We start from the raw sequence: 72,089 nt of genomic DNA on the forward strand, positions 1-72,089 counted from the left end.
ATTTCCATCTGCCTAGCTTCACTCACTAGGACTTTCACCTGGCTTCACTCACCAGGATTTCCATCTGCCTAGCTTCACTCACTAGGACTTCCTTCTGCCTGGCTTCACTCACCAGGACTTTTCTTCTGCCTGGCTTCACTCACCAGGACTTTCATTTTGCCTAACATCCCAGTTAGGACTTCCCAGTCAAGTATCCAGTCAACCTTGACCTACTTGACTCTTCTTCAATCAATATCTTATTGTCAAACATCTAAACTCAAACCAAGACTCAGCTTGGTTACCCAGGTCAACCTTGACCTGAGGAATATTGCACCAACACTTAACAGTAACAAAGTAGATCTTCGGTCGAACAGACCCACACAGATAAATAACAAATTGGAAAACCCTTCTTGAAAGTTGAAACTTCTCTACCGGACTAATTTGAGCTACCCACAAATTTCACTTTTTGCTTACATTACTTTCCAAGAATTAGGTTAAAAATAAAAAGTACGCCATTATGCAAATCATAAAAGATATTTTTTTCAAAATTAAAACTAAAAGACACAGACGGCCCCGCACACTATTTTAACGATAGGTGTAAGAACGTGCAAATTTTACTATTTGACTTCACAAATCATTATTACATGAAAATATTTTTACTGTCAAAATTATTTTTAACATCTTCATCTCATAAATTAGGTGAAAGTGTGATGTATTAAACGAATCAAATAAAAAAAAAATCAAAAGGCATCAATAAATCACATGTCAGAGCTGGTTCACGATGTCATCATAATCGAAGAGTGTAAAAATCGATAATTTAGAGAGAATTTTAACAGTAATAAACTAATAATTTCAACAATTTAAAAATTAGGATCGATAGAAACAAGCAACGAATTTTCAAGGGGTCAAGATGATCACGTATCTCACATGAGAGATACTTAGAATAGATTTAAGACATTTTATAAAACATGAGGGACATAGATAATTTTTTAAAAAAATTTGGAGCATAACGAGAATTCTGTTAAAAATTAGAGATATTGTAATGATTTATCCCAACTAATTTCAGCTATCCACAAATTTCACTTTTCCTTTACATTACTTGCCATGAACAATAAATAACCAAAAAACATTAGGGTAAAAATAAAAAGAAGGCACTGCAAATCATAAAAGAATTTTTTTATTCAAAAACAAAATAAAAATATGAATTGTAACAATTATTATTATAATAACTATTCAGTAACTTTCATAATAGATAGTTTCAGTTCTCATGGATTCAAATACTTAAGCAAGGGATAAACTCTTTCATCACAATAGGAAAATCACTTTCATTGAAGCTCAATGAAGGAAATTGCAATATGAATTCTAAGCTCCTTCAACTTTCAAAAGTATTAAAACGATTGATGTTACAACTAATTTGAAAGAAAATGGGTTCTCTATAACCTTACAGTGGGTATTGTAGCCCAGCATACATCTGACTTTGCTTGCAAAAAGGGGATAAAATTGCCTTCATAATTCTAACAGACAAATATCTTCTTATTAGGGATTCAACAAATCCTTTTTAACTCAATCAAGTTGCAAAATGTAACTCAGAAAGACTATCATTCTCATATCTACAGAAACAATGGCATGTATAGTATAGAATATGATCTTGGCAGATGGGTATTGTTTCCAGGCTTTAATACAACTCAGCTTGTCAAAGGGGGCAAAAATTGCCTTAGATGATTATAAAAAAGTATCTTCTAATTGGAAGGAGTTCAACTGATTAGGTCCTAAAACAAATCCTTTTCAACTCAATCAGATTGCAAAATGAAACTCCGAAAACCAACCGAACATCCTCATGCCTAAAGGAACAGTTACATTCATAATACAGAATATGAATAGGGCATGTCAACCATATGAAAACTACAACAAAATTGGTTCAATATCATTGCTTATCCAGTCATAAAAATCAAACCTATGTAAATCATGCGTTCATTAGCAGTTTTGGATTATTCCCTTTGAACTCAGTACAACTCACAAGACTTCAAGAAGTTTGGGGAGTATAGCTTGGTAAGGTTGCACAAACTTCTGCAAAAACTTTGAACCAGATAATGATAAAACTCCATGTAGCTTGTTTGTTGACGTCCATAACCCTTCAGATTTCAATATCTCCATAACACGAAATCAAGGAATTAACCTCTTTTCCAAACTTAGCACTAAAGGCACCGGCAGCGAGCAATGTCTGAAGGTGAAATTCCAACATCATTGACCAAAAACTCCATCTTTCTCTGCAATGACTCTATGGAAAGGAGTAAAAAGCGTGGTTGTGTCTTGATTGCAGTAATGAAATCCGAGTTCGACCAACCAAAATTGTTCATGAGCTTGAGTTGAGCCTCAAATTTTTTCCTGCTTACCCCATGCAGCGCAAAAAGGATCCAGAGGAACATTCCAGATCCACGGGGAACTCCAAGCCCCACAGTTCTATCTACCAGAGCCCGGAGGGTATCTGGGTTCTGCGTGATGAAGCCAGGGAGCTTTTTAAGGACAAGAGAAACCCGGTCTTCAGGAATACCACATTCATCCCGTAAGAAGTTCAAGTTAGGGCGTACCACTTTCTCAATGCTGGCGCTTATAAACCGATTATAACCCCGGAGTTTCCTGAGGAGGATCTCCCTCGATCCAAATAAACTTTCCCAAACCTTCAATCTGGGGAGAAGCGTGTTCTGGACGTCCAGGGAAAGAATGATGCGGTGCCGCATAACGGCATTGACGATGTGGGACTCAGATAACCCCATGTCGCGCAAAATTTTGAACTTTGGACCGAGACTGTTCTCCACATCCCTGCAGAGCAATCTTGGCCTCCGAGATATTATCTTTCTGAGATTAGCGCCATCAAGGCCCTGAGATCTGAAGAATCCAAGAGCAGCATCGAGCTTCTCGGTGGACTGAAAGCGGGGGAGCGACTTTGAGACCTTGGAAGCGTCGTCGGCGGAGAACCCGCACGTATTCACGAGGTACTCGACCAGGAAATGGGGATCTGGAGAAGCGGTTACGCCTGAGGAGGAGACGGATGTGCCGGTGGAGAAGAAGACGCAATGGATTAGCTTTGACGGAGGGAGCGGATGGCGGCGGAATAGGGAGCGAAGCATCGCGTCGGCGGCCCGTCCGATCAGGTAGGTTCGTCACAAACATAACCCAGACACGAAACTGAAAAACCCTACTCGATCCCCTGCCAGCTGCCTCCGGGTCAAATTCACATTTGCCCCCCTAAATGTTTCAATTTTCATATATTACCACGAACTGGAAATCTGAATCCATCTCTTTGTTTGATGCGTGAAAGATTGAGATATCAGAAGCATTTTCTGTTCAAAAATACATTGTTTCGACTAAGTGTGTGTGTATAACTTTCTTAAGTAGATACAAATATATCTATACGCTTTGAATTGAATTTCATCGAAGTTGTCTGGCCATCATTAAATTTTACGGAAAACTTGACGAATTTGAAATATTAAAATTTGGATATGAATTATGGAATATGAGAGTATAAAGAAGATAAATATGATGGGCTGACTTTAGTTCTGTGCCTGGTACATATTGAATCAAGTGAAAGTTTTTTTTTATCCGTTAATAGGATAATTCATAAAATGCTCACAATGGATAATCGATAAGTCTAGTGTCTTATAATTATATATTTTATTTGGATAAAAAAATCTTTATAAATATATAAGAATTGTCAATATTTAAATGACAATTTATCATTCTTATGCTGCTTGGTAATCCTAAGGCTATTCCGAGCCTTATTTATATATAAAATTATGAGTTTATGTCAATTGGCCTTATGACAAATTGTATAGGGCTAAGAAAGCGTTGCATTTGAAATTTTAGAACACGACGAAACTCAGGAGCACTAAAAAAGCAACTGATGCGGCGATAAAAAGAGGTCATTCTTAAGTGGTTAGTTGTCACGATAAAGTAAAAATGATAATGAGTAAGATTTAGGTAGAATTTTATATTCTTTATATTCATTCTCATTTATTATATCTATATCCATGCTTATACCTATCTCCATACTCATCGGATATTTAACTTTCATATCCATCCCCATACACATCGGAGTTTCGAGTACCCATATCCTACCCATCATCTTATTATTCTCTACCATTCTCATTTTAAAAAAATATTTCAATGTACTTGTCAGCTCTTCCTCATTTCGCCCTCCTTCGATCGGGTGGATATTTTTTGTGGAAAAGAAGATGAGATGCGTGTTGATAACAGGATAAACAGACCAACTATGTTTTTTTTTCTAAGACGGAAAAACTAAAGTTTTTTATTTCACAATAAAAAATGAGACTTATAAATAAATAAATATATCGGGTATTGGATAGGATATGTGTAAGATTTTACCACATCCGCCTCCATATCCATACCCGAAATACCTATACCCGAATACTCATTTACTATAATTGGGTATAAAAATTCCTTCCATATCCTCCTCCATTCGGGTCGGATGTCGGATTATCCATCGGATTCGGATGAAATTATCATCCTTACAATAGAGGTCAAAGTTATGACGGTCAATGTTCAAGTAGCATATACCCAAACAGCTGATAATCGTATTGGTTGGTTGGGCGATCAACCCCCGACTAGAAGAAGAAGGTTCCGATCTGATTCCATCTTTGACTCGGGGAGGTGTGTTAAACAGTCGACGCTCAATGGGGTGGTGTTGGATGTCAAAAGGAGGAGGAGACGATATGCAGAATCCTGACCCAGCAGCGATCTTGCTCGAACCGGCAACAAGACTCGGCACAGGCGCAGAGGAGTTCCGACCGAGTGGGCGCAGCACAGACGCAGCGAAGTACTGGCTGAGCGGCTAACCCGCTCGACCTAGCAATGGACCCACTGTATTATCTCTCGACACCCTTTTGGGAGTTGATGCCACTGACATAGGCATGACCGACAAGAAGATTGTACGACGGAAGCTTCCACTGCCACATCATAAATATGCTAAGCTTGTTAAGGTATTGCATCAGAGATACTTTACTGATAAATTTTCTCAAGGAAAACTTCGAGAAGGTGCTATCCTAGAGAAGCGTGCATGCGCGTTACAGGAACTCTATATAAAAGGGGTCCAAATATCGACGGAGGTACGTGATATATACTATTTGCGCTACAATGTTCATTGTTGTTGCTTCGTCTTTTATATCATCGTCGATGACTGACTTGAGCGTCAAAGGGCCAACGCCGGATACCCCTTCCCTACCTCGGCACTAGCGTCATCTGTTTTACAGGGCGGAGCAGAGTCTACGAGCGATCAATGGGATCTCCATATTCCTAATTTTATATCTCATCGACTTTCGGATAAAAGCATCAACAATAAATGGATTAGGTGTCATCAGAACCAATTAAGACCATCAACAAAGATTGTTCGAAATTTATTGATGGACTTACCAGATTTAAAATTTTTAAACTAAACATATAGTGGGAAAGGAGAGTACTGAAATATTTTAACAAAATCATCAAAATGGTGATGATTTAATTAAACAATACTAAAGTAATTTTTATTTTTAATTTAACTTTAATTTTTTTTTCTTTTAATTAGTTATTAAAAAGATTATATATATATATATATAATAGTTTTATTATTTAGTTACATAAACATCCCTTTAATTTAAATTTTTTTTATTAATCTTCTTATTTTGTTTTTTTTAAATATTTTTATTAAAAATCTATTTTTTTTAAAAAAAAAACTATGAAAATATTTAAGGCATTGTCAATTTAATAACTTATTTTTAAAAAAAAAATAAAATAAGGATCATTAATAACTTTTGTATAAAAGTCCTTGATAAAATAATTAAAATTTATTATTTAATTCTATTTAAATAAAAAACAATAATTTAATTTAAATGCTTTGATAAATTGCCAATCACATTATGTTTCGTGTAGAATAAAGTGTTTTGATGCCATCTAATTAGCTGATTAATCATTATGTTTTTTAATAATTCAGTTGTTCAAATTTTACCTATTAATTTTGAAAATAGATTTATATATATATATATATATATATATATATATAATTGTTATGCTGCAGACTTTTGGCTACGGAACGCTGTGGATTGCCTTCGTGGCAAATCCACGTCAAATTTTTTTTTTTATTAAATACAACTTTTTCTCAATCCGTGTCATTCTCCCTCACGTCATTCTCCTCGCCGAAAGCCTCTCACCGCACCCTCCCTCCCCGCGACGGTCTCCCTCGCCGCACTGAACCTCCCTCCCTTGCCGCGACGGTCTCCCTCGCTGCACCGAGCCTCCCTCCCTTGCCTCTCTTGCCGCGACGGTCTCCCTCGCCGCACAGAGCCTCACCGAGCCTCCCTCCCTTGCTGCGACGAAGTTAGGTTTTCCCTGTTGCGCCCTCCCTTGCCGCGATGAAACTAGGTTTTCTACATGCGCCCCTCCGTTGCCGCACCAAGCTAGGTTTTCCCTCACTCACTGATCCGTCGTTCCTGTCGACAAGTTGGTCTCCCTCATCGCCACGAAGGCAGTCCGCAGCGTTCTGTAGTCATAAGTCCGTAGTATAACAATTCTGTATATATATATATATATATATGATCCTGTTTGAGTGTGAGTAGACGGACGCTGAGAAGATGACGCTTACGTTGACTGGATGTCGACTAAAGGTGATGCAGACCTCCAACGAACTAAGCCTGCAACCACAGAGTCGTTAGTACTGAGCCGGGGAGGAGTTCCCCGGCAATGACCCTCCGACGCTCAAGTCAGCTACCGACAAGCAAATGAAGTAGAGAAGAAAGGAGCAGCAGCGTGACTATAGCTACAGTGATGAAAAACATACCTCTGATGAAGCTTTGGGGCTTCTTATATAGATCTCCAGGAGGCGCGCACATGCTTCCCGAAGCATGAACGCTTCCCAAAGCATACCTGGAAAGGCTATGTCAGAAAAGCGTGTCTAACGCCATACCTTAACAGCCCGGGCATATCCCTGACGTGACAGTGGAAGCTTCCACCGTACGATCCTCTATCTGACCATGTCGCCGACCATGTCGCCTGTCGATGACACTGATCCATAGGAATATATTGCCAACTACTCCTTTGTCTGTTATTGGGCCGAGTGGGAGAGCCGCACGACCAGTTTGTCGCCCGGGTGATGCAACAGCCAGACCGAGCGTCCCGAGCGAGAGAGCCGCTAGGCCAGTCTGTCATCCGGGTGATGCGACAGCCAGGCTGAGCATCCCGAGTGGGAGAGCCGCTCGGCCAATCTGCCGTCCGGGTGATGCAACAGCCGGGCCGAGCGTCCGCTCGGCCAATGCTCTGCTAGTTGGCTCCCCCCATCGGGCGAGGGAGCCTTGTCTACCAGGTCGAGGCTGCATCCACTGTTTGGTCGAGCGAGATGGCCGCTCGACCTTCGTGCCTCCCTGGTTGAGCTTCATGAGTGTCGGAAGCTTGGTGTCTGACCGAGCTGTCGAAGTGTCGGACCGGCTACTCTTCCTACTGACCACTGAGGTAATTCACCTGATTGGACGCCTGCCTAACGTTGACCACTTTGACCTCCTCCCGGTCGGGCCCTACCCTACCGCCGGATCAATATATATACATAGACAGAATTGTTATGCTACGAACTTTTGGCTACGAAACGTTGCGGACTGCCTTCATGGCAAATCCGCTGAAAGCCTCTCGCCGCGCCCTCCCTCCCCGCGACGGTCTCCCTCGCCTCACCGAACCTCCCTCCCTTGCCGCGACGGTCTACCTTGTTGCACCGAGCCTCCCTCCCTTGCCTCTCTTGCCACGACGATCTCCCTCGCCGCATAGAGCCTCACCGAGCCTCCCTCCCTTGCTACGACGAAGTTAGGTTTTCCCTACTGTGCCCTCCCTCGCTGCAACGAAACTAGGTTTTCCACATGCATCCCTTCGTTGCCGCACTAAGCTAGGCTTTCCCTTACTCACCGATCCAGCGTTCCTTTCGACAAGTTGGTCTCCCTCGTCGCCACTAAGGCAGTTCGCAGCGTTCCGTAGCCAAAAGTCCGTAGCATAACAATTTTGTATATAAATACAGAATTGTTATGCTACGAACTTTTGGCTATGGAACGTTGCGGACTGCCTTCGTGGAAAAACCACATCAAATTTTTTTTATTAAATATAACTTTTTCTCAATCCTTGTCATTCTCCCTCACATCATTCTCCTCGCTGAAAGCCTCTCGCCGCACCCTCCCTCCCCGCGACGGTCTCCCTCGCTGCACCGAACCTCCCTCCCTTGCCGTGACGGTCTCGCTCGCTGCACCGAGCCTCCCTCCCTTGTTGCGACGAAGTTAGGTTTTCCCTTCTGCGCCCTCTCTCACCGGGATGAAACTAGGTTTTCCACATGCGTCCCTCCGTTGTCGCACCAAGCTAGGATTTCCCTCGCTCACCGATCCGTCGTTCCTGTCGACAATTTGGTCTCCCTCCCCGCGACGGTCTCCCTCGCCTCACCGAACCTCCCTCCCTTGCCGCGATGGTCTACCTTGTTGCACCGAGCCTCCCTCCCTTGCCTCTCTTGCCACGACGATCTCCCTCGCCGCATAGAGCCTCACCGAGCCTCCCTCCCTTGCTACGACGAAGTTAGGTTTTCCCTACTGCGCCCTCCCTCGCTGCGACGAAACTAGGTTTTCCACATGCATCCCTTCGTTGCCGCACTAAGCTAGGCTTTCCCTTACTCACCGATCCAGCGTTCCTTTCGACAAGTTGGTCTCCCTCGTCGCCACGAAGGCAGTCCGCAACGTTCCGTAGCCAAAAGTCCGTAGCATAACAATTTTGTATATAAATACAGAATTGTTATGCTACGAACTTTTGGCTACGGAACGTTGCGGACTGCCTTCGTGGCAAAACCGCATCAATTTTTTTTTATTAAATATAACTTTTTCTCAATCCTTGTCATTCTCCCTCACGTCATTCTCCTCGCTGAAAGCCTCTCGCCGCACCCTCCCTCCCCGCGACGGTCTCCCTCGCTGCACCGAACCTCCCTCCCTTGCCGTGACGGTCTCGCTCGCTGCACCGAGCCTCCCTCCCTTGCCTCTCTTGTCGCGACGACCTCCCTTGCCACACAGAGCCTCACCGAGCCTCCCTCCCTTGTTGCGACGAAGTTAGGTTTTCCCTGTTGCGCCCTCTCTCGCCGGGATGAAACTAGGTTTTCCACATGCGTCCCTCCGCTGTCGCACCAAGCTAGGATTTCCCTCGCTCACCGATCCGTCGTTCCTGTCGACAAGTTGGTCTCCCTCGTCGCCATGAAGGCAGTTCGTAGCGTTCCGTAGGCAAAAGTCCGTAGCATAACAATTCTGTATATATATATCCGTGACGGTCTACCTCGCTGCACCGAGCCTCCCTCCCTTGCTGCAACGAAGTTAGGTTTTCCCTGTTGCGCCCTCCCTCGCCGCGACAAAACTAGGTTTTCCACATGTGTCCCATCTTTGCCACACCAAGCTAGATTTTCCCTCGCTCATTGATCCATCATTCCTGTCGACAAGTTGGTCTTCCTCGTCGCCATGAAGGCAGTCCGCAGCGTTCCGTAGCCAAAAGTCTGTAGCATAACAATTCTGTGTGTGTATATATACATATACACAGAATTGTTATGCTACTGACTTTTGGCTACGGAACGCTGCGAACTGCCTTCGTGGCAAATCCGCCTCAAATTTTTTTTATTAAATATAACTTTTTCTCAATCCTTGTCATTCTCCCTCACGTCATTCTCCTTGCAGAAAGCCTCTCGCCGCGCCCTCCCTCCCTGCGATGGTCTCCCTCGTCGCACCGAACCTCCCTCCCTTACCGCAACGGTCTCCCTCGCCACTCCCGTGCGTCCCTCTGTTGCCGTGATGGTCTCCCACGCCGCCCCGTGCGTCCCTACGTTGCTGCGATGGTCTCCCACACCGCCCCGTGCGTCCCTACGTTGCCGCGACCAAGCTAGGGTTTCTCATTATGTTATTTGCCTTGTCCTACTTGCTCTCTCTCTCTACTCGTTGTGCCCTCCCTCGCCGTGACGGTCTCCCTCGTCGCTAGGGATGTAAATGAATCAAGCCGCTCGTGAGCTATTCGAAGCTCGATTCGATAAAAGCTCGTTTAATGAGACTCGTTAAGATAAACAAACCAAGCTCAAGATTCGCAATACTCGGCTCGTTAGCTCGTGAACACGTTCGTTAAGCTCATAAATCAACTTTTAAATTAAAAAAATAATAGTTTTGATATTAAATTTATAGATTTTACACTCTACTTATGAAAAATATAGACAAATATATTAAATTTATTTATTAGAATAAAAGTATAAATTTTAATAAGAATATTAAAATTTTCTATAAATATATAATTTATTTTTTTATAAATATTTAATTTATAATTATACTTATTAAGCTCGTTTAGGCTCGATAAAAGCTCGAATAAGCTCGTGAGCCATGAATATATTCGTTAAATAAAGCTCGAGCTCGGCTCAATTATAAACGAGCCAAGCTCAAACTTTCAAGAGTTCGGCTCAGCTTGGCTCGATTACACTCCTACTCGTCGCACTGAGCCTCCTCTCTTACCGCGACGAAGTTAGGTTTTCCTCGTTATGCCCTCCCTCGCCACAACGAAGCTTGCCGCGACGAAACTAGGTTTTCTCATTGTCCAACTTGCTCTCTCTATAGATTTCATATGTCATGAATTTCATAGATGGAATTTTGTAACTTTGTTTTTTTTGGATAGATAGGAGCAACAGAATGAGAAATTGCCAATGGAGATCTCTCTGTTTGACTTTTTTTTCCCTAAACTTTGTTAGTTAGTATGTAGGATGTGGGAGTTGCTGAAGAATGTCGCGTCTAATGCTGCATCAGTTATTTTTTTAGGCTACAAACTTTCACAGGTATAAGATCTTCCAATCTTATTCAGTAATCATCCATTTGCAAAAAAACATTTGAGCCCTAAACTCATGATTTATTTCTAAATGACAGATCAGATAACACAAAAGAACATGACTTGATTCACTCTTGTTGTGGTCTGATCCACTACATATTCCAATAAGCAAACAATAGCTTTCCTTCATCCTTGAATAGACCACATATATAATGATCCAGATGATTGAGGATTACGTTAGAGGTTTTGACAGCCGGTGTAAAATGTATAAATCAAAAAATTGGGAGTAACACGACTAGATAATGATGAGTTATCATGTTTGTTAACTTTCTATTTGTAGCTGTAAATCCATCCTACTGATAGAACTCTGATGATATTTTACATATAGTTGATGTTGTATCACTAGCCAAAGCGACAATGGCAAGAGTTCACCAAAACTTGGCATCGGCAGTGGCATACAATGTAGTCGCCATCCCATTGCTATAGGCATTTTGCTCCCAAAATATGATTTTGTCATGACACCTTCTCTTTCTGGTAAGTCATGTTCATAGATTAAATAGTACTCCAGGATCTATCAAAATCATAAGCGATGTCAATTTTCTTTTTAAAAACAATATTACAGGGGGATTGATGGCATTGAGCTCAATTTTCGTTGTTAGCAACTCATAATGCAACACATTGTTATGACGCAACACATGCCAAACTTACAAGAAGGATAGACCGATGCTTATATTCTTTCCAGCCTTGTCTGAAAGCATCAAACATTGTTCCAACTACATAGTATTTGAATATTAGATATTCAAATGTTTTAACAGATCAAAATAAAACAAAGTTGATAAAATCTCATACCGCATGCAAGTTTTAAGCAAGCCACTGAATTGTATTTGGACAACAAAATGCCAAAAAGTGAAACACTAGCTATCTACAAAATTTAAAAGAGCAAGTTAGAAATTATATTTGCATTACTATACTAGCTTAATAAAAGTAAGATGAAATATACTTTCCAATTGTGCAAACAAAGGAAATAGATGAATACCGGCCATTGATAATTACTAACCTCCTAGCGCATGTTGTTAGAATTTGTAACAATAAAGATAATTATTAACTTCATTTTCTCAATGAACCACTATAATTTAATAAAATGAAACTTTGATAGTACCAGTTATAGTTGCCAAATTTGTTTCATATGTGTCGTCAATGTTATTATGATGATTATCTTCAGTTGATCTGACAAATAATATAGCGTCATATTTATAAAATATAATAAAATAAATTTGAGTTTGTAAGTAAAATTATAATAGAAATGTAGAATTAATCGAGACATACCGTTGTTGTAAAATTAGACAGTTGCGCTTGTCATGTGACACACCTCGATGTCCGCATCCACGACATATCCTAAACTTTGAGGTTGACTTCTTCTTTGATGATTTCAATCTCTTCCCATATCCCTTTGTTCTTACTGGAGAAGGATCAATAATACAAAGACTCTCATCCATGTATCTCTTCCTTTGATTTCCATCATCGCATGTTCTGCAAATGTTTATCTCTTGAATTTTGTTGTAAATACAATCAAATTGTTTATCCAAGAAGTTTGTGCCCTCATCAGTCAAAGATACATCATCAATTAATATTGAAGTTTTATAGGATAACTTCGAGCGTCTCGACATCAAAAATCTTTTTGGATCTGGATCATAGATGGAATTTTTCTCCCCCAAAGCATATATTGCTCCAACCTTTGCATCTCTTGTCCATCATTTGATTATATACATATTAGGCAAATGAAACACTTGGTTGACACAAAAAAAACTAACATATGCTTGCATGAAATGCCCTCAAACTCAAATTTCACACAGCTACATGATATGAAATCCCTCTGTTTGTCATGCATGAGCACCCTTGGTTTGGAAGAATAACAACTTTGAAATTTCATTACATGGTAAATCACTGAATCAACTCCTGTAAATGCTTGTTGCACATAATAACCATGACTCTCGCTTAGTTCACTTTGAAACTCTAGCAATTTCTTTTTCGTGTATAGCTTAACCATTTGAGTTTCCATTGGGCAGTTTGTCTTAATCCTCGGATTCTCATTCATATCAATATGGTCTGCAACTAACTCATTATGTCTTTGGTGTCTCAATGCCCTATTGAAACGAGTGATAAAATCCATCAATGAGTTCTTATTTGAGATATACCTTTTGAAAAATGAATGTGAGCTTTCAGATCTCTGACTACTTGACATTCCAGCACAAAATACACGCCTAAAATATACTGGTACCCACTTGTGTCGCAATTTATACATCGACGATAACCAATTATTTTTCTCCAAGTTAGCATACTTGATAACATTTGCCCATGACTTCTCAAAATCATCAAGTGTTGTAGAATTTGTAATAACATTCTTTATACTTTGATAATGATTTTGAAAAGTCAAAGGGTCTAATTTATCTGAAAATTTATTCAGTATGTGCCATAAGCAATATTGATGTGTTGTTTGAGGGAAAACTTGTGCAATGGCTTTCGTTATAGCAGGATCCTAATCAGTAATGATAACATTTGGTGGACCTTTAGGCATAACTTCTATGAACTTCTTAAGCAACCAAACAAAAGACTCAGTTTTTCATCACTTAGAAACCCACAAATCAAAAATAATTGTCTGATGATGATGATTAACTCCTACAAATGATGTCAAAATTAAGCTATATTTGTTGGTGGTATATGTTGTATCAAATACAACTATATCACTAAATACACTATATGCCCTCCTTGATACATGATCAACCCAAAAACACCTACTAAATTTGTTATCTGAATCAATATTGTAATCAAAGAAAAAAGATGAATTCTTCTCTTGCTCAGATGTAAATAACTCGATTAATGTTTCAGCATCGATACCCTTTTGTTCATCTCTTTGGGTTTTCTCAAAGTTTCTAATATCCATTTCTGTGCAACCTACCCCCTCAGGCCCTCAATATTCTATCTCTAATAATTGTTGATCCGGTAGTAAGAAGGGGCCCTCGCCTCGAGTGAGGGCGATGACACGTGGGAGGTCAAAGTCAATGGTCAACGATCAACGCCGTGAGTATCTGGCCGAGCGAACGTATGTGTGTCCGATTCTGCATTACAGCTCGATCTGAGACCGAGTTTCCGATGCTCAGAAGACTCAAGCTTGACTCTAGAAGGAAGGAATAAGGGCCGAGCATCTCCCCCGCTCGGCCAAACGGGGAACGCAACCTCGGCTCAACAGACATGGCTTCTTCGCTCGACGAGACGGAGCCGGGACAATTGGATAATCGGCTAAGCGAACATCATGCTCGGCCCGGCCATGATAACAGCTACGACTCGACCGACCGAGCGGCTACCCCGCTTGACCCGATAACAGACAAAAGGAGCAACTAGGAATATCTTCCTAGGGATTAATGTCGCCGGCAGGCTGCGTGGTGGACAGCATAATCAAACAGAGAATCGTACGGTGGAAGTTTCTACTATTATGTCAGAGATATGCTTGGGCCATTGAGGTATGGCGCCAAACACGCTTTTCTGACACATCCATTACAGGTATGCTTTGAGGAACGTGCATGCCTCGGGGAGCGTGTGCGCGCCTTTGGGGAGCCCTATATAAGGACCCCCAGAATTCGACGGAGGTATGCTCACTTCTTCACGGTAGTTACAGTTCTCGTTTCCTCTTCACCCTACTTCTTTCCGTCGAAGATCTTACTTGTGTGTCGGAGGGTCATCGTCGGGGAACCCCTCCCCGGCTCGGCGTTGTGCTTACAGGTCCACATCAACGGGAGATCTACACCTGCAGGGTCTTCGACCAGTCAACAGGAGTGTCACATCCCCAACGTCCATCGACTCATCTTTCGGACAGGAACAATATATCGCATTAGTTGACAAGTTGGTACATTGGCCTCTAAAAATTGTTTAGTTAATGTTTTCTTTACTGTCGAAACATTACGATGTAAGCGTAGTAAATGCACCTTTGATGGAGTCGAGAGTGAATGATTATGGATTTCTATGAAGTTACTGACAATCCAATTAGGTCTGGTCTGTTTCTTAACAAGTGCAATATTTGACTTACAACTCGTTCTAACTATGCCACGTGCTCTTTCCTTTGTCAGTTGATCAGTTTTTGCATGTTTAGCATTCCGCATTAGATTAGTATGCCCTTCTTTAAAACATACAATTTGTTTTCACACCACTTCATTTGTCATCTTATTTTTCTTACTCATGTTTATCCTTGAACTAAATCCAGCTTCTCATGCATATTGGTTATAGAACGAATATGCCTCATCTAGTGATGAGAATTCTATTTCAATTTTTGGCTTTCGATCATCTGCAACTTGTGGAATATATTCCTGATCATTAACTATATTTTCTTCCATTTCTAGGGAATGTCACATTATATTTGAGAACAAATAAGTAGACAAATCAATAAAAACTACAACTTATTTCAATTTAAACTCAAAATTTCAAGTAATTTGACAGATACACTAAACCCTAAACTTGGTCGATAGAAAAAATGTCCAAATCAGATTACCAACTATATCATGAGAGAATAAAACAATGACAACTATAAAAATTATTGGATATAATATGACAAATCCATGCAACTATAGTCATTCTAATACAAATTTTAGGTGTGTCGATGCAACTATGATAAATTTGTTAATGATTCTGTATGTCTATATTACCATTTACCTATAGGAGTTGTCAAATGATTAAGGTTTCTGACTCGCTTCAAAAAATTTGAAAACCAAAATAAAATTTTAGTACTTTTTTCTTAAAAAAAAAAAAAATTGAAGATACTTTAATTGACTAGGATGGATAATGAATCTCTTGTGTGAAGAACTTCAATCAGTAATTTTGAAATTACTAATAAGTTTACATTAATCAAATTCAAGGGAACCATTTTGCTTAGCTAGATTTAAATGCAACAATGCAGCAAATACAAGTTCACAATTGCATGAATATCTATTTCTCTCAATCTTCAGTATAGCTAGTTACACAGTACCTTGAGGAAAATCTCAATTATAAATTATGGTGAGTAAGCTGTAATTTTTGTTTTTTATATATCAAAAGGTGTTACGATTTATGTATTCAGAGATCAAAAGACCTATTATCACTAGGAATAAGAATATAGGTAATCTACAACTAGATTATTAGAGCTTATCATCTCTAACATGGTGCATAAAGAGAGTTCAAAGAATTGGCCCTGAGACGGATTGACGGGGGCGCTGGGGCGAGCGTATTCGCCTTTTACCACCAATAAAGAGAGTTCAAAGACTTATGTGCTAATCACTATTCCAAATGCTAGTAGCCGTCCGTGATTTACCTCCTCCGTATTGGCCTTGGGACGGATTGGCGGGAGCGTTAGGGGCAAGCGTATTCGCCTTTTGCCACAATAAAGAGAGTTCAAAGAAGTTCTTCTTTTATTAGTTTCTTGGATTAAAGTGTCTTTAACCTATTGTAACTACTACACTAGAAATGTGCTATTAGAAAGTTTAAATTTGTACATATCGCTGGTGAAGTAATTGATGATAAGAAGGAGAATAGCCTGTTCTCGGGCTGAAACTTTCTGGAGTGCTTTAGGCTGAAAACACAGTTACATGTGTTTTTATCACAAGAAGCTAGCATAATATTGTGTTTTTATAACAATATTACATGTCGTAACTTGCAGATAGATACTAGAAACATTAAAAATCATTATAGAATCTATTCGTATTATCCTGCAACTAATAACTTGTGTTATTTATCATGATAAAACAATTAAAATGCCAAATGTTTAATATGACTAGTTGTTTGAATTAATCCAAGGCATGTTGTCCAAATAATATGCTAGTAGATGTTTATCCATAAAATAAAAACATAATTAAAAAAGGTTTGGAAAAAAAGACAAACAGAGAGATCTTCATAGGCAATTTCTCATTCTGCTGCTCAAATCCATCCAAAAAAAGATAAAGTTACAAAACTTCATCTATGAAATTCATGACATTTGAAATCTATAGAGAGAGCAAGTTGGACAAGGCAAATGAGAAGGAAATCGGCAAAGTTTTAACTCACAAAACTTGAGGCATTGAGGCGAAGGCGACGAGGGAGACCAACTTGTCGACAGGAACGACGGATCGGTGAGCGAGGAAAAACCTAGCTTGGTGCAGCAACGGAGGGACGCACGTGGAAAACCTAATTTTGTCGCGGCGAGGGAGGGCGCAACAAGGAAAACCTAACTTCGCCACAACAAGGGAGGGAGGCTCGGTGAGGCTTTGTGCGGCGAGGGAGACCGTCGCGGCAAGAGAGGCAAGGGAGGGAGGCTCGGTGCAGCGAGGGAAACCGTCGCGGCAAGGGAGGGAGGTTCGGTGCGGCGAGGGAGACCGTCGCAGGGAGGAAGGGTGCGGCGAGAGACTTTCGGCGAGGAGAATGACACGGATTGAGAAAAAGTTGTATTTAATAAAAAAATTTGACGCAGATTTGCCACAAAGACAGTCCGCAGTGTTCCGTAGCCAAAAGTCCGTAGCATAACAATTCTGTATATATATAACACCTAATATTACTTTTTTTTTTAACCTAGATTCTAAATCCTAAAAAAAAATAACATTAGGTCCGAGCGCCCGTAGGATAACAAATCCAATATACACATTATCATCAAAGAATGTTAATCGTTGAAATACATCCAAATCTTAAGTAAATTAGTGATTAGCAAATTCAAAAAACTATATATAATTTCATATTGCCATAAAAAACATAATACAATATCACAACTAAATAGATTATTGAGCATTATAAATTCAATCAAACCACTTATAAATAAGCACACAAAATTAATGAATTTAAGCAATAAGATGGTTAAAAAAATGGAAAATATATAGCTCGTTGCAAAGAGGACGAACACTACAGTTTGCAACAGTAAAGAGGCTAAATTTGTGAAGAGATTCATCTGGTATACCTGAGCCTACATTAATATTTATACTAAGCCGCTTGACCTAACACCAAGTCAAAGGGGCTGTTAAGTGTGAGATTTAGTCTCCTAACAAAGCTGTCTTGGCGATTTCCTCGGCTACTTTTGAGAACAACCATAAATATAGTGGTATAAGATCTTTATGATCACTTCATAATTCAAATAACTATAAAAGAAGAATCTCAGGCAAACAATGCTTCACATATATGTAACAATTTGTAATTGGCAACATACAGAAATAGACTCTGTATTTTTTGTGTTAACAAACAAGGAAATTTAAGAGTGACACTTTCAATGAAGATCGACAAAGAAGCTTCTAACTAGAATAATACGAAACTGATTTTTCACTAGCCTTGGCAGATATCACGCACGGCAACATGAGCCAAATTTTGCTGGAAGAAAACAGAAAAAAAAAAAAAAAAAAAACACTTTTTGCACTTCCTAAAATAAGTGCTTTGCAAGTCAAATAAGATAACAACAACCAACCAAGCTTTATCCATCAAACAAGATGTAAAAAAAAGGAACTTTGCAAGAAAAAACTAGCATCCTCATGTTTACATTAGCAGTTACATTTATAATTGAAGGACTAGGAAAGTAACAAGTAAACCATATGAGAAACTAGAACAAAAATGGTTCAATATCATTGCTTATCTAGAAAAGAAACTGATTACCAAATAAACCCTTAAGCTGTTGGTTATTCCTCTCAAACTCAGCTACAACTCACATGGCTTCAAGCAGTTTGGGTAATTTATCTTTGTAAGGAAGCACATACTTCTGCAAAAATTTTGGAGCAGATGATGAGAAAAATACATGTAGCTTGCTTGTTGGCTTCCATAACTCTTCAAATTTCAATATCTCCATCACACGAAATCGAGGAATCAACCTCTTTTCCAAACTAAAACCTAAAATCTTCGAGTGGTAAGCAATGTCTAAAGGTGCAATCCCAACATCCTTGACCAAAAATTCCATCTTTCCCTGCAATGACTCTGGGGAAATCTTTAAAAAAGTTGGATGTTTCTTGACTGCAGTAATGAAATCTGAGTTCGACAAACCAAAATTGTTCATGAGCTTAACTTGGGCCTCAAATTTTTCCTTGCTGACCCCGTGCAGCACAAAAAGGATCCAGAGGAACATCCCAGATTCTCGGGGAATTCCAATCCCGTCAGCTCTATCTACTAGAGCCCGGAGGGTATCTGGGTTCTGCGTGATGAGGCTGGGGTGCTTTTGAATGGCAAGAGAAACCCGGTCTTCAGGAATACCACATTCATCCCGTAAGAAGTTCAAGTTAGGGCGTACCACATTCTCAATGCTGGTGCTCATAAACCTATTACAGTTCTGGAGATTTCTGAGGAGGATCTCCCTCGATCCAAATAAACTTTCCCAAACCTTCAATCTGGGGAGAAGCGTTTTCTGGACGTTGAGGCAAAGAATGACGGGGTGATGCATAACGACATTGCCGGCGTCAGACTCAGATAATCCCATTTCGTTCAAAATTTTGAACTTCTGAGCGAGGTTCGTCTCCACATCCCAGCCGAGGAATCCTGGTTTCCAAGCTATTATCTTTCTGAGATTAGCTCCTTCAATGCCCTTAGATCTGAGAAATCCAAGAACGGCGTCGGCTCTCTCGGTGGACTGACAGCGGGAGAGCTTCTTTGAGACCTTGGAAGCATCGTTGGCGGAGAACCCGCATGTATTCACGAGGTACTCGACCAGGAAGTTTGGATCGGGAGAAGCGGTGGCGACTGAGGAGGAGGCGAAAGCGCCGGCGGAGAAGAAGAGGCGACGGAGTCGGATCGATGGAAGGAGCGCCTGGCGGCGGACTAGGGAGTGAATGTGAAGCATCACGACGGCCGACCAGGTAAGCTCGTCACGAATATCACGCAAAGACCAAATCGCAAAATTATTGAAAACCCTCTTGACTTAGGTTTCAGGGCTAATTTCACATCTTCCTCCCTATATTATTCATATTTTCTTAACCCTACGCACAAATTTCACTTTTGCCTTATATGCATAGAAAAAAATAGCAAAAAAAAAATTAACCTGCTCCTTTAAATATTTAAGGTTCCATTTATTTTACATAAACTGCTATACTGATATAAAATAGTTTGCAAGAATATTATTATTTTATAAAATGTACTCTATTTTTCAAACCGCCTAACTCCTTATACGTGATTCTTAAATCCCATAGGTGTTTTGGGATTATCCAAAACATAATACAATATCACAACTAAATAGATTATTGAGCATTATAAATTCAATCAAACAACTTGTAAATAAGCACACAAAACACTTTAGTATTAGATTAAGCAGTTTGACTTATTAGATTAAGCAGTTGAATAGATCGAGTGCCCGCCTAGATTGCTTTAAAAACTCCAAGTCAAACGGGCTGCTAAGTATCAGATGTAGTCACCTAACAAAGCTGCCTTGGCGATTTCCAAAGCTACTTTTGAGAACAACCACATATATAGTGGTATAAGATCTTTATGATCACTTCACAGTTCAAATAACTATATGAGAAGAATCTCAGGCAAACAATACTTCACATATATGTAAAAATTTGTAATTGGCAACATACAGAAATAGACTCTGTATTTTTTGTGTTAACAAACAAGGAAATTTAAGAGTGACACTTTCAATGAAGCTGGACAAAGAAGATTCTAACTAGAATAACAGGAAAATGATTTTTCACTAGCCTAGGCAGATGTCACGCACTACAACATGAACCAAATTTTGTTGGAAGAAAACAGAAAAAAAAAAAATCACTTTTTTTACATTTTAAAAGACACAATGTCTTCTATTATGCGCTTCCTAAAATAAGTGTTTTGCAAGCCAAACAAGATAACAACAACAACCAACCACGCTTTATCACACTTTTTTTTTACATCTCAAACAAGATGTAAAAAAAATGGAATTTTGAAATAAAAAACCTAGCATCCTCATGTTTACATTAGCAGTTACATTTATAATTGAAGGACTAAGAAACTAACAAGTAAACCATATGAGAAACTAGAACAAGAATGGTTCAATATCATTGCTTATCCCGAAAAGAAACTCATACCCAAATAAACCACTGAGCTGTTAGTTATTCCTCTCAAACTCAGCCACAACTCACAAGACTTCCAGCAGTTTGGGTAATTTATGTTTGTAAGGGAGGACATAATTTGGACCAGATGATGAGAAAAATATATGTAGCTTGTTTGTTGACTTCCATAACCCTTCAAATTTCAATATCTCCATCACACAAAATCGAGAAATCAACCTCTTTTCCAAACTTAATACAATATCACAACTAAATAGATTATTGAGCATTATAAATTCAATCAAACAACTTATAAATAAGCACATAAAACTCCAAGTCAAAGGGGCTGCTAAGTATTAGATTAAGCAGTTTGACTTATTAGATTAAGCAGTTGAATAGATCGAGTGCCCGCCTAGATTGCTTTAAAAACTCCAAGTCAAACGGGCTGCTAAGTATCAGATGTAGTCACCTAACAAAGTTGCCTTGGCGATTTCCACAGCTACTTTTGAGAACAACCACATATATAGTGGTATAAGATCTTTATGATCACTTCACAGTTCAAATAACTATATGAGAAGAATCTCAGGCAAACAATACTTCACATATATGTAACAATTTGTAATTGGCAATATACAGAAATAGACTCTGTATTTTTTGTGTTAACAAACAAGGAAATTTAAGAGTGACACTTTCAATGAAGCTGGACAAAGAAGCTTCTAACTAGAATAACAGGAAAATGATTTTTCACTAGCCTTGGCAGATGTCACGCACTGCAACATGAACCAAATTTTGTTGGAAGAAAACAGAAAAAAAAAAATCACTTTTTTTACATTTTAAAAGACACAATGTCTTCTATTAGGCGCTTCCTAAAATAAGTGTTTTGCAAGTCAAACAAGATAACAACAACCAACCAACCAAGTTTTATCACACTTTTTTTTTTACATCTCAAACAAGATGTAAAAAAAATGGAATTTTGAAATAAAAAACCTAGCATCCTCATGTTTACATTAGCAGTTACATTTATAATTGAAGGACTAAGAAACTAACAAGTAAACCATATGAGAAACTAGAACAAGAATGGTTCAATATCATTGCTTATCCCGAAAAGAAACTCATACCCAAATAAACCACTGAGCTGTTAGTTATTCCTCTCAAACTCAGCCACAACTCACAAGACTTCCAGCAGTTTGGGTAATTTATGTTTGTAAGGGAGGACATAATTTGGACCAGATGATGAGAAAAATATATGTAGCTTGTTTGTTGACTTCCATAACCCTTCAAATTTCAATATCTCCATCACACAAAATCGAGAAATCAACCTCTTTTCCAAACTTAATCCTAAAGGCTTCGGGTGGTAAGCAATGTCTAAAACTCAGCTACAACTCACATGACTTCAAGCAGTTTGGGTAATTTATCTTTGTAAGGGAGCACATACTTCTGCAAAAAATTTGGGCCAGATGATGAGAAAAATATATGTAGCTTGTTTGTTGACTTCCATAAGCCTTCAGATTTCAATATCTCCATCACACGAAACCGAGGAATCAACCTCTTTTCCAAACTTAATCCTAAAGGCTTCGGGTGGTAAGCAATGTCTAAAGGTGCAATCCCAACATCCTTGACCAAAAGTTCCATCTTTCCCTGCAATAACTCTGTGGAAAGCCTTAAAAAAGTTGGATGCTTCTTGACTGCAGTAAGTAAATCTGATTTCGACAAACCAAAACTATTCATGAGCTTAACGTGGGCCTCAAATTTTTCCTTGCTTACCCCGTGCAGCACAAAAAGGATCCAGAGGAACATACCAGATTCTCGGGGAATTCCAATCCCGTCAGCTCTATCTACTAGAGCCCGGAGGGCATATGGATTCTGCGAGATGAAGCTGGGGTGCTTTTGAATGGCAAGAGAAATCCGGTCATCAGGAATACCACATTCATCCCGTAAGAAGTTCATGTTGGGGTGCACTACATTCTCAATGTTGCTGCTAAAAAACCATCCACTGCTCCGGAGATTCTTGAGGAGGATCTCCTTCGATCCAAATAAACTTTCCCAAATCTTGAATCTGCGGAGAAGCGTGGTCTGGCTGTTGTAGCCGATAACGATAGGGTGCACCCGAAGGACACTGATGATGTCGGATTCAGATAATCCCATTTCGCGCAAAAGCTTAAACTTTGGAGCGAGGTTAGTCTCCACATCCCAGCCGAGCAATGCTGGTTTCCAGGCTATTATCCTTCTCAGATTAGCACCGTCAATGCCCTGAGATCTGAAGAATCCAAGAACGGCGTCGGCCTTCTCGGTGGACTGAATACGAGGGAGCAACTTGGAGGCCTTGGAAGCACCGTCGGCGGAGAACCCGCATGTATCCACGAGGTACTCGACCATGAAGTGGGGATCGGGCGAAGCAGTGCCGCCAGCGGAGGAGGCGGAAGTGCCTGTGCATAAGAAGACGCGACATAGCTGCATCGGTGGAAGAAGCGCATGGCGGCGGACAAGGGAGTGAAGCATCGAGTCGGCGCGCCGTCCGACCAGGTAGGTTCGTCACAAATATAACCCAGAGGGGAAACTGTAAAACCCTATCATCAAACGGAAATCAAAATATGCCCAGCTTCCAGTCAACTTCACATTTGCCCCCCTATATGTTTCATTTTTCTTAAATATGCACACGAACTGGAAATCAAAATCCTGAAGGATTCCCAAACAACCTTTTTGGTGCGTGGAAGATCATTGATATTCCGTAAAAATCTGCAATTGTCAGGGTGAACGGGATAGGTTAAGTCCGTAAGGAAGAAGATTGGATTTGATGTTGTGGTCTTATAAGGTAGGATGGGAGTCTATTCAATCAAGAAATTGGATCATTTTTATTGACTTTCCTTTAATGATAGATTTTTTATTGACTTATATAAAATCCTACGTAATTGTGAAAAAATTTTTATGGAGTTCTATACAATTTTTGTAAGACTTTTACATATATTTATAAATTTTTTCATGAAAACTAGATTTATGAGAGAGAAAAAAATTCGTTTGTTATTGTCAATATCTACATTCGATTTGCTATTGTATCTCTCTATGCATTGATATTTGCTTGTTGTTGTTCTTGAGTATCAAAACAATTGACACCATGAACTTGTTCTGGTAAGGATGATGAAATTTCATTATCTGGTTCAATTAGAAATTCATCAGAAGAACGACACTCCTTGTGAAGAAAATTATGTAATCCGATACAAGTCAAATTTTTTATAATACAAAATTTATTTTAAAAAAGACCGTAAATTTAAAAAAAAAATTAAAGAAAAATTTAAAAACGGTAAATAAAAAAAAATCGTAAACATAAAAAAATTAAAGAAAAAAACATAAACTTAAAAAAAACTTAAATTAAAAAAAACGTAAAAATTAAAAATAACCATAAACTAAAAAAAACATAAATTTCAAAAAAAATGTAAACTTTAAAAAAATAGAGAAAAACATAAAATTAAAAATAATAATAATAATAAAGTTAAAAAAAAACATGTATAGTTAGTTTTGTGAAAATCGAAATGTAACTTGATCTCAAAGCCTGACTTAAAGCCGCTTCTCTTTTTCTCCAAAATGTAACCATCACCTCTTCCACAAGTAACCATTCATAGCAACTCCAATATTCAAGTTAGAGGATGAAGAAGATAAATATTTTGATTTCAATATACATAGTAATGTGTATATATGTGTACCTTGGAGATTAAACAAGACTATCTTTTATAGAGTGAAAGCAGATCTTTTCAATCCATTCTAATCTTCATTTGATCATTATTTAATTATTTAATTCTTTAAACAATGTAAGATTTATTTATATTGTCTTTTTCTTAAAATAATTGAGATTCACAGATTTTTTTTATTTTATTTTATTCCAATTCTCATGATGTTATTATTTAATTTCTTAAATAATATAAGATTTATTCATAATGCTATCTTTCTCCAAAAATAATCAAGATTTATACGATAATTATTATTTTCTTGAAATGACTCATTATCTTACATGGCTGAGAGACCGAGAGATTTAAGTAGTTATGGAGTCGGAAGGCCCGAATAATTTTGAATCCGGGAGGCTCGAGAGACCCAAGAGGCCCGAGTACTCATGCTCTGATCTAACCTTAGAGTCATCTCAACAGATTCATGAATCTCCTATCTATATGATTTTCTACTAATCATTCTCCAAATCAACTATCATTGTATACTGTTGGACTATCCCCTCTTTGCTTCCGCTTGATCAGGCGACCATGCCCTCAGTTTCGAGGCACGCGAGTCGCTGGCCTTCTGCTCCAGCCGCTGGTACAAGGACAGACCAAGAGTTTCTTTGCTGTAAATTTTGCGACGGCCATTGCAGCGAGCAAAATTTATGCATCGCCAACAGGGAGAAAACAACTAAGGATTCTCCTTGAAAGTTGTAAGATTGTCATGGATCATTGTCCATGGAGGAAAAGATAAGAGCAGAAGCCCAGGAAGAGGTTCGGGTTCCTAAACTCTTACCTCTGCTTTCTTTTGCATTAACATGCTGGTAAACTCTGCATTTTCATAATGAATACAAATTAAAGAACTTACTATCCAAATTTATACCGTCTAAAGTTCAGTCCAAATGGGCTCACCATGTGAAAATATGAATATATGATGTCTATTATATTGAGGTAGACGTGGATATATGATATTTGTGATGTTGAAAAAAAGATTTGAAGGTATAATATCTATTATGCCGAGATGAATGTAGATAATATTTGTAATATCGAGGAAAAGATGAGAAGGTATTATATCTATTGAGTTGAAGGGAGTACTCAAAAGTCCAATCCCGAGTCTGATAACTTTCCAAGTCCTTGACTCAATCGCACATTTATAAATCCAAATCCAAACTGAGTCCGCAGTCTAAGCTCAAATTGCATCGGCAGCCTAGCCTGAATCATGTCGACAGTCTTTCAAATCCTTAACTCAGTTGTGCATTTATAAGCCCAAACTAACTCGACTGCCTATCCGAATTACATCGGCAGCCTTCAAATGAGTGATTAATGAATGCATGGCCATTCGGATTTTATATTCAGACTTAGTTTAGAGCATCCAAACCTGTTTCACTATTCAAAATGCTAATTTAGGATAAAAAGTTAATTTATTAAATTTGGATAATAATTTTTCAATACATCATATATCAACTTCCTTATTTATGCTCTCTTCTCTATAATGTTTAGAAAATATAATTCATTCTCTAAATTTAGAGACGTACGGTTCAAAATATATAATTTAGTGAATGGATAGAATAGTTAATGCAAAAATTTTTTTAATTACCATATTTAAAATTTATGATAAAATCTTTGAATAAAATATCTGATACAGATGCTCTTATAATAATGCACCATCAAACTAGTGCAAAGAGTAACTAATAATACTATGTAAAAATCTACAATTGTAACCAAGCTAGGTTAAGCCCACAAGGAAGGAGATTGGATTTTATATGGAGGTCTTGTAAGGTAGCACCAAGAAGTGAAGTCGGAGTTGTACAATCAGAATTTATATGATGCTCAAGAAGTGAAGTCAGAGTTGGAAGATACTCGGAAATATTAGAGAGGCGGGTGTGGAGCCGAATATTAAGAGAAATTTGATTTGCTTTAAGATAATAAAAGTAATTAATCGTAATAAAAAAATGATTAATTAGATTGGGTAACGTCGAGTCTCGGGAGTCCGACCCGGTCTCATGGAAATTTTCCACCGGCCATCAAAGTAAATTAAGAAGTGCTCGCAGCGAGCAGTCACCCAGTATCCTTTAGTTGTGTGTCTCAATTGAAAAAAAAAATCCTACAAATTTATCATAACTAGGTAGGGATGTAAATGAATCAAACGGTTCGCGAGCTATTCGGAACTCGATTCGATAAAAAGCTCGTTCGAGTTCGTTCGTTTATCTTATCGAGCCGAGCTCAAGCTCGATTTCGAGCTCGACAATTTTATCGAACCGAGCTCGAGCTTAAAGATATTCGGCTCGTGAGCTCGCGAATATATTCATTTATAGGCTTGCGAGTCAAAAAAACGAGCCTTAAACCGAGTCAAAAAACGAGCTCTAAAACAAGAAAAAAAAACGAACTCTAAAACGAGCCTTAAAATGATCCAAAAAACGAGCTCTAAAACGAGCCAAAAATGAGCTCTAAACGAGCCCGAAAATGAGTTAGACTCGTTAACTTTGATAATCGAGCTAATAACGAGCCGAGTTCGAACTGTTCGCGAGCTTGATAATTCAAAAACGAGCCGAGCTCGAACCTTGTGATAAAAGCTTGATTCGAGCTCGAGCGGAGCTCGAGTCTGAATATAACTTAAACGAGCCAAGCTCGAGCCTAATACTGTTCGGCTCGGTTCAGCTCGTTTACATGCCTATAACTGGGGCTCAAACAACAAATACCGAGATGATAATCTGAATATCCTATCGCTACATCATAATCCGGGAGCCAAAGTAATTAATAGTAGTCATTATGGATGGAGATTTTGAAGTACCATTGCTAAATGAAAAGATAATGATGAAGGTTGGTGGCCATTTTAAAAAATAAATTAATGTCATATAAAATGCTCAAAATATACACAACAATTCTAAAAAAATAAGATGATTATTTAGAGAAAATGGTTTTTTTTTTAAATCTAACTATTTAAACCCTGCTGTCTTTGCCCTGCACCATTCAATCCTGAATCAATACTTCATTCATGAAAATAAATTAGTGGACCTTTTACACCATAGGTACTTGTGCCCACAATCATCTACCTAAGTTTTTCCACTAAATTCAAGGCCAACACATGTACCAACAGAGGATCGAACCAAACCTATTTTTAGAGCATTTCTAATGATTAGAGTTCTAAATGAGTTTTTTTTAAGATTCCAATATATCACATCAATAATATGGAAGCTCATTGAAATATCGTCAATGGTTAAAGCTCTAAATGTACTTTCTTATGATCCAATTCATAGCATGAGTTGCATGACTTCATTTCATGCATATTGTATAAAATTCGAGACAAAAGAATAGATTTGTGTTTTCACTATTGCTCTTAAATTACAAACCTTAAACCTCATCTCTACAATGGTTCAAGACTTTTTGTTCAGCTTTTTAGATTTTACAAACCTCTCATAAACCTTACATTGGAGATGTCCTTAGTTCTACTACACCTTAACCACTGCAGGATGCCCGTCGGAGCAATAGATGTAACTTTTTAAAACAATGAACACTGCAAAATTATATAGACGGTAAATCACATCCTTAAAGTAACTCTCATTAGGTGCCTAATCTCGTTATGCAAAAGACTGTTGTACTAAGATAAAATACACTCCGTCTCATATCTAGCCATGAGACCAACAATGCTAAGAAGGTGAATGATATCAGTTTTTGCTCTAATATTACAAGTTTCGTTTCAATTCTGATTGATTCAACTAATCTTGTTTATAAATAAATCAAATTTTATCAAATTGCCATAAAAAAACATAACACATAAAATAGATTATCCAGCTTTATAAATCCAATCAAACAACTTGTAGATAGGCACATAAAATTAAAGAATTTAAACAATAAGAAGGTAAAAGATAGAAAAAAAATACCTCTTTGCAAAGAGTAGCTTGCAGAAGCAGCAGAGGGTAAATCACCCAACAAAACAGCCTTGGCGATTGTCCCAGCTAGTATAAGATTTTTATGATCGATTTACAATTTAAATTTCTATACCAGAAGAATCTCAAGCAAACAGTGCTTCACATATATGTAAGAATTTGTAATTTACAACATTCAGAAATAGACTGTAATTTGTGTTAACAAACAAGGAAACTTATGTAGGTGACCGACTCTATTGACATAATACGAGTGACACGTTCAATGATGCTCAACATGAACCAAACTTTGCTGGAATAGAAGGAAAATGATTTCTCACTAACCTTGGCAGATGTCACTGTAAAGTAAACCATATGAGAAACTAGAACAAGAATTGTTCAATATCATTGCTTATTCTAGAAAAGAAACTCATCACAGGCAAACAATACTCTTCACACATATGTAAGAATTTGCAATTGACAACATTCAGAAATAGACTGTAATTTTTGTGTTAACAAACAAGGAAATTTAAGAGAGACACTTTCAATGAAGCTGGACAAAGAAGCTTCTAACTCGAATAGATGGAAAGTGATTGTTCACTAACCTTGGCACATATCACTGCACTACAACATGAGCCAAATTTTGCTGGAAGAAAAAAGAAAAAAAAATAACTTTTTTACAATTTAAAAGACACTATGTCTTTTCCTGTGCGAGGAGTTCAACTGACAAGTTCCTAAATAAGCGCTTTGCAAGTCAAACAGGTTGTAAAAAAAGGAATTTTGTATAAATATAGCATCCTCATGTTTACATTAGCAGTTACCTTTATAATTGACGAACTAGGAAAGTAATAAGCAAACTATATGAGAAACTAGAGCAAGAATGGTTCAATATCATTGAAAAGAAACTCATACACAAATAAACCCTTCAGCTGTTGGTTATTCCTTCAAACTCAGCTACAACTCACATGGCTTCAAGCTCCTTCAACTTTTAAAAGTATTAAAACGATTGATGTTACAACTAATTCGAAAGAAATTGGGTTCTCTATGACCTTGCAGATGGGTAGTGTAGCCCAGCAGCATACATCTGACTCTGCTTGCTCAACAAATCCTTTTTAACTCAATCAAGTTTCAAAATGGAACTCAGAAAGACTAACATTCTCATGTCTACAGCAACAACGCTATGTATGATACAGAATATGAAAATTAAAAATGGTTTCTCTGTAATCTTGGCAGATGGGTATTGTTTTCAGACTTAAATCCAACTCTGCTTGTCAAAGGGGGAAAAACATTCTCCTTTGATGATTCTAAATGACAAATATCTTCTCATTGGAAGGAGTTCAACTGATAAGGTACTACAAGAAATCCATTTCAACTCAATCCGATTGCAAAATGGAACTCAGAAAACCTAACATCCTCATGGCTAGAATATGAATACGGCAAGTAAACCATATGAAAACTAGGACAAAATTGGTTCAATATCATTGCTTATCCAGTCATAAAAGTCAAACCTATGTAAATCTTGCATTCATTAGCAGTTTGGATTATTCCCTTTGAACCCAGCTACATCTCACAAGACTTCACGCAGTTTGGGTAATTTATCTTCATAAGGGAGCACATACTGCTTCAAAAATTTTGGACCAGATAATGAGAAAAATACATGTAACTTGTTTGTTGACTTCCATAACCCTTCAGCTTTCAATATCTCCATCACACGAAATCGAGGAATTAACCTCTTTTCCAAACATAGCACTAAAGGTACCGGGCGGTGAGCAACGTCTGAAGGTGAAATTCCAACAACATTGACCAAAAATTCCATCTTTTTCTGCAATGACTCTATGGAAAGGAGTAAAAAGCGTGGGTGTTTCTTGATTGCAGTAATGAAATCCGAGTTCGACCAACCAAAATTGTTCATGAGCTTGAGTTGGGCCTCAAATTTTTCCGTGCTCACCCCTTGCAGTACATCAAGAATCCAGAGGAACATTCCAGAACCTCGAGGAACTCCAAGCTCCTCAGCTCTATCTACCAAAGCCCGGAGGGATTCAGGATTCTGAACGATGAAGCCGGGGCGCCTTTTAATGACACGAGAAACCCGGTCTTCAGGAATACCACATTCATCCCGTAAGAAGTTCAAGTTAGGGCGTACCACTTTCTCAATGCTGGTGCTCATAAACCTATTAGAGCCCCGGAGATTCCTGAGGAGGATCTCCTTCGATCCAAATAAACTTTCCCAAACCTTCAATCTGGGGAGAAGCGCGTTCTGGGCGTCGAGGTAGAGAATGAAGGGGTGCCGCAAAACGGCATTGGCGACGTCGGACTCAGATAACCCCATGTCGCGCAAAATTTTAAACTTTGGAGCGAGACTGTTCTCCACATCCCCGCAGAGAAATCCTGGCCTCCAAGATATTATCTTTCTGAGATTAGCACCATCAAGGCCATGAGATCTGAAGAATCCAAGAACAGCATCGGGCTTCTCGGTGGACTGAAAGCAGGGGAGCGACTTTGAGACCTTGGAAGCGTCGTCGGCGGAGAACCCGCATGTATTCACGAGGTACTCAACCATGAAATGGGGATCGGGAGAAGCGGTAGTGTCTAAGGAGGAGACGGCTGTGACGGTGGAGAAGAAGACGCAACGGAGTTGCGTCGACGGAGGGAGCGCATGGCGGCGGACAAGTGAGTGAAGCATCGCGTCGGCGCGTCAAAGGACAACCGTAGCGACGACTTAAATCGATCCCATAAAACCCTACTTTGTGCAAAAAGGCGGGTCCCGCCGCCCAGCGGCTCCCTAGGCCTGGCCCCACAGGGATCCTAGGAGGAGGTAAATCAGCGGTGAATGCTGGCCTGGGTAAAGCGTGGTGTCTCCGGAATTTAACACAGCCGGCCCAGATTATTCATCCAGTGCGCGTCCGTGGACTTTCGACCCTACGACTCATTGTGCAAGGATGTCACGCCTTAACCGGTTGATCCAGCCCGCGGGGGCCCATAAAACCCTACTTGAATCACCGCGTAGGGGTGTTCTCTTTGTACAGATGGTGCATAAAAAAAAATTATAATTTCCTTTTTAACCCTCCCGCCGTCAACCGCTGCTTCTCATTCTTCATTTTTCAAGCATTTAAATCATTTTTTTAATTTAAAATGAATATATGATTCGAATGCACATCCTCTCACCCTCTCTCTTCCTCCATTCCTCTTCCTACTTCCTAGTCTTATAAACATAAAATGATCATGAACTTTGCTTATCTTACGTCATCATGATGATCGGTGGGATTGCACGAGATGAGTTCAAAGGACAACAACGATTAATATCTTTGATGTTGAATGATAAACTTCTAACAAAAATAAAATTAGTAAAAGAAGATAGATAAAAATTTACCAATGTATGTATAAATTTACTATTGTAAAATATGTTTCATTTTAAAAATTCACTTTTATCGTAAAGGGTGATGAAAAAAATCGTGTTGATGGTGTCAGTGGATGTGTAGAGAATAAATATTGAACAACACTTGTAATATGATGTACTTCATCACTTAATTAGTTTGCAAGGTGCTCCAATGTGTTGCTAGATTTCAGCTAGACGTTGCTCATACAAGTTAGGTTGATATGGTAGGTAACAGCACATTGGGTTGGATATGCGATCATATCAGGTCCACTTTCTTCGTTGATCAAAATTTTGGTTTGATACCATATCTACCTTCTCATTGCTCAACCCGTCGTAGTTATCTGGAGTTTGCATAAATCCAATTAACCTAAATCCATCAGTGGATTTTAACTAAAACTCACTAATTGACCTAAACATGTTTGATTACACCCATTTAACATGTTGTGAGTTTCTGGTGTTGCAAGGAGTTAAATTGTGCTATCCTTTGCTTATTTAGAGCTCTCAGTCGTTGTCCAATGTTACGAGAAGTTTATGCTTCAATGCGGGCCTGATATCATCCTATATCAAGTCTAAGTTGGGCCTGATATCATCCCCTATCATGCCCAACATGGGTTTGATATGGGATGTTATTAGGCCCAATTGATCTTTGGTTAAAACTTAGATTTTACAACATATATACCTTTTCCTTGCTCAACCCATCCTAGTGGTTGAAAATATGCAAAATTACAAAAACCCTATGTCTATCAGTTAGATTCTGTCACCACCATTGATAAATTATGAAAAATCTAATGTACACCATATCTAACGTTACGTGGTCTTTGCTAAATTAATATGTGAATAACACTTGATTATGTAGATGTAACATTACTAAATTAGTTTTTAAATTTTTTTATCAGGGACGATCATATTACTAAAGAAATTCTCTCTAAGATATGGAATACGTTTGATGAAAATTCTTGCAGGGGACATGGAGTTAATATAGGAGAGTTATCCAGAATAAATATTCCATCATCTTCTGAGTATAGTGGTGTGCAAAACACAAATAGAAATACAAGCAGCATTTTGACATTTGATTTAAATGAAGAAGCAAGTCTTCTAGTAGATGAGGTTTTGAATCCTTGTACAATACTTGTTGATCACTTTGAGCCTACTTAGAGTGAGGAGATAGAGCATTATACCCGAATTGGAGAGAAATTACAATACAATACAGATGTACAAGAATTCTTAGCTGATAATATGCAGATTGAACAATATGAAATTTCTCTAGAGCAGTATAGTGACTTAGAGGAGGAGTTCCCAATAGCTGATGATCCATATATTCTAAATTTTCGACTATTCCAAAGGTCAATTGAAGAGACAATAGATGAGCATGAATTTTTTGTTGGACAGACTTTTCCGTCTCGACAAGAGTGTAAGAATGCACTTGTTAAATATGTCATGGTTAAACATATAAAATATAATCCATTTGACATCCGAAAAAAATAAAGTAAAAGATGTCTACTTCAATCAACCATCTACATGGAGAGTAGTTGCCTGGGGGATGTAAAGTTCACTGTTACAAAATATGTAAAGGAACACCAATGTGACACTATTAGGGAAAGTGTTGATCATCAAACATGCTCTTCCTCCTTTATAGCATCGTTTGTTGAAGAGCAATTTCTTACTAATGAACAGTACAAACTAAGTATGATTATATCAGATAAAAAAGCTAGGTTTGAAGTGATCTTATCATACAGAAAAGTATACATAGCTCGGGAGAAAGCGATAAGAAAGTCGTTGGAGATTATGACCAAGCATATAGACATCGTCCACTATATCCGCGTAAGTTAAGAGTCAGGGATCCTGAAATCTATATGGCACTACACAGGAATGAGGATAATCAGTTCGAACGCTGTTTTTGAGATTTTGGAGCTTGTAGAAGAGTATTAAAATCTTATCTATGCAAATTGATAGGAATTGATGCCACACATCTAAGAGGAAAGTATCTGGGTGTGTTGTTGATGGTTACAACAATTGATGTTAATGACAATGTCCTCCCAGTAGCCTTTGGCATCGCTGAAGTTGAATGTGGGTCTGCGTGGGAGTGATTTTTGGATCATACAAAGAGATTCTTTACTATTGATGCAAAATCAATGAGTATAGTATCAGATAGACATTGTGGCATTATATCAGTAATAAAGAAAGTTTACCCAACTGTCCATCATACTTTCTATTTCCACCACATGTCTTGCAATATGACAATAGGTCAGCTTTAGGCTTGTTTTGGGTCACAGCATGAGCAAACACATCACTACAATATGATCTCATAATGCATTCCATGCTTGAAAAACATCCAGATGCTCATAAGTGGCTTCAGGACATTGACCCTAAAAGATTGGCTAATGCACATTTTAGTGGGAGAAGGTACTCAATGCTAACCACCAATTGTGTAGAGAGTTTAAATGCTTTGTTCAAGCATACATATGAACTTCCCGTAAATAGGTTAATCGATAATACCATATGAAAGGTAGCTTAATGGTTCTTTAATCATAGGAAGGAAGCCTCAAATGGTATGTTGCTTTAACACCTCATACTACCAAAGAAAATGGATTCAAGGAGAGAGAAAGCTAGACGATATAAAGTCCACCTCTACTCTCAATTTGAAATGGAAGTAGAGATATGGGTTGCTTCATTCATTGTTGATATAGAAAGAAAATATTGTAACTGTGGAGTGTTTCAAATATCCGGACTGCCTTGCTCACATGTTATTGCCGTCATCATTCACCGAAATATGAATGTCCTCCCATATTGTGAGCATTATTTTCATTCACGAAATTAGACTACGACATACATGGATCATATTTACCCCTGTTGGAGCAAGGAATTTTGGCCTAAGGGCCTAAACAACATTATAATTCTATGCCCCCGTAGCCTTGTGCAGCCGGATAGGCGAAAGAAGGCACGGATCGAGTCAAAACATAATGGGAAGATAAAAATCAAATGTAGCCAGTGCAAACAACTAAGTCATAATCATAAGACCTATAAAATGCTACCAGTCGATGGTTATTGACTTACTTGTATATGTATAAATGAATATGATGCTTGATTTATATATTTTGTAAGCAAAAGGAGTGGATCCATATATTTTGTATGCAGTACATCCATAGTGATGTAAGAAAAATAGTTGTGCAAAGTCATGTTACCGTTATATTTGTGTTTGTAGAATTTGTAAACCAATCCCAACAAGGTAGAACTAATACTTCACACCATATCTCTAATTTGTAAACAAAAAATGAGCTAGCAGTTGTGAAGTTTTAGAAATATAATAGGCTCAGTTCAATAGTGCATTTCAACTCTACAAGATGGCATTGGAAATTTAAAAGTCTTGTAAATTTATTTTCAACTGTAACTAAGTCATGGCTTAAACCAAATGGTTCGTGTTGTTATTTTCAAAAGGCTATAGGTCGAGCACTTGATGTGAAGTAATTTAAACGTGTGATTGGAAATTTCTAATTCTATTGAAATTTAGCTTAAATATCTTACTAATTGTTGACAGTTAAAATAAATTGATGGTAAGGTAGGTATTTTTCCTATAAATTAAAATTCGAAAGGTTGTGTATTGTTGTTCATTGAATGGAATCCATAAGTTTCACATGTTCCGGGACGAACTAGCACGGAGCAAAAACTGTATTTGTATTAGTTAGAACCAAGATTTGACACCATATATAGATTCTTCTCTCTCAAACCTTCCTAGGGAATGGGAATTTAAAGAAATTCAAGTGTCGTAGGTTCATCAGTGGATTTCAATTAAAACTCACTGATGGACCTAGACTTCTCCAATTGAACTCATTTAAAGTCTTGTGAGTTTGTAGTGTTGTAAGGACTCCAACGCGGTGCTATATATTACTTATTTAAAGCTCTCTATAGGTGATCGAGCATTTCTAGAATGTTCAGCCTTGAAGTTGGGCATGATATGGGATAATATCAGGCCCAGGTTGGGCTTGATATAAGATATATCAAGCTCAAGTTGGGCTTGATAAGGTATCATATCAGGCCCAACGTAGGTCTGATTGCTTTGCACCTCGATCAGTTTGTTCAACCGATCACAATCTAAGTTGATGATCTCGATATCTAAAACTTGAGGCTATATCTCCGTTCTATAAACTAAAAATTTACTACGTATTGTGATTTGTGAATTAGTTTAGAAATTTAAATAGGCTATAGATCGAGCACTTGATGTGAAGTAATTTAAATATGTGATTGGAAATTTCTAAAAAAATTAAGATGATTATTTAGAGAAAATGGATTTTTTTTTAAATCTAACTATTTAAACCTTGCTGTCTTTGCCCTACACCATCCAATCCTGAATCAATACTTCATCCATGAAAATAAATTAGTGGAGCTTTTACACCATTGGTACTTGTGCCCACAACCATCTACCTAAGTTTTTCCACTAAATTCAAGGCCAACACATGTTGCAACAGAGGATCGAGCCTAGCCTATTTTTAGTTCTACTACACCTTAACCACAGCAGCATGCCTGTCGGAGCAATACAGGGGCGGAGCCAGGAATTGACTAAAGGAGTGGCTAAAATTTTTAACTATTACTATAACAACAAAAAAGTCTTACCCCAATAGGTGGGTCGATTTTATGGATCCTTCTATGTTATTAGACTCTATCCCATGCTACATCAACATCCAAACTTAAATAAATTTTATCTTATTTTATTGTTATTAACTATTTGTTTTAATTTAGAAATATCCATCATTATCGAGTTATGTTAGCTTTATGCCTCAAACTACTTCGATGAGTATTCGAGTATTGTTCTTGCTGGTTGGGTAGCAAGGAACCATCAAGTAATTTTGAAACGATTTGGTCCAATCTACCCACTCTTATATCGACTAATTAATACTGCTTAGAATTTTCTAGGGCCATTGGATATGTGAACAAATCCCGACCTAAGTTGGCTTCTCGTTGCAACCCATCAAGATTTGGTTGACATTTCCAGAGAAGGACTTGGTGACAACTGCACTGAGATACCTTGTCTACAATCTGGCAACAAAGATATACTTAAAACAAGAGAGTCGATATTCTTACACTAGCAAATTTAGATGTTTTCTAATAGCACTGGAGAGAGGTTCAAATAGGGATCACAGCTTCAAACTCCCTTGTGTATCGGTATATTGATTCAACACGAGACAATCTTAAATGAAGTAACTGATGCAGTTGGTGACAGATTTGGTGCATCATCAAAACATCTTTCTTCGGGTCGTCATGCTATCCTCAAAGGTGGAGAAACTAAAATAACTCTATCACCTTGAACAAAAAGAAACCGCACAATTCACTTGGTGGTCTGTAAAACAGAGATAGGATGCACATAAAATTCTGAGGTTATCAACTTTATTGAATAATAGCTTAAGTTTTAAATAATGAAACAAGAGAATAAGTAATTTAGTTTTGCAAAGTTCAAAATGCATAGTTTGAGTTTGACAACATTGTATGGTTCAGGTCTGGTATGGACGTATGGTTACTTGCGTGGATGTCAAACAGAAGAAAAACATAGACTATTTGAATGCAGAAGACTGACTCGACAAGTGTATGCCAGAAGAATAAAAACTCTTTTATGGTTGACATTGCACTCTATGAGTTTGGGAGGAATACTATCTATTTATTGTTGTCGTCGTACAATTTAGAGGTAAACCAGTAACACAAATTAAAAGTGGAACCTTTTTTTTGATGTGATTTGTTTCTGAATTTATCTTTTACCAACCCAGCAGTCACTGTTATGGTAGCATGCAAAAAAAATTTACAGAAAATTCATTTCTATTTTGCTTTCCATGATGCTCTGAATCTTCAACAAACCTTAGACTATATACTTTTTGGATATTATAATCTTAGTTTTAACAGCAAATTATGAAAAACATAGACATCAGTAGCCTCTTATTTTTCCAAAAATCATTTGTGCAGTACTAAACATGTGCCATTTCATTATAATAAATAAATTAGAATATGTAAATCAGATAAACTTGGGCAAAATTTATTTTGTTGGCACTATTGCATCTTAGGATAATGATACCACAGTAGCAAGATTAGCTTATCTGAACTATTTCTTCATAAGTCTCATTGTCAATTTCCACAGTAGTTATGATCTCTTCCACATCTCCAAGAATCATATTCAAATGTTGATCGTAAGCCTGGAACAGAATGAATGTTTAAAAGGTGAAGATAAAAATAAAACAACCTTGTATGAGTATACAATCAAATTGCTTCAAGTGAAAAACAAGGTTTGTGATATCACATGTATCTCCCCTTGCTATGATAGCCAAGTGCCAACTACAAAAAATCTTAATGAACAAAGCTGTACATAAAAACTAAAGTATAGAACTTATGACAACAAAAAATGACTAAAACTTATTTGGCTTTATTCCTATATCTTTAAAAAGTCAAATATAAGAATAAAATTAATAGAATATATCAAAAGTAATAATTCAATCTCACCTATTTAAGTGGTGCCCGACGATGTTTTATAACGTAATATTCATCAATAATAGAATCTACTGTTGGAGCAATCTTGCTCAAGACATTACTCATTGTTGATGTTTGGTTAAAATAGTTTAAGCTAGGCATTAATTGTGATCTAACATAAGTATTGAGTGAGCAGATACAAAGAAAAGACCAAGTATGAAGTTTTGGCAAGGAAAGATCCGGAGGTGTGATCTATTGGCAAAAAGGAGACTTAGCATGACGGAGCCAAAGGTAGCCCTTGAAGGCAAGCGCAAGGATGAGGAGTCGTGGAGACAGAAGCATCCTAGGGGCGTAAGGCTGAGGGAAGGTGCTTGGAGGCTTGAAGTCTAAGCTAAGGAAGTAAATTCAAGTGTATAAAATAATGTAAAACTGAGACGGTACAAAATGCTGTAATTTTCAGAAGTATAAGGTACCAGTCGACTGATACTTACACCAGTCGACTGGTACCAAGGCACAGAATGGACAGAATGTCGCCAGGGTAACTGGAGGCAAGTACCAGTCGACTGGTGATGGTACCAGTCGACTGGTAGATGACCGTTATGAAGTGGCGGCTCAAAATCTAGTCAAATCCTTAGTGCCGTTAAAGCCCATCAGTCGACTGATAGGTATACCAGTCGACTGATGTCGGGAAAACTATAAAAGCAATTCTTAAGAGCTTGGAGAGGATCAACTGTTCTAAAACTGAAAAAGTGCTCATCAAGTGATCCTCAAGCCTACAGACACTCATACTCTTCCTTCTGATCCTAACTTTCACTTTGTAAAAGGAAGAGGAGATTGTGTAAGGGTTTCTCCACCTTCGATTGTCATTCGAGAAGGAGAAGTCTATAGTGGAACTTCATTGTGTGGGTGTGTGCACCTTGGATTAGTCACCTCAAGGAGGTGGAGACAAAGTAAACAAAGGGAGTTAGCATTGAACTTTTGTTTTCATACTTGTTCATTTGTTTCCTTTATCTTCCACTAACAAGTTGTAGGTGAAAAACGAAAGAAAGGCTATTCACCCCCCCTCTAGCCGAACACAAAGATCCTAACAATTGGTATCAGAGCAAGGAACGCATCGGAAGAACTCATCGTCAACCGAAGCATCGAAATGGCGTTTCAAGAGGGATATAGCACCGCTAGACCACCCTTCTTTGATGGCAATGACTTTGCATATTGGAAAGGTAGAATGGAATACTATTTAATGAATGATATTGAGAATTGGTTTAGTGTTGTAGATGAGTTTGAAAAGCCGAAGGATGGATCGGGAGCACCTCTTCCTACCAAGGAGTGGACAAAGGAGATGGCAAAGAAGGCCCAAGCTAATGCAAAAGCCACAACAACCCTACAATGTGGACTTTCAAAGGAGCAACTAAGCAAAGTAGGACCTTTCGATTCCGCCAAGGAGCTTTGGGAGAAACTCATTGAGTTAAATGAAGGATCAAGCGAGTCAAGAAGGGCCAAGAGAGATCTTTTGTTGGGACAACTTCAAACCTTCACTATGAAGACAAATGAAACCGTAAGTCAAATGCACGGTAGATTCAAGGAAATAGTAAATGGTCTTCATGTTATAGGTGAGAAAATTGACAATAGGGACCTAGTAAGGTATGTTCTTCAATCCTTTCCTAGAACCACCTTATGGGCCTCAATGGTTGATGCGTATAAGGTTTCTAGAGACCTTTCTTTAGTTAAACTTGATGAATTATTTTGCGAATTTGAACTTCATGAGCAAGCTAATGCGGTTTCAAAAGAGAAAGGTATGGCTCTTGTTGTAGAGAAGAAGGAAAAGAAAAAGAAGAAGGAAAAGAAGGTGGAATCGTCATCATCCGAATCCGAGCAAGAATCATCGGATAGTGATGATGAAATGTCGGCAAGTGAAGTGGCTCACTATGTCAAAAAGATGATGGGAAGATCAAGAAAATTCACAAGAAAGGATGTGAAGAAGATGTTTCAACCCTCAAAAGGTAAGAGTAGCCAAAGTTCGAACTTTAATACTAATGTCACTTGTTATGGATGTAACAAGAAAGGACACATCAAGCCGAATTGCCCGGAATTAAAGAAGAAAGAAGAAAAGGAGAAGAAGAAAAAGGAGAAAAAGAAGGAAGCCATGATGGCCCAAGCTACATGGGATACACCAAGCATTGACTCATCGGATGAAGATGAGCTATGCCATGTTACTCGACATATGACCTTTATGGCTTTTGAAGAGGGCAAAGATGAATCAAGTCAAGAGGAGGTGTCAAGTGAAGAGGAGTCATCAAATGAAGAGGAATCAAGTGATGAATCATCATCAAGTGATGATGATGAGGTAAAAGAATCTCCCAAAGTAGAATTTCTTTACAAAACTATTGCTCATCTCAAAAATGTTTTTGTTAAATCACAATCTAAGGTAAAAACCTTGAAGGGAAAGCTTAAGCTTATTAAAATTGATGCATGTTCATCTAGTGAGTCAAGCATGCTCAAGGAAGAAAACGAAAAATTGAAGAATGATGTGATTGAGTTAAGAGCATGTCTAGTGAAGTTTACAAATGGATCCAAATACTTAGATATGATCATTAGAGACCAAAGAGCCGTTTACAACAAAGCCGGTATAGGATATAGACCTAAAGAAAAGGAAGTTGCATACATGTCTCTAATTAATGGCACTAGAAGTGATAGAAACAATGTTAAGAAGAATGCTAAAGGAAAGGCAAGACAAGCTTGGGTGCCTAAGAAATATTTGAATGATATTTCCGAATCAAGTGCATGGGTACCAAAGAATTGTGTGTTTTATGTTGTCTAGGTAGAAGAGAAAAAGGATGCAAGTATGTGGATTGTGGATAGCGGTTGCTCAAGACATATGACCGGTGATGTGAGCAAGTTCTCCACAATAAACTATATAAAGAAAGGAACGGTATCATTTGGGAATAGTGGGAAGCTCAAGATTATAGGTAAAGGTACAATTGAGGTATCACCCAAAATTATCATTCATAAAGTCTTGTTGGTTAAAAATATGGGATTTAATTTGCTTAGTGTTAGCCAACTATGTGATGCCGGATATAATGTAGAGTTTCACCCAAATAAGTGTATAGTTAAACACAAGAATCTTGAGAATGTGATGCTAGAAGGATTTAGAAAGGCAAATCTCTATTATGTTGATCTTTCATATGCTTCTAACCCCTCTATTAAGTGTTTGATGTCTAAAGAAGAAGAAGGATGGCTATGGCATAGAAGACTTGGACACATCAACATGAAGAACATAGCCAAGGTAGCCAAGATGGAGCTAGTTAAGGGGCTACCAAAAATCAAGTACATCAAGGATAAACTATGTGATGCATGCCAAGAGGGTAAGCAATCAAGGTCATCACATAAAGGTAAAACCTTAACTAGCACTTCATTACCATTAGAATTATTGCATTTGGATCTTTTCGATTGTCATAGAACACCCTCTTTAACGGGTAACAAATATTGTTTGGTAATAGTAGACGACTACTCTAGATATACTTGAGTTCATTTCTTAAAACACAAAGGGGAAACTTTAGACACTATTATAGGGTTTACCAAGAGGGTAGAAAATGAAAAGAACATCAAAATTGATAGAATTAGGAGTGATCATGGTGGAGAGTTCGAGAACTTGAACTTTTCTAAATTTTGTTTGGATAACGGTTATAAACATGAATTTTCTTGCCCAAGAACACCTCAACAAAATGGTGTAGTGGAGAGGAAAAATAGGGTCTTACAAGAAGCGGCTAGGACCATGCTCAATGCATACTCCCTACCTAGCTATTTGTGGGCCGAAGCGGTTAATACCGCATGTTATATCCAAAATCGTGTTTTGATTCATAAGTTTTTAGGGAAAACACCATTTGAATTATGGAATGGCACAATTCCTACAATTCACTATTTTAAGGTCTTTGGTTGTAAAGTTTATATTCTCAATACCAAAGATGACTTAGGAAAATTTGAGCCCAAGTCTAATGAGGGAATTTTAGTTGGATACTCATCCACTAGTAGAGGATATAGAGTATACAACAAAAGGACTCAAATGGTTGAGGAATCATCTAATGTTGAGTTTGATGAGTCTACTAGGACTTACCCTAGAAAATCCTCTATTGACAAGGATATAATTGAAAACAATCAAAACATCACTCAAGAAATGCAAAATCTACAATTAGGAGGTATTGATCTAGGGGGAGAAAGAAATGGCTCGGATGATGAAAGAAACAATGTAAACAATGATACTTCCAAAAATGATGATTCCATTACCCCAAGGACCTTAAGGCACCATCAAGATCATCCTATTAATCAAGTAGTTGGAGATGTGGCACAAGGGGTAAGGACTAGATCCTACTTTAGGGATCATACTAGTCAAATTGCTCTAATATCACAACTTGAACCAAAAACAATTAATGATGCTTTACTTGATACGGATTGGATTTTAGCAATGCAAGAAGAGTTGAACCAATTTGAAAGGAGTGATGTATGGGAGTTGGTTCCAAGACCTAATGGGAGTACAATCGTCACAACAAAATGGGTTTTTAGAAATAAGTTGGATGATCAAGGGAGAGTCACTAGAAATAAGGCTAGGTTGGTAGCTAGAGGTTTCAATCAAGTGGAAGGACTTGATTATGATGAAACCTATGCTCCGGTAGCTAGGTTAGAGTCCATCCGAATATTATTAGGATATGCCGCTTACATGGGTTTTAAACTCCACCAAATGGATGTAAAATCGGCTTTCTTAAATGGTTTCATTAAGGAAGAGGTTTATGTATAGCAACCACCCGGATTCGAAAATATAGATTGCCCAAACCATGTTTATAAGCTTAAGAAAGCATTATATGGGTTAAAACAAGCACCTCGGGCTTGGTATGAGAGACTTTCATCCTTCCTAATCTCCAAGGACTTTAGAAGAGGAACAATTGACCCAACATTATTTCTAAAGTCTAAGGATGGGGAAATTTTTGTTGCACAAGTCTATGTTGATGACATCATTTTTGGCTCAACAAATAATGAACTTCTTCATGATTTTATCAAACACATGGAAAGTGAGTTTGAAATGAGTCTTGTTGGAGAATTGAGTTTCTTTTTGGGATTACAAGTCAAGCAAACTAGCGAAGGAACCCATGTTTACCAAACCAAATTTGCTAAAGAACTTATTAAGAAATTTGGGTTGGAAAATGCTAAAGGAGCATCTACTCCTATGGGGACTAATACCAAGATAGATAGTGATCAAGAAGGGAAATTAGTTGATCCAAAACTATATAGGAGCATGATTGGTAGTTTGCTATACCTAACCGCTAGTAGACCGGATATAATATTTGCCGTAGGAATGTGTGCAAGATACCAATCATGTGCCAAAGAATCACACTTAGTAGCGGTAAAGAGAATTTTGAGATACATCAAGAGTACTCTTAATGTAGGTCTTTGGTATCCTCGGACTAGGAATTTTGAGTTGATTGGGTATACCGATTCCGATTATGCGGGTTGCAAATTAGATAGAAAAAGTACTAGCGGTGGTTGTCAATTTCTTGGACCTTCCCTTGTAAGTTGGAGTAGTAGAAAACAACCTTGTGTGACCTTATCCACAACCGAAGCCGAATATGTGGCCATGGGTAGTTGTGTAGCTCAATTGCTTTGGATGATGCATACTTTAGAAGATTATGAGTGTCACTATTCTAAAGTTAAGGTGTTGTGTGATAATATTAGCACCATCAACTTAACCAAAAATCCGGTGCATCACTCTAGGACAAAGCACATTGAGGTGAAACATCATTTTATTAGAGATCATGTGGCAAGGGGAGACATTGAACTACTTTATGTTGAATCTCAATCTAATCTTGCCGATATTTTTACCAAGCCTTTGCCCGAAGTAGAGTTCACCTCTATTAGGAGGGAACTTGGTATGTGTCTTGTAGAATAGTGAGTATAGCATCGCATGTTGTTACATCACATTATGTTCTTTTTCTTCTCACATAGCCCTAAGGAGCCTTGCTTGTGTATTTCTTCAATTAGAAACCATGTGAGATGTTTAGGATGATGTCCTTGGTTCCACATGTTTGTCATGATACATGACTTTGGACCAATATGACATCTAGTCACATTAATCCTTAAGTGGACCAATCATTGGGAAGGCTTGTGCACAATCAATGTGTACATAGCTCTTTGAACATGATTGGATATTTCTTTCAAATCCAAATATCACAACCTATTGTATGAAATTTAAGATGATATGGAAAATACCATATAAAGAAGTGTAAGAAAGAAGTCTTGTTCTAATATAGGTACAGCACCTATAGGGAAGTTCAAATTGAGACTTTCACTCACCGATATACTACATAATCCAACTAGTGTTAAAGCATGTGTCAATCTTAGGATCTATGATAGACATATTTTTCTACATATTTTTCCCGAATAGACAAGGTTAAAATATACTTCTTCACCAAATTTGAGAATTTTTGGAGGTTGGTATAATTATCTGTAGGTTTCTGAAATTCGGGCAGAATAAGGGCAGAATTGGTATCAGTCGACTGGTAACAGTGACCTTTGCGAACAGAATGATTCCGTGGGTTTCTGTTTTAGGCACCATCGACTGATGAAAGCATCAGTCGACTGGTACTCGCGTTTTTATATATCCTTCCGCGTGCAGTGGCCCGATGGAAACCCTAGTTTCATCTGCCGCCTGCTGCCGCCTGGATTCCAGCGCGGCTCGTCGCCGTTTCTTGTCCTCTCCGGCCGTCTAAACCTCCTTCTCTTTCTCGATCTGTCCTCATCTTCCCTCATTGCTCAGTTTGTTTCTCCTGCGGCCTCTCCACACCAGTCGGCTCGTGTCCTCACCACACCTCTTTCTTCCTCGGTTCTGCCTTGGTTTCGTGGCTATGGAACGCAGGTAATCCTTCTCCTTCATCTTTTCTCAAGATCAAGTGTGATTTAACCCTAATACCTTGCTGTTTTTGCTGTTTTTGCTGTTTTTGCTGTGATTCTGTGCTCTTCTCCCTGTTTTGGGGTTATTTTTGGATCATATGCATTGCATTACCATATTTAGGGTTAGGCAAAAACGCAGGGCTGGTGAGGGAACCTCCCGGCAGTCTGCTCCCGTTCCCTCGGGGGATCGATTCCGAACCGAAGCCGCACGACAACAATTTGCGGCTACAGATTTCGCTATGATACCCTGTCAGTATCTGAATCAGACCTATTTTACTACAATTGTGCCAGATGTCATGGAGATCATTGAGTATTTTGGTTTAGATAGGTTAGTGCATTGCACGCATTTAGTCAATCTGGATTTATGTAAGGAATTCTACATCAATTTGCATCCTAGAGGTAGTGGAGGTCATACATGGGTATCTCGTGTAGGTTGTGTCGATATTGAGTTCACTCCCAGCATTCTCCAGTCTTTTCTAGAGTGTCGGGCTTCTGAGAGCTCCTTTACGTGTTTTCCTACTGTTGTTGAGCCATTCACCGATTCACTCTCTCATTTGTCCATTGAAGTGATACATCAGTATTACTTCAATGCCCCCCGAGCTCCTCTGCGACGCATCTTCAATGCTACCCGTATGTCTGCCCGCAGCAACATCCTTTATAAGGTTGTTATTGGGTGTATCTTACCTATAGTCACTCGGGGCAAGCCAAGATTCGGCTGCCCCATCTGGTCATGATGTATGCTTTGGAGCACCGGCTCGACATCAACATCGCTCTTCACGTCTTTGAGTCCATCGTGCACTTCTCTAGTCCTTCTAATGAGAAGTTGTACATGCCTTACTGTCACATCCTGACGTCTTTCTTTGCTTCTCGGGGTCTCGATGTCATGAGGGGTCAACTGCATCAATTATCTAAGGACTATGATCAGATTGGGGCCCGCCAGATGTCTCTTGCAGGTATTGAGCGACGCCAGGGGGAGATGGTATGGCGTGCTCAGGAGGCGGATGATTCTGACGCTGAGGAGGCTGACGTACCTCCTCCTGCATTGGCACCGCATCTAGTCCCTGTGACTATCGAGGCTCGATTGACTCAGCTGGAGGAGACAGTACGCCAGGGGTTTCAGGAGTTTCGGGGGTTCCGGCAGGACTGGACTGCTTCTCAGCAGCGTCAGGCAGATATGTATGCGATGCTGCAGCGCTGGGATCTGACATACCAGGCTCCTCCACCTCCTCCCAGTGATGATCACTAGGACTATGCTTCTGGTTTTCTTTGTGTGGTGATGTCGAGATGTGTTTTGGCTTCGACAGTGCTATATTTTGTTCATCTCGAACATTTAGCTTCCTGACTATGATGTACGCTTGGTGTTATGACATTATGTGACTCGTGCTTATTTTTCTTGCTAGTTTGTCAGCTCCTTTATATTCGCCTATGTCTTCTGTTATTATCTGTCATTTGTGTCTTCCTATCCCTTGCTCTTAGACGATATCATGGATTAAGGGGGAGTTGTAACCTTTTTTTGTGTGTGACAAAAAGGGGGAGATGTGGATATCTTAAGTTAGATATTTCGTATGCTTATGCTTCATTCATGATTCATGTTATATGAAGATATTTTGTATGCTTATACTTTGTATGCTTATACTTCATTCATGTTATATGAAGATATTTTGTATGCTTATGCTTCGTGAATATCATCATACTTTCTAGATGTTGTATATTTAAAGACCTAACTTAAACACATTTTGCCAAACATCAAAAAGGGGGAGATTGTTGGAGCAATCTTGCTGAAGACATTACTCATTATTGATGTTTGGTTAAAATAGTTTAAGCTAGGCATTAATTGTGATCTAACATAAGTATTGAGTGAGCAGATACAAAGAAAAGACCAAGTATGAAGTTTTGGCAAGGAAAGATCCGGAGGTGTGATCTATTGGCAAAAAGGAGACTTAGCATGACGGAGCCAAAGGTAGCCCTTGAAGGCAAGCGCAAGGATGAGGAGTCGTGGAGACAGAAGCATCCTAGGGGCGTAAGGCTGAGGGAAGGTGCTTGGAGGCTTGAAGTCTAAGCTAAGGAAGTAAATTCAAGTGTATAAAATAATGTAAAACTGAGATGGTACAAAATGCTGTAATTTTCAGAAGTATAAGGTACCAGTCGACTGATACTTACACCAGTCGACTGGTACCAAGGCACAGAATGGACAGAATGTCGCCAGGGTAACTGGAGGCAAGTACCAGTCGACTGGTGATGGTACCAGTCGACTGGTAGATGACCGTTATGAAGTGGCGGCTCAAAATCTAGTCAAATCCTTAGTGCCGTTAAAGCCCATCAGTCGACTGATAGGTATACCAGTCGACTGATGTCGGGAAAACTATAAAAGCAATTCTTAAGAGCTTGGAGAGGATCAACTGTTCTAAAACTGAAAAAGTGCTCATCAAGTGATCCTCAAACCTACAGACACTCATACTCTTCCTTCTGATCCTAACTTTCACTTTGTAAAAGGAAGAGGAGATTGTGTAAGGATTTCTCCACCTTCGATTGTCATTCGAGAAGGAGAAGTCTATAGTGGAACTTCATTGTGTGGGTGTGTGCGCCTTGGATTAGTCACCTCAAGGAGGTGGAGACCAAGTAAACAAAGGGAGTTAGCATTGAACTTTTGTTTTCATACTTGTTCATTTGTTTCCTTTATCTTCCACTAACAAGTTGTAGGTGAAAAACGAAAGAAAGGCTATTCACCCCCCCTCTAGCCGAACACAAAGATCCTAACATCTACATCTATATTCATTGCAAATTCTTGCTCAATATAAATGGTCATACAATCAGCAAGAAAACCATCCTCCATCTTGTTACGAATTGCAGTTTTGATATGTTTCATGGCTGAAAAAGCTCTTTCAACTATAGCAGTAGATACGGGTAATGTCAACACAAGATAAATCAGTCGTGTCAGCATAACATAATTCTCTGACCTTCTACTCGCAACCAACTCCTGACATAAATTAGAAAGAGTGGATACTTGAAATCGAGATTCAAAAATCACATCACTCTGATAATGTTGCAACTCAATTCTCAAGGAATAAATATCTTGTTTTGTAAAATCCTGAGGGTAAAACTTTTCTGCAAGCTTGCAAATGTCATCTATGTTGAATGATTCAAATGAATTTTTAGGGTCCAATGCTGCGCTAAGAGAAAGGAGTTCTACTGATGTTTCATTAAATCTTGTATTTAACTCCATCAGAAGAAAATCTATTGCTTTATTGAAAACATCAAAATGATAATGATGCTCAACTGTAGGATACTCTCGCCCACGGGAATGACCAACCCTATATGAACTGTTGAAGTCAGGTATGTAAACATCATGTTTTGAGCAAAATGAAGTCACTTCCTGTAGAAATTCTTCCCAGCCATCTTCCCTCAATGCTTGAATGACAATTTTTGTACTGTAGACAAATCTCATTGCAGTTAAAATATCTTGAGTTTTCTTCTAGAGGGCCTGACACAAAATATCAGTGATGGCCAAAATCCTACGCATGAAATGCAAGACAAATACAAATTTGAAGCTTGTTATGTTTTTATATATACCACCAACTTCAGCCTGAGAACTTGTATTTGAACTATGCTCACTTAGATGCTCAAGCACCTTACAAGTAGCACCATACATATCTATCAAACTCTTTACAGAGTCATAATGAGAACTCCAACGAGTTGCCCCTGCTCGTTGCAAGTTACCAATCTGATTAGCCCCACGTCCTGGATTACGTTCTCCAATTTCTAGCAAATGCTCTATTTCTCTTCTTTGAGTAATTTGCAACTCACAAAGACGCTTAGGAGAAGACGTCATCATATTAACAACATATCCAAATGAGAGAAGAAATCCCAAATATCTCGAACATCCTTAGCTGCTGAAACCAATGTTAATTGTAATCTGTGTGCAAAACAATGTACATAATATGCATATGGACAATCTTTGAGAAATAAAGCCTATAGTTCATTCCAAGCACCCCGCATATTACTAGCCCCATCATACCCTTGGCCTCTCATGTTCTGAACTGGAAGGTTGTAATGAACAAGAATATCACTAACTGTGTTTTTGAGTGTCAATGAGGTAGTATCACTAACACTTTTGATTTCAAAAAATCGTTCTGTTAGAATCCCGTTGCTATTCACGAACCTCAAGATAAGAGCCATTTGCTCACGTTTAGATTCATCCTGTGCTTCATTAACAAGAATACAAAAGCTTGCATCCCCAATTTCACTTCGAATTCTTTGTCGGACTTTATTGGCCATAATATTCAAAACCTCTTTTTGTACTTCTGGAGAAGTGTATGTATTATTTCTTGCAGCACTACTCAATACATCTCCAACTTCTTTATTAAGTCGTCCAAAAGCATCCAACAATTCAAGAAAATTTCCTCGATTCAATGACTTAGATGATTCGTTATGCCCCCTGAAAGAACAACCTTGAAGTGCAAGCCACCGCACACTTGTAATTGTGGTTTAAAGACGCAGACGATTTTTCTGAACTTCCTCACTTGATACAGCAAGCATTACTTTGTCAATATGCTGAGATGGTTTCATTAAACCTTCGGCCTTTCTCAAAAATGTATTATGATGTGATGAAGATGAGGTACCAACATGAGTGAGAAATGCACACTTATCTCCATTACATACCCTCTTCCAACTGTTAAATCCATCGATGGCCAATGATGAAAGGTTTGGTTGAGTAGGATCGGTAAGAAAAAGAAAGCAATAAAAGCAATATGCCTTATCTGTTGAAGAAGAGTATTCCAACCATCGAAACTTATTATACCAATGTTCTTGGACTCTACGTGTTTGCTTACCAAATTGTGTTCGTTGATATGTCAAAAGTTTCGGTTGATATGGTCCAGCATTTAGGTAAGCTCGTCGAACTTGGTCTCGTTCATTTATTGGATATTCACATATTTGTTTCCTCTTCCCCGGATCACGTTCAATAGAAACAGATAATTTTATGACAGGATTAGAAGGTGAAGACTCTATGAATTCAGAAGATGTGGCTACCGAAGGGGGGACATCATTAGGAATTGAGGAACCTTCATATTGGTCTTTTTTTTCAAAAAAAAAAAAGATAATAAAGTTTTCCCCCTTTTCATAACAGGTTGATGATTTTCCATTTTCAATCTGCAAAATTAAACCCTATTAAGCAAACCAATTATATTATTAATAGTTACATAATCTCAAACAAAACTAGAAATAACTAATACAACTTTAAGAAGATTGAAGCTTCAACCAAAATTTTTGATAATTATGTAAATACTAAATAGTCATGCATCATTAATTCTACAAATATTCATCTAATTAGGAATAAATAATTAAATATAATCTATAGATTTGTATTATCCAAATATACAGAAATAATCTCTAATAATGATTATTAATTTAAAGTTGATGTCCTAATTCCTAAATCATATTAGAATAATGAATTTTTTTTGAAACTCAGTGTCAAATTTACAATTTCATTTGATTTTCTGTCTGAAACAAGCTTAGTTTAAAGTATCCAATACCTTAGTTTAGAGTATCCAGTACCTTAGTTTAGAGTATCCAGTACCTGCATGAGATACAACAGCTATTAGGAATTATCCTTGATCATTATTCATGATATAGTGTAGGTAATTTGATATTTATAGATCTAGGTAGAATTCCTGAAGGTTCGCCTAACAACCCTTTAATGTTTCCATATTTTTTCCGTATAATACTACTCAAATGCTGAAATACATATCATATTACCATTCTTAATACTAAACAAAATCACAAAAACAAACAAGAAATAGGATATGGAAAACCTAAAATTCGTGTTGCATTGAAACTATAAATAAGAAGCATTGAAATAAGGAAACTAAAAAACCTATAAAGAATGTCATAGAACTCCTTAATGCCCATTGATATAACATTAACAAATTGATATAACATTAACAAATTCAAAATTAAAATGCATTGCAATTCGCCAATTCCCTTTTGGTTGCTTGCTGAAAAGTGAAAACTGTATAATTTTCTAGTACGGTTTGGTCCGTTTGGAAACTACAAGTCTACAACCATCTAACACCAATAGTTCCCTAATTCAGTTGATACATTAAAAGTTAAAATTGAGCGGTAGGTTGCGAGGGAAAAGAGGAGATCGAAGGGGGAAAAAACTCAAAGAGGATGATTGAGGGGGAAAAGAGGAGATCTTATGTATAGTCGGTATACCTCCTCGAGACCTCGACTTCGCCTTCGTGAAGCTCGGTGTTGCCTGCGTGAAGCTCGATGTCACCTGCGGGCTGCGACGGATGAAAGGGGTGGCAGGTAGGTTAAGTAACGAAGCATAATTTTTTTTTCTTATTATGCTATAATGCTATTTAATAGAGAATGGGCCAAATCCAGGCCTGGGCTACAGCCCAGGCCTGCCACCCCTTACATCCGCCCCTGGAGCAATAGACGTAGTTTTTTAAAACAATGAACACTGTGCAAAATTATATCAAATCCTTAAAGTAACTCTCATTAGGTGCCTAATTTCGTTATGCAAAAGACTGTTGTACTAAGATAAAATACACTCCGTCTCATATCTAGCCATGAGACCAACAATGCTAAAGAGGTGAATGATATCAGCTTTTGCTCTAATATTACAAGTTTCGTTTCAATTCTGATTGATTCAACTAATCATGTTTATAAATAAATCAAATTTTATCAAATTGCCATAAAAAAAACATAACACATAAAATAGATTATCCAGCTTTATAAATCCAATCAAACAACTTGTAAATAGGAACATAAAATTAAAGAATTTAAACAATAAGGTAAAAGATAGAAAAAAAAAAAATACCTCTCTGCAAAGAGTAGATTGCGGAAGCAGCAGAGGGTAAATCACCCAACAAAACTGCCTTGGCGATTGTCCCAGCTAGTATAAGATTTTTATGATCGATTTACAATTTAAATTTCTATACAAGAAGAATCTCAAGCAAACAGTGCTTCACATATATGTAAGAATTTGTAATTTACAACATTCAGAAATAGACTGTAATTTGTGTGTTAACAAACAAGGAAACTTATGTAGGTGACCGACTCTATTGACATAATACGAGTGACACGTTCAATGATGCTCAACATGAACCAAACTTTACTGGAATAAAAGGAAAGTGATTTCTCACTAACCTTGGCAGATGTCACCGTAAAGTAAACCATATGAGAAACTAGAACAAGAATTGTTCAATATCATTGCTTATCTAGAAAAGAAACTCATCACAGGCAAACAATACTTCACACATCTGTAAGAATTTGCAATTGACAACATTCAGAAATAGACAGTAATTTTTGTGTTACCAAACAAGGAAATTTAAGAGTGAAACTTTCAATGAAGCTGGACAAAGAAGCTTCTAACTCGAATAGAAGGAAAGTGATTTTTCACTAACCTTGGCACATATCACTGCACTACAACATGAGCCAAATTTTGCTGGAAGAAAAAAGAAAAAAAAAATAACTTTTTTACAATTTAAAAGACACTATGTCTTTTCCTGTGCGAGGAGTTCAACTGACAAGTTCCTAAATAAGCGCTTTGCAAGTCAAACAGGTTGTAAAAAAAGGAATTTTGTATAAATATAGCATCCTCATGTTTACATTAGCAGTTACCTTTATAATTGACGAACTAGGAAAGTAATAAGCAAACTATATGAGAAACTAGAGCAAGAATGGTTCAATATCATCGAAAAGAAACTCATACACAAATAAACCCTTCAGCTGTTGGTTATTCCTTCAAACTCAGCTACAACTCACATGGCTTCAAGCTCCTTCGACTTTCAAAAGTATTAAAATGATTGATGTTACAACTAATTTGAAAGAAATTGGGTTCTCTATGACCTTGCAGATGGGTAGTGTAGCCCAGCAGCATACATCTGACTTTGCTTGCTCAACAAATCCTTTTTAACTCAATCGAGTTTCAAAATGGAACTCAGAAAGACTAACATTCTCATGTCTACAGTAACAACGCCATGTATGATACAGAATATGAAAATTAAAAATGGTTTCTCTGTAATCTTGGCAGATGGGTATTGTTTTCAGACTTAAATCCAACTCTGCTTGTCAAAGGGGGAAAAACATTCTCCTTTGATGATTCTAAACGACAAATATCTTCTCATTGGAAGGAGTTCAACTGATAAAGTACTACAAGAAATCCATTTCAACTCAATCCGATTGCAAAATGGAACTCAGAAAACCTAACATCCTCATGACTAGAATATGAATACGGCAAGTAAACCATATGAAAACTAGCACAAAATTGGTTCAATATCATTGCTTATCCAGTCATAAAAATCAAACCTATGTAAATCTTGCATTCGTTAGCAGTTTGGATTATTCCCTTTGAACCCAGCTATAACTCACAAGACTTCACGCAGTTTGGGTAATTTATCTTCATAAGGGAGCACATACTGCTTCAAAAATTTTGGACCAGATAATGAGAAAAATACATGTAACTTGTTTGTTGATTTCCATAACCCTTTAGCTTTCAATATCTCCATCACACGAAATCGAGGAATTAATCTCTTTTCCAAACATAGCACTAAAGGTACCGGGCGGAGAGCAACGTCTGAAGGTGAACTTCCAACAACATTGACCAAAAATTCCATCTTTCTCTGCAATGACTCTGTGGAAAGGAGTAAAAAGCGTGGAAATTTCTTGATTGCAGAAATGAAATCTGAGTTCGACAAACCAAAATTGTTCATGAGCTTGAGTTGGGCCTCAAATTTTTCCGTGCTCACCTGTTGCAGGACATCAAGAATCCAGAGGAACATTCCAGATCCTCGAGGAACTCCAAGCCCCTCAGCTCTATCTATCAAAGCCCGGAGGGATTCAGAATTCTGCACGATGAAGCCGGGGTGCCTTTTAATGACACGAGAAACCCGGTCTTCAGGAATACCACATTCATCCTGTAAGAAGTTCAAGTTAGGGCATACCACATTCTCAATGCTGGCGCTCAAAAACCTATTATAGCCCCGGAGATTCCTGAGGAGGATCTCCTTCGATCCAAATAAACATTCCCAAGCCTTCAATCTGGGGAGAAGCGCGTTCTGGGCGTCGAGGTAGAGAATGAAGGGGTGCCGCAAAACGGCATTGGCGATGTCGGACTCAGATAACCCCATGTCGCGCAAAATTTTAAACTTTGGAGCGAGACTGTTCTCCACATCCCCGCAGAGAAATCCTGGCCTCCAAGATATTATCTTTATGAGATTAGCACCATCAAGGCCATGAGATCTGAAGAATCCAAGAACAGCATCGGGCTTCTCGGTGGACTGAAAGCAGGGGAGCGACTTTGAGACCTTGGAAGCGTCGTCGGCGGAGAACCCGCATGTATTCACGAGGTACTCGACCATGAAATGGGGATCGGGAGAAGCGGTAGTGCCTGAGGAGGAGACGGATGTGCCGGTGGAGAAGAAGACGCAACGGAGTTGCGTCGACGGAGGGAGCGCATGGCGGCGGACCAGGGAGTGAAGCATCGCGTCGGCGCGTCAAGCGACAACCGTAGGGACGACTTAAATAGATCCCGTAAAACCCTACTTGTATCACCTTTATTGGAGCATCTGCATTTTACAAAGGCGTAGGGGTAGAATATGTAATCTATCAAAAAGAAGTATCGTAGTTCTCTTTGTATCAAAAGGTGCATAAAAAAATTATAATTTCTCTGTTAACTCTTCCGTCAACCACTGTTTCTAATTCATCATTTTTAAGTATCCAAATCACCTTTTTAATTATAAATCAAATTTGTAATTTGGATGCACATGTTCTCCATTTCTCTTCCTGATCTTATAAACACTAAATGATTATAAACTCCACTTATCATACATCCTCATGATGATCGACAGAATTGCACAAGATGAATTCAAAGGACAACAACGATTAACATCCTCAACGTTGAATGACAAACTTCTAACAAGAGTTAAATTAGTAGAAAAAGACATATAAAGATTTATCAATATATGTATAAATTTATTACGGTAAAATAGGTTAGTATTGTTTAAAAAAAAATCACTTTTGTAGCAAAGTATAAAATACGGCAACAAATAATAATTAAATAATAAGCTTTAATAGACGATAATTTTAATGGAATTTTTAGAAATTTATAAAAATTTTCTGAAATTTAATTGGAGCCTGTACGACATATTTAGAGAGGATGCACTTGTGGGCTTGAGAAAAGTCAATTTGGAATACTCAAATATGGGAGTTGATTGAGGAATAAACTTAAATTTGATTTACCAAATCCTAAGTTATAAATATAAATATCTTCTCCCCTAAGCTCTCGGCGCCAAACCCTTTGCCCGTGCCCTAGCTTCCCCTTCCCCCGCGACGCCGAGTTTCCCCTTTCCCTCCTCACTGTCGCTCGACGCCGCTCCCCCCTCCTCTACCGAGCCTCTTCTCCCCAAGCCGTCATCAGTCCTTTTCTCCGTCGAGCAACAGCCACCGAGTTTCCGCACCTGTGCCGACCATTCTCCCTCGCACGAGCACCGCACAGCCGGCGTTTTCCTCTCCTTGCACGAGCATCTGACCCCTTTCTCTCTTCCTCCTCACGCCAGCATCGGAGACGCTCGCCACCGCATACGATTGCCGCAGGTCCTCTAACCGCCATCGCTGGGAAGCAGTTGTTTGATCCCTCATCCCCAAACCACCGCCGGCCTCTTCTCCCCTCTTGAGCCATCACCACCAGTGATCTTTCCCCTAGTAGGTATGGAAGTTTGTCTCCCTTGGTAGCTAAGCATAGGGATTAAAGGATGGTTCGGATTTTTGTGGCATTGCTTGATTTATTGCTCTAGAGAGATTTGAAGTTTCAGATAGATATTGTTTAATGAGGTTCTGGTTTTTCCAAGATGGTTCTTGTTTATTCATCGAGTTTTTGTTTTCTTGTGTTGGTTGTATTCTATTTGAAAAGGGTTCGGGATGTATAGATAGGTGTTTCCTCATGTAGGTTTGTAAGTGATCCAAATGATGTCCCTGTCTTAGATCAATGTTTTTCCTCAAGTTATCTATTATTTAGGGGATAAAAGTAGTAGGTTGTAATATGATTTCTAAGGTTGTAGGCAAGGAATTTTAGTGCATGTTTGTGATTTCCTGGACCTACCGATACGTTTGTGCTCTGTGACGGTTTGGATATTAATGGAGTCTGATTCCGGATGAGTTTTTTTTCTTTTGTTTCAAGTAGCGTTGTTCTTTTCCTTGGCTTTGATTTCGGTTGGACAGATTGTGGTTGGTCATTACAAATGTTCATGCTACTTTATGCGGTATTTCGAGTTTTGGAACGGAATTTTGGCCGAAACGAGGTTTGTTGTCGTTGTTCTGGTTTCAGTAGTTAACTATGAATTTGAGGTTTGTTGTATGATTGCTAGATGACTTGTGCTATTGGGAATTAGTTAATGGGTTTCTCTTTAGCTGGTTGTGATGTAGTGGGTAGACTAAGGAGGTTGTAATGAGATTTCAATATGGTCTATGCTCTTGAGATGATTTCAATATTCTTTGGATCCCTTGGGGAAGATTTCCATTGGTGGTGTTCTAAAGTTGATTTGTGTCCATGCTTGATTATGATTTCGGTTTGTTTTCTTTCCGGTTGGGATAGATTTAGATGGTGTAGATTTTAATTAAGGATTTATTTATTGGATTTGGGTGAATCGAGGTTCATAGTTGAACTAGGGCTTTTTCCTAATTAAGTTAGGTTTCGGTTTAGCTAGTGTCGTTTGTGAAATTAGTTAAATTGTACATCACGTGATTTGCAGGACGTTGATTGAAGATGGTTGACTCGATCTACATATAAAGGCGGGTACTTCTTGCTTTGTTTTCTTTTAGTACTTTGACCTTAGTGCATGAATTATTTTGGATAAGGACTGTTTTTACCTTGACTCAACTCTTATTTTCCTGCGCTTGATACTTCCACGCAATCTTTGAGAAATTCGTTTCCATATCTATACAGTCTCTTTTGTTGTCCATGATTGGTAGCAGATACTGGATACCATGTTTGTATGCTTTAACTGTTGCTTATTTATGTACGATATTGAGCATGCTGGCTTCATGTAGCATACCTGTTTCTGCTTATATATATATATATATATGATGACTGTTGCATTGTTCGAATCATGTCATTGCATGCATGCCGCATCCTCGGCCACTCGAGAGAGTGGTAGCTGGAGTTGATGTCGCTTGTCCTGTCGTGTCACACTCGGCCACTCGTGTGAGTGGTAGCTGGAGTTACGAGCAGCAGGGACCCCGTCACAGATGTAGCTAGTTAGCTACTATGCAACTGTCCCCTCGGCCACTCGTGTGAGTGGTAGCTGGAGCGGTGTACAGTTTGTCACTGACCCGGCCTCTCGACCATACAGGGGTCATGGTGCAGAGAGGTGGGCGGAAGTGACCATCCGTGCATATGCTGTTGTTATTATATTTGTATTGGCTGCTGCTGTTTATATATGCTGTTATTGCTTATTTACTGCTGTTGTTCGCATATGCTGATGTGTTTGTGTTGAGATATATTCTCGTTGCCGATGTTTAGTCATTGGAAATTTGTATATACCTTGCTTATTACTTCTGTAGTTATGAGCAGTACTGTAGCAGATTAGTACCAGTTCTAACCTACTATACCTAGCCTAGGATATGGTTTCAGGTATGAGCATTTGTTTTGATTCTATTTTAGTATCTGCTATTTCCTCTTATGAGACTGTATATTTTTGGCACTTTCTATCTGTATATTATGTTCATGTACTATCTTATTTTTACCCGCTGAGTTCCAATACTCACCACCCCACAAAATGATTTTCTTTCGCCAGGTAACAGGTATATGAGTCATGGATGCTTGGAGAGATGTCGGCCGCCAGTCCTGGGTCCTATGTCACACTCGAGAGTAGTTTCTTTTTTTTTGGGGTTTTGTTATCGTTTGGGTGGTATGTTGATTTTGTGTATTTTTGCTTTTCAATAAGTCGATGTGAACTTTAGAGTCAAGTCTGGTGATTTCAGGTATTTTTTTTGTTAGTGCCGTTTTTGGTCTTATGTTCATATTGTTTTGTGTTTTTCCGCTGCATTTATGTTGTTGTATGTTTACTTTCAGCCGTGTAGGCTTATTAAACTGCGTGGTTGTGTTTGTTTTGTTCCAGCCGAGTGGGCTGATGATATAAACTGTGTGTTTGTGTATAAATTCCAGCCGAATGTGGCTGAGGTATATTTTGTATGTAGTAATGCGTCAGATTGTCACCCGTACAGGGGAGATGCTGTCGAAATTTCTTCGGACAGGGACTCCTTTGGGGGCGTGACAATTTTATGGTATCAGAGTGGTTTCGATCTTGGTTTGCTTTATGATTTTTTCGAGTTAATTCCGTGTTCTGGGTTTTATTTTTTTGAGATTTCGATTTGGCTTCGACCCCTTGATGTGACTCTTGAGTTTTGGGACTAGGCAGCGGCAGGACATCTCCGAGTTATAGGATGTGAGTGATCCACTGCTAAATCATTTTCCTTACATACTTATTATTAACAGGAATGGCACGAAAAGGGTCAACTGCTATGCATCACCGTGGACAAGGTCGACCACGAAAACAACTCATGGTATCGATGGGTCCCGAACCTACTGGCCAAGAGATGGAGTTTACAGGAAACCCGAATGAGGTTGATTCAGGTAGCAGTGATCGGAATCCTCCAACCTCTACTAGGGAGAATGAGTTATGGACGCCGGGGGTACCACCTTCTATACCTGCTCCAGACACTACTGGTTGGGTGATGGATAGAGCCCGAATACCATTGTTGGCGAAGTCTGTGAAAGATCGAACTACTCTGTTTCATGGGGGTGCTGACCCTTGGGCGGCTCGTAGCTGGTTGAAGAACTTGGAGGGCACATTTTGGTACATGAAGTGTACAGATGAAGAGAAGGTGGAGTTGGATGCATATCATCTTCGGGATCAAGCCGTCACTTGGTGGAACATGCAGAAGACGATCTTTGGGGATCAACACATCACGTGGCAGATGTACCGAGAGGCATTTGCGAGACAGTATTTCCCGGTTACATTTTGTCTAGACCGTCGTCAAGAGTTTCTGAACCTCAAGCAAGGCGACCGTTCTGTGATGGAGTATAATGCAGAATTCAGTAGATTGGCCGAGTTTTGTCCTCATCTGGTGGCTCAGGATTATGATCGGATGCATCAGTTTACTCAGGGACCGACGGCATACATACGACTCAAGATGTCCGGATTTCCCGGTAGTTCCTATCGAGAGGTCTTAGATCGGGCGTTATTCATTGAGATGACTCAGCAACAGGTGAATTTGGAAAAAAGTAATAATAAACAAGTGACACAGAAGAAAGAGAAAAGAGGGCAAAGCTCACAGGTTACTTCAGGAGGGTCCTCTCCACCTTAGAAGACAAGGCGAACCTCGGGTGGGGGTTCTCGTTCCTCTCAACGAGACCGGAAGAACAACTTTGGAGGGATCATGTGTTTTTAGTGTGGCTCCAAAAGTCATACCAAAAACGATTGCCCGTTGGATCACGCTATATGCTTCTATTGTAAGCTTCTAGGGCACGAGAGTCAGAATTGCCCTCTGAAGGCTCAGTTGGAGACGACTCAAGATATCACTCAGGGAGGCCGACCCGCCCAGCCACGACAGCAGAAAGGACCTCAGAGGACTCAGAACGCTTCGTATCAACGACAACTGTCGGGGCCCCAGGGAAAAGTGTACCATATCCAGAGTCAGGAGTATCCAGTGATGCCAGCGACCACGCAGTACTCTACTGCAGCGTCCCCTTATCAGACATATCCGGTACAGCAAGACCCTGCACTTCCATCCCAGCCCTATCAGTCATTCCAGCCGCAACCTCAGCCTCAGTACCGGCAGCAACAGCAGGGTGTCGCTCCTCCACTTCCACATCAGTCTACTTCAGGGATGCTACCATCGAGTGCAGAGGTGGGTCGTGGTTATGCCGTCACACGGGAGGAGGCGCAGCAGGCTAAGGGATTGGACTTCCGAGGTATTAACCACTTTATACATTAGTGTAGATCTACTGATATATACTGGTAGTTCTCATTCGTTCGTCTCTCGGGTATCTTTGGATAAGATCGGGAGTTACCTACACGTCGGACGCATGAGTTAACAGTATCTGTACCATCTAAAGGGGTATTTAATATAAGTCAAGAGGTCAAGAATGCTCTTTGGACTTAGATGGTTAGACACTTGTGATGGATCTACAAGTGTGGGAAAAGGTGGGGTTTGACATTATCCTAAGCTTAGATTGGATGGCGATAAAACATGTCATTTGTTGTTTAACACAATTAGGTCGTAAATTTGAAGACCAAATTTTTATTAGTGGGGGAGAATGTAAAATACGGCAATAAATAATAATTAAATAATAAGCTTTAATAGACGAAAAACCTTAATGGAATTTTTAGAAATTTATAGAAATTTTCTGGGATTTAATTGGAGCCTGTACGACATATTTAGAGGGGATGCACTTGTGGGCTTGAGAAAAGTCTATTTGGAATACCCAAATATGGGAGTTGATTGAGGAATAAACTTAAATTTGATTTACCGAATCCTAAGTTCTAAATATAAATATCTTCTCCCCTAAGCTCTCGGCGCTAAACCCTTTGCTCGTGCCCTAGCTTCCCCTTCTCCCACGGTGCCGAGCTTCCCCTTTCCCTCCTCACTGCCGCCCGACGCCGCTCCCCCCTCCTCCGCCGAGCCTCTTCTCCCCAAGCCGTCATCAGTCCTTTTCTCCGTCGAGCAACAGCCGCCGAGTTTCCGCACCTGTGCCGACCTTTCTCCCTCGCACGAGCACCGCACAGCCGGCGTTTTCCTCTCCTTGAACGAGCATCCGACCCCTTTCTCTCTTCCTCCTCACGCCAGCATCGGAGACGCTCGCCACCGCACACAATTACCGTAGGTCCTCTAACCGCCATCGCTGGGAAGCAGTTGTTTGATCCCTCATCCCCAAACCACCGCCGGCCTCTTCTCCCCTCTTGAGCCATCACCACCGGTGATCTTTCCCCTAGTAGGTATGGAAGTTTGTCTCCCTTGGTAGCTAAGCGTAGGGATTAGAGGATGGTCCGGATTTTTGTGGCATTGCTTGATTTATTGCTCTAGAGAGATTTGAAGTTTCAGATAGATATTGTTTAATGAGGTTCTGGTTTTTCCAAGATGGTTCTTGTTTATTCATCGAGTTTTTGTTTTCTTGTGTTGGTTGTATTCTATTTGAAAAGGATTCGGGATGTATAGATAGGCGTTTCCTCATGTAGGTTTGTAAGTGATCCAAATGATGTCCCTGTCTTAGATCAATGTTTTTCCTCAAGTTATCTATTATTTAGGGGATAAAAGTAGTAGGTTGTAATATGATTTCTAAGGTTGTAGGCAAGGGATTTTAGTGCATGTTTGTGATTTCCTGGACCTACCGATACGTTTGTGCTCTGTGACGGTTTGGATATTAATGGAGTCTGATTCCAGATGAGTTTTTTTCTTTTGTTTCAAGTAGCGTTGTTCTTTTCCTTGGCTTTGATTTCGGTTGGACAGATTGTGGTTGGTCATTACCAATGTTCATGCTACTTTATGCGGTATTTCGAGTTTTGGAACGGAATTTTGGCCGAAACGAGGTTTGTTGTCGCTGTTCTGGTTTCAGTAGTTAACTATGAATTTGAGGTTTGTTGTATGATTGCTAGATGGCTTTTGCTATTGGGAATTGGTTAATGGGTTTCTCTTTAGCTGGTTGTGATGTAGTGGGTAGACTAAGGAGGTTGTAATGAGATTTCAATATGGTCTATGCTCTTGAGATGATTTCAATATTCTTTGGATCCCTTGGGGAAGATTTCCATTGGTGGTGTTCTAAAGTTGATTTGTGTCCATGCTTGATTATGATTTCGGTTTGTTTTCTTTCCGGTTGGGATAGATTTAGATGGTGTGGATTTTAATTAAGGATTTATTCATTGGATTTGGGTGAATCGAGGTTCATAGTTGAACTAGGGTTTTTTCCTAATTAAGTTAGGTTTCAGTTTAGCTAGTGTCGTTTGTGAAATTAGCTAAATTGTACATCACGTGATTTGCAGGACGTTGATTGAAGATGGTTGACTCGATCTACATATAAAGGCGGGTACTTCTTACTTTGTTTTCTTTTAGTACTTTGACCTTAGTGCATGAATTATTTTGGATAAGGACTAATTTTACCTTGACTCCACTCTTATTTTCCTGCGCTTGATACTTCCACGCAATCTTTGAGAAATTCGTTTCCATATCTATACAGTCTCTTTTGTTGTCCATGATCGGTAGCAGATACTAGATACCATGTTTGTATACTTTAACTGTTGCTTATTTATGTACGATATTGAGCATGCTGGCTTCATGTAGCATACCTGTTTCTGATTATATATATATATATATATATATATATATATATATATAATGACTGTTGCATTGTTCGCATCATTTCATTGAATGCATGCCGCATCCTCGGCCACTCGATAGAGTGGTAGCTGGAGTTGATGCCGCTTGTCCTGTCGTGCCGCACTCGGCCACTCGTGTGAGTGGTAGCTGGAGTTACGAGCAGCAGGGACCCCGTCGCAGATGTAACTAGTTACCTACTATGCAACTGTCCCCTCGGCCACTCGTGTGAGTGGTAGCTGGAGCGGTGTACAGTCTGTCACTGACCCGACCTTTCGACCATACAGGGGTCATGGTGCAGAGAGATGGGCGGGAGTGACCATCCGTGCATACGCTGTTGTTATTATATTTGTATTGGCTGTTGCTGTTTATATATGCTGTTATTGCTTATTTATTGCTATTGTTCGCATATGCTGATGTGCTTGTGTTGAGATATATTCTCGTTGCCGATGTTTAGTCATTGGAAATTTATATATACCTTGCTTATTACCTCTGTAGTTATGAGCAGTACTGTAGCAGATTAGTACCAGTTCTAACCTACTATACCTAGCCTAGGATATGATTTCAGGTATGAGCATTTGTTTTGATTCTATTTTAGTATCTGCTATTTCCTCTTATGAGACTGTATACTTTTGACACTTTCTATCTGTATATTATGTTCATGCACTATCTTATCTTTATCCGCTGAGTTCCAATACTCACCACCCCACAAAATGGTTTTATTTCGCCAGGTAACAGGTAGATGAGTCATGGATGCTTGGAGAGATGTCGGCCGCCAGTCCTGGGTCCTATGTCACACTCGAGAGTAGTTTCTTTTTTTTTTTTGGGTTTTGTTATCGTTTGGGTGGTATGTTGATTTTGTGTATTTTTGCTTTTCAATAAGTCGATGTGAACTTTGGAGTCAAGTCTGGTGATTTCAGGTATTTTTTTGTTAGTGCCGTTGTTGGTCTTATGTTCATATTGTTTTGTGTTTTTCCACTGCATTTACGTTGTTGTGTGTTTACTTTCAGACGTGTAGGCTTATTAAACTGCGTGGTTGTGTTTGTTTTGTTCCAGCCGAGTGGGTTGATGATATAATCTGCGTGGTTGTGTATAAATTCCAGCCGAATGTGGCTGATGTATATTTTGTATGTAGTAATGCGTCAGATTGTCACCCGTACAGGGGAGATGCTGTCGAAATTTCTTCGGACATGGACTCCTTTGGGGGCGTGACACAAAGGGTGATGAAAAAATCGTGTTTATGATGTTATTGGATGTGTGGAGAATAAATATTGAACAATACCTGTAATATGATATACTTCATCACTTAATTAGTTTGCAAGGTGCTCCAATGTGTTGCTAGATTTCAGCTAGACGTTGCTCATACAAGTTAGGTTGATATGGTAGGTAACAACACATTGGGTTGGATATGCGATCATATCAGGTCCACTTTCTTCGTTGATCAAAATTTTGGTTTGATACCATATCTACCTTCTCATTGCTCAACCCGTCGTAGTTATCTAGAGTTTGCATAAATTCAATTAACCTAAATCCATCAGTGGATTTTAACCAAAACCCACTAATTGACCTAAACATTTTTTATTACACCTATCTAACATGTTGTGAGTTTCTGGTGTTGCAAGGAGTTAAATTGTGCTATCCTTTGCTTATTTAGGGCTCTCAGTCGTTGTCCAATGTTATGAGATGTTTCTGCTTCAATGCGGGCATGATATCATCCTATATTAGGCCTAAGTTGGGCCTGATATCATCCCCTATCAGGCCCAACATGGGTCTGATATGGGATGTTATTAGGCTCAATGTGATCTTTAGTTAAAACTTAGATTTTACAACATATATACCTTTCCTTGCTCAACCCATCCTAGTGGTTGAAAATATGCAAAATTACAAAAACCCTATGTCTATCAGTTGGATTCTGTCACCACCATTGATAAATTATGAAAAATCTAATGTACACCATATCTAACGTTATGTGGTCTTTACTAAATTAATATGTACAACAACACTTGATTATGTAGATGTAATGTTACTAAATTAGTTTTTAAATTTTTTTATCATAGACGATCATATTACTGAAGAAATTCTCTCTGAGATATGGAATACGTTTGATGAAAATTCTTGCAGGGGACATGAAGTTAATATAGGAGAATTATCTAGAACAAATATTCCATCATCTTCTGAGTATAGTGGTGTGCAAAACACAAATAAAAATACAAGCAGCATGTTGACATTTGATTTAAATGAAGAAGCAAGTCTTCTAGAAGATGAGGTTTTGAATCCTTGTACAACGCTTGTTGATTACTTTGAGCCTACTTAGAGTGAGGAGATAGAGCATTATACCCCGAATTGGAGAGGAATTACAATGCAATACAAATATACAAGAATTCTTAGCTGATAATATGTAGATTGAACAATATGAAATCTCCCTAGAGCAATATAGTGACTTAAAGGAGGAGTTCCCAATAGTTGATGATCCATATATTCTAAATTCTCGACTGTTCCAAAGGTCAATTGAAGAGGCAATAGATGAGCATGAATTTTGTGTCGGGCAGATTTTTTCGTCTCAACAAGAGTGTAAAAATGCACTTGTTAAATATGTCATGGTTAAATATATAAATATAATCCAGTTGACACCCGAAAAAATAAAGTAAAAGGTGTCTACTTCAATCAACCATGTGCATGGAGAGTAGTTGCCTGGGGGATGTAGAGTTCACTGTTACGAAATATGTAAAGGAACACCAATGTGGCACTATTAGGGAAAGTGTTGATCACCAAACATGCTCTTCCTCCTTTGTAACGTCTTTTGTTGAAGAGCATTTTCTTACTAATGAACAGTACAAACCAAGTATGATTATGTCAGATATAAAAGTTAGGTTTGGAGTAACTATATCATACAGAAAAATATACATAGCTCGGGAGAAAGCGATAAGAAAGTCGTTGGAGATTATGATCAAGCATATAGAGATTTTTCACTATATCCACGTAAGTTAAGAGTCAGGGATCCTGAAATCTATATGACACTACACAGGAATGAGGATAATCAGTTCGAACACTGTTTTTGGGGTTTTGGAGCTTGTAGAAGAGTATTCAGGTCTTATCTACGTAAATTGATTAGAATTGATGCCACATATCTAAGAGGAAAGTATATGGGTGTGTTGTCGATGTTTACAACAATTGATGTTAATGGCAATGTCCTCCCAGTAGCCTTTGGCATCGCTGAAGTTGAATGTGGGTCTGCGTGGGAGTGATTTTTGGATCATACAAAGAGATTCTTTACTATTGATGCATAGTCAATGAGTATAGTATCAGATAGACATTGTGGCATTATATCAGTAATAAGGAAAGTCTACCCAACTGCCCATCATACTTTCTATTCCCACCATATGTCTTGCAATATGACAATAGGTCAGCTTTAGGCTTGTTTTGGGTCATAGCACGAGCAAACACATCACTACAATATGATCTCATAATGCATTCCATGCTTAAAACACATCCAGATGCCCATAAGTGGCTTCAGGACATTGACCCTAAAAGATTGGCTAATGCACACTTTAGTGGGAAAAGGTACTCAATGCTAACCACCAATTGTGTAGAGAGTTTAAATGCTTTGTTCAAGCATACACGTGAACTTTCCATAAATAGGTTAATCGATAATATCATATGAAAGGTAGCTCAATGGTTCTTTAACCATAGGAAGGAAGCCTCAAATGGTATGTTGCTTTAACACCTCATACTACCAAAGAAAATGGATTCAAGGAGAGAGAAAGCTAGACGATATAAAGTCCACCCCTACTCTCAATCTGAAATGGAAGTAGAGATATGGGTTGCTTCATTCATTGTTGATTTGGAAAGAAAATATTATAACTATGGAGTGTTTCAAATATCCGTACTGCCTTGCTCACATGCTATTGTCGTCATCATTCACCGGAACATGGATACCCTCCCATATTGTGAGCATTATTTTCATTCACGGAATTAGACTGCGACATACATGGATCGTATTTACCCCTGTTGGAGCAAGGAATTTTGACCTAAGGGCCTAAACAATATTATAGTTCTATGTCCCCGTAGCCTTGTGCAGTCGGGTAGGCGAAATAAGGCACAGATCGAGTCAAAACATAATTGGAAGATAAAAATCAAATGCAGTCAGTGCAAACAACTATGCCTTAATCATAGGACCTATAAAATGCTACCAGCCCATGGTTCTTGACTTACTTGTATATGTATAAATGAATGTGATGCTTGATTTATATATTTTGTAAGCAGGAGGAATGTATCCATATATTTTGTATGCAGTACATTCATAGTGATGTAAGAAAAATAGTTGTGGAAAGTCATGTTGCTGTTATATTTGTGTTTGTAGAATTTGTAAACCAATCCCAACAAGGCAGAACTAATACTTCACACTATATCTCCAATTTGTAAACCAAAAAATGAGCTAACAGTTGTGAAGTTTCAGAAATATAATAGGCTCAATCCAATGGTGCATTTCAACTCTACAGGATGGGATTGGAAATTTAGAAGTCTTGTAAATTTATTTTCAACTCTAACTAAGTCATGGCTTAAACCAAATGGTTCGTGTTGTTATTTTTAAAAGGCTATAGGTCGAGCACTTGATGTGAAGTAATTTAAACGTGTGATTGGAAATTTCTAATTCTATTGAAATTTAGCTTAAATATCTTATTAATCGTTGACAGTTAAAATAAATTGATGGTAAGGTAGATATTTTTTCCTATAAATTAAAATTCGAAATGTTGTGTATTGTTGTTCATTGAATGGAAATCCACAAGTTTCACATGTTTCGGGGCGAAATGGAACGAAGCAAAAACTGTATTTGTATTGGTTAGAACCAAGATTTGACACCATATATAGATTCTTCTCTCTCAAACCTTCCTAGGGAATGAGAATTTAAAGAAATTCAAGTGTCGTAGGCCCATCAGTGGATTTCGGTTAAAACCCACTGATGGACCTAGACTTCTCCAATTGAACCCATTTAAAGTCTTGTGAGTTTGTAGTATTGTAAGGACTCCAACGGTGCTATATATTACTTATTTAAAGCTCTCTATAGATGATCGAGCATTTCTAGAATGTTCAGCCTTGAAGTTGGGCCTGATATGGGATAATACAGGCCCAGGTTGAACTTGATATAAGATATATCAAGCTCAAGTTGAGCCTGATAAGGTATCCTATCAGGCCCAACGTAGGTCTGATTGCTTTGCACCTCGATCAGTTTGTTCAACCGATCACAATCTAAGTTGATGATCTCGATATCTAAAACCTGAGGTTATATTTCCGTTCTATAAACTAAAAATTTACTACGTATTGTGATTTTTGAATTAGTTTAGAAATTTAAATAGGATATAGATCGAGCACTTGATGTGAAATAATTTAAATATGTGATTGGAAATTTCTAAAAAAAAATAAGATGATTATTTAGAGAAAATGGATTTTTTTTTTAAATCTAACTATTTAAACCTTGCTGTCTTCCCTGTACACCATCCAATCCTGAATCAATACTTCATCCATGAAAATAAATTAGTGGAGCTTTTACACCATAAGTACTTGTGCCCACAACCATCTACCTAAGTTTTTCCACCAAATTCAAGGCCAACACATGTTGCAACAGAGGATCGAGCCTAGCCTATTTTTAGTTCTACTACACCTTAACCACAGCAGCATGCCCGTCGGAGCAATAGACGTAGTTTTTTAAAACAATTTACAATGTGCAAAATTATATAGATAGTAAATCAAATCCTTAAAGTAACTCTCATTAGATGCCTAATCTCGTTAGGCAAAAGACCGTTGTACTAAAATAAAATACACTCCATCTCATATCTAGCCATGAGACCAACAATGCTAAGGAGGTGAATGATATCAGTTTTTGCTCTAATATTACAAGTTTCGTTTCAATTCTGATTGATTCAACTAATCTTGTTTATAAATAAATCAAATTTTATCACATTGCCATAAAAAAAACATAACACATAAAATAGATTTTCCAGCTTTATAAATCCAATCAAACAACTTGTAGATAGGCACATAAAATTAAAGAATTTAAACAATAAGAAGGTAAAAGATAGAAAAAAAAATACCTCTTTGCAAAGACTAGCTTGCAGAAGCAGCAGAGGGTAAATCACCCAACAAAACTGCCTTGGCGATTGTCCCAGCAAGTATAAGATTTTTATGATCGATTTACAATTTAAATTTCTATACAAGAAGAATCTCAAGCAAACAGTGCTTCACATATATGTAAGAATTTGTAATTTACAACATTCAGAAATACTGTAATTTGTGTGTTAACAAACAAGGAAACTTATGTAGGTGACCGACTCTATTGACATAATACGAGTGACACGTTCAATGATGCTCAACATGAACCAAACTTTACTGGAATATAAGGAAAGAGATTTCTCACTAACCTTGGCAGATGTTACTGTAAAGTAAACCATATGAGAAACTAGAACAAGAATTGTTCAATATCATTGCTTATCTAGAAAAGAAACTCATCACAGGCAAACAATACTTCACACATATGTAAGAATTTGCAATTGACAACATTCAGAAATAGACTGTAATTTTTGTGTTAACAAACAAGGAAATTTAAGAGTGACACTTTCAATGAAGCTGGACAAAGAAGCTTCTAACTCGAATAGAAGGAAAGTGATTTTTCACTAACCTTGGCACATATCACTGCACTACAACATGAGCCAAATTTTGCTGGAAGAAAAAAGAAAAAAAATAACTTTTTTACAATTTAAAAGACACTATGTCTTTTCCTGTGCGAGGAGTTCAACTGACAAGTTCCTAAATAAGCGCTTTGCAAGTCAAACAGGTTGTAAAAAAAGGAATTTTGTATAAATATAGCATCCTCATGTTTACATTAGCAGTTACCTTTATAATTGACGAACTAGGAAAGTAATAAGCAAACTATATGAGAAACTAGAGCAAGAATGGTTCAATATCATCGAAAAGAAACTCATACACAAATAAACCCTTCAGATGTTGGTTATTCCTTCAAACTCAGCTACAACTCACATGGCTTCAAGCTCCTTCAACTTTCAAAAGTATTAAAACGATTGATGTTACAACTAATTTGAAAGAAATTGGGTTCTCTATGACCTTGCAGATGGGTAGTGTAGCCCAGCATACATCTGACTCTGCTTGCTCAACAAATCCTTTTTAACTCAATCGAGTTTCAAAATGGAACTCAGAAAGACTAACATTCTCATGTCTACAGTAACAACGCCATGTATGATACAGAATATGAAAATTAAAAATGGTTTCTCTGTAATCTTGGCAGATGGGTATCGTTTTCAGACTTAAATCCAACTCTGCTTGTCAAAGGGGGAAAAACATTCTCCTTTGATGATTCTAAACGACAAATATCTTCTCATTGGAAGGAGTTCAACTGATAAGGTACTACAAGAAATCCATTTCAACTCAATCCGATTGCAAAATGGAACTCAGAAAACCTAACATCCTCATGGCTAGAATATGAATACGGCAAGTAAACCATATGAAAACTAGGACAAAATTGGTTCAATATCATTGCTTATCCAGTCATAAAAATCAAACCTATGTAAATCTTGCATTCATTAGCAGTTTGGATTATTCCCTTTGAACCCAGCTACAACTCACAAGACTTCACGCAGTTTGGGTAATTTATCTTCATAAGGGAGCACATACTGCTTCAAAAATTTTGGACCAGATAATGAGAAAAATACATGTAACTTGTTTGTTGACTTCCATAACCCTTCAGCTTTCAATATCTCCATCACACGAAATCGAGGAATTAACCTCTTTTCCAAACATAGCACTAAAGGTACCGGGCGGAGAGCAACGTCTGAAGGTGAAATTCCAACAACATTGACCAAAAATTCCATCTTTCTCTGCAATAACTCTATGGAAAGGAGTAAAAAGCGTGGAAATTTCTTGATTGCAGCAATGAAATCTGAGTTCGACAAACCAAAATTGTTCATGAGCTTGAGTTGGGCCTCAAATTTTTCCGTGCTCACCCCTTGCAGTACATCAAGAATCCAGAGGAACATTCCAGATCCTCGAGGAACTCCAAGCCCCTCAGCTCTATCTACCAAAGCCCGGAGGGATTCAGGATTCTGCACGATGAAGCCGGGGTGCCCTTTAATGACATGAGAAACCCGGTCTTCAGGAATACCACATTCATCCTGTAAGAAGTTCAAGTTAGGGCGTACCACATTCTCAATGCTGGTGGTCAAAAACCTATTATAGCCCCGGAGATTCCTGAGGAGGATCTCCCTCGATCCAAATAAACTTTCCCAAACCTTCAATCTCGGGAGCAGCGCGTTCTGGGCGTCGAGGTAAAGAATGTTGGGGTGCCGCAAAACCACATTGGCGATGTCGGACTCAGATAACCCCATGTCGCGCAAAATTTTAAACTTTGGAGCGAGACTGTTCTCCACATCCCTGCAGAGAAATCCTGGCTTCCAAGATATTATCTTTCTGAGATTAGCACCATCAAAGCCATGAGATCTGAAGAATCCAAGAACAGCATCGGGCTTCTCGGTGGACTGAAAGCAGGGGAGCGACTTTGAGACCTTGGAAGCGTCGTCGGCGGAGAACCCGCATGTATTCACGAGGTACTCGACCATGAAATGGGGATCGGGAGAAGCGGTAGTGCCTGAGGAGGAGACGGATGTGCCGGTGGAGAAGAAGACGCAACGGAGTTGCGTCGACGGAGGGAGCGCATGGCGGCGGACCAGGGAGTGAAGCATCGCGTCGGCGCGTCAAGCGACAACCGTAGGGACGACTTAAATAGATCCCGTAAAACCCTACTTGTATCACCTTTATTGGAGCATCTGCATTTTACAAAGGCGTAGGGGTAGAATATGTAATCTATCAAAAAGAAGTATCGTAGTTCTCTTTGTATCAAAAGGTGCATAAAAAAATTATAATTTCTCTGTTAACTCTTCCGTCAACCACTGTTTCTAATTCATCATTTTTAAGTATCCAAATCACCTTTTTAATTATAAATCAAATTTGTAATTTGGATGCACATGTTCTCCATTTCTCTTCCTGATCTTATAAACACTAAATGATTATAAACTCCACTTATCATACATCCTCATGATGATCGACAGAATTGCACAAGATGAATTCAAAGGACAACAACGATTAACATCCTCAACGTTGAATGACAAACTTCTAACAAGAGTTAAATTAGTAGAGAAAGACATATAAAGATTTATCAATATATGTATAAATTTATTACGGTAAAATAGGTTAGTATTGTTTAAAAAAAAATCACTTTTGTAGCAAAGTATAAAATACGGCAACAAATAATAATTAAATAATAAGCTTTAATAGACGATAATTTTAATGGAATTTTTAGAAATTTATAGAAATTTTCTGGAATTTAATTGGAGCCTGTACGACATATTTAGAGGGGATGCACTTGTGGGCTTGAGAAAAGTCTATTTGGAATACCCAAATATGGGAGTTGATTGAGGAATAAACTTAAATTTGATTTACCGAATCCTAAGTTCTAAATATAAATATCTTCTCCCCTAAGCTCTCGGCGCCAAACCCTTTGCCCGTGCCCTAGCTTCCCCTTCCCCCGCGGCGCCGA

The 72,089-nt window shown here is 38.6% G+C and overlaps 7 protein-coding genes across 7 annotated transcripts; all 7 read right to left on the minus strand.

Moving 5' to 3' along the window:
- Nucleotides 1-1,841: 1,841 nt before the first annotated feature.
- LOC122010345 lies at nt 1,842-3,193 on the minus strand. Its single transcript, XM_042566842.1, has 2 exons — nt 2,568-3,193; nt 1,842-2,471 (listed from the first exon to the last, which is right to left on the minus strand). Exons 1-2 carry the CDS (start codon nt 3,105-3,107, stop codon nt 2,175-2,177), a joined length of 837 nt encoding a protein of 278 aa, XP_042422776.1. The 5' UTR covers nt 3,108-3,193; the 3' UTR covers nt 1,842-2,174.
- A 15,303-nt stretch (nt 3,194-18,496) lies between these two features.
- On the minus strand, nt 18,497-19,618 carry LOC122011296 (transcription termination factor MTERF8, chloroplastic-like). The gene has a single exon (XM_042567682.1). It carries the CDS (start codon nt 19,616-19,618, stop codon nt 18,497-18,499), a length of 1,122 nt encoding a protein of 373 aa, XP_042423616.1.
- A 1,077-nt stretch (nt 19,619-20,695) lies between these two features.
- LOC122010346 lies at nt 20,696-23,366 on the minus strand. The gene is made up of 2 exons (XM_042566843.1): nt 22,115-23,366; nt 20,696-21,035 (listed from the first exon to the last, which is right to left on the minus strand). The coding sequence occupies exon 1, from the start codon at nt 23,292-23,294 to the stop codon at nt 22,179-22,181; it is 1,116 nt and encodes a 371-aa protein (XP_042422777.1). The 5' UTR covers nt 23,295-23,366; the 3' UTR covers nt 20,696-21,035; nt 22,115-22,178.
- A 6,557-nt stretch (nt 23,367-29,923) lies between these two features.
- Nucleotides 29,924-31,039, minus strand: LOC122011297 (transcription termination factor MTERF8, chloroplastic-like). Its single transcript, XM_042567683.1, has one exon. It carries the CDS (start codon nt 31,037-31,039, stop codon nt 29,924-29,926), a length of 1,116 nt encoding a protein of 371 aa, XP_042423617.1.
- A 16,807-nt stretch (nt 31,040-47,846) lies between these two features.
- Nucleotides 47,847-48,941, minus strand: LOC122011298 (zinc finger MYM-type protein 1-like). The gene is made up of 2 exons (XM_042567684.1): nt 48,683-48,941; nt 47,847-48,520 (listed from the first exon to the last, which is right to left on the minus strand). The coding sequence occupies exons 1-2, from the start codon at nt 48,939-48,941 to the stop codon at nt 47,847-47,849; spliced, it is 933 nt and encodes a 310-aa protein (XP_042423618.1).
- A 3,742-nt stretch (nt 48,942-52,683) lies between these two features.
- LOC122010347 (transcription termination factor MTERF15, mitochondrial-like) lies at nt 52,684-54,663 on the minus strand. The gene has a single exon (XM_042566844.1). The coding sequence runs from the start codon at nt 54,601-54,603 to the stop codon at nt 53,488-53,490; it is 1,116 nt and encodes a 371-aa protein (XP_042422778.1). The 5' UTR covers nt 54,604-54,663; the 3' UTR covers nt 52,684-53,487.
- Nucleotides 54,664-69,318: 14,655 nt separating this feature from the next.
- On the minus strand, nt 69,319-71,295 carry LOC122010348 (transcription termination factor MTERF15, mitochondrial-like). The gene is made up of 2 exons (XM_042566845.1): nt 70,696-71,295; nt 69,319-70,599 (listed from the first exon to the last, which is right to left on the minus strand). Exons 1-2 carry the CDS (start codon nt 71,233-71,235, stop codon nt 70,120-70,122), a joined length of 1,020 nt encoding a protein of 339 aa, XP_042422779.1. The 5' UTR covers nt 71,236-71,295; the 3' UTR covers nt 69,319-70,119.
- Nucleotides 71,296-72,089: the final 794 nt, after the last annotated feature.

The sequence above is a fragment of the Zingiber officinale genome, chromosome 8A (genome assembly GCF_018446385.1).
Source record: "Zingiber officinale cultivar Zhangliang chromosome 8A, Zo_v1.1, whole genome shotgun sequence".
NCBI classification, from domain to species: domain Eukaryota; kingdom Viridiplantae; phylum Streptophyta; class Magnoliopsida; order Zingiberales; family Zingiberaceae; genus Zingiber; species Zingiber officinale.

Coding starts and splice junctions, on each gene's coding strand:
- LOC122010345 (XM_042566842.1), bottom strand. CDS start 3,107: ATGCTTCGCTCCCTATTCCGCCGCCATCCGCTCCCTCCGTCAAAGCTA. Junction 2,472..2,567: donor GCGCCAGCATTGAGAAAGTG/GTACGCCCTAAC, acceptor TTCATCACGCAG/AACCCAGATACCCTCCGGGC.
- LOC122011296 (XM_042567682.1), bottom strand. CDS start 19,618: ATGCTTCACATTCACTCCCTAGTCCGCCGCCAGGCGCTCCTTCCATCG.
- LOC122010346 (XM_042566843.1), bottom strand. CDS start 23,294: ATGCTTCACTCCCTTGTCCGCCGCCATGCGCTTCTTCCACCGATGCAG.
- LOC122011297 (XM_042567683.1), bottom strand. CDS start 31,039: ATGCTTCACTCACTTGTCCGCCGCCATGCGCTCCCTCCGTCGACGCAA.
- LOC122011298 (XM_042567684.1), bottom strand. CDS start 48,941: ATGACGTCTTCTCCTAAGCGTCTTTGTGAGTTGCAAATTACTCAAAGA. Junction 48,521..48,682: donor TTCTCAGGCTGAAGTTGGTG/GTATATATAAAA, acceptor TTGTCATTCAAG/CATTGAGGGAAGATGGCTGG.
- LOC122010347 (XM_042566844.1), bottom strand. CDS start 54,603: ATGCTTCACTCCCTGGTCCGCCGCCATGCGCTCCCTCCGTCGACGCAA.
- LOC122010348 (XM_042566845.1), bottom strand. CDS start 71,235: ATGCTTCACTCCCTGGTCCGCCGCCATGCGCTCCCTCCGTCGACGCAA. Junction 70,600..70,695: donor CCACCAGCATTGAGAATGTG/GTACGCCCTAAC, acceptor TTCATCGTGCAG/AATCCTGAATCCCTCCGGGC.